Source organism: Tubulanus polymorphus, chromosome 3 (assembly GCF_964204645.1).
Source record: "Tubulanus polymorphus chromosome 3, tnTubPoly1.2, whole genome shotgun sequence".
Classification (NCBI taxonomy): Eukaryota; Metazoa; Nemertea; class Palaeonemertea; order Tubulaniformes; family Tubulanidae; genus Tubulanus; species Tubulanus polymorphus.
In genome coordinates this window covers 25,297,357-25,352,596 of record NC_134027.1, presented here as the reverse complement: position 1 = coordinate 25,352,596, position 55,240 = coordinate 25,297,357, and the positions used below count along the sequence as shown (strand labels likewise).

Genomic DNA, 55,240 nt, shown 5'->3' with positions numbered 1-55,240 from the left:
AGCGCTTCCAAATATGACAATAAAAACAAAGTCGAAATTTGCATCGTAATTCGTTCTATCAGCGATAACACACAGAACTCGCTGAGTACATATATCCGAGGGATAGACAGACAAGAGTTAATTGTAGCTTTTATCAATGCCAATTAGGAAATCAGTGACGACTTCTCTTGAGACCTACAGGCAAAAAACAGGACCGTTTCCATCCGAAGTTCACAGTTAATTTCATCTCTAAGTACAAGTCAAAATTAGTTCATTTCCAACTGTTTCAGTTGTTACTGCTGTTATTATTTTCAACCAATTCTAGTCAAATCTCAACCTAGAACCGTAATAGAACTACCGCGTCCGGGAACTGGGATCAATGTTCTGAATCAAATTAGACTCTTGCGTTGAAAAATTTAAAATGAACTGATTATAACTCGAAGTTAACACAAATGATGTGTGATATCTGCACATAGTCAGAGAACACGTTCCTTTTCTTAATAATTCAGAAAGGAAATAAATTGGAAATAAACTAATCATAGAATTCCACTCACAACTACTTCTCAACACCTGATTGGCTACAGATGAATGACAGACGGACTGATTAACGAATAATCTAATACCTAAATGGAAAGGGGGCGGGGCCTATGTAACGTCCTGATTTTTGCATGATATTCTATCAATCATATATATATCTCTCTATATATATATATATATATATATATATATAATATATTTCTCATATAATTCATTTATATATTCATATACTTTTATCGTATAAACGTAATAGTAATTTACAGCGATCCTCGAGTTGAGAAATATCTATAGATCAAATCAGGCCTAATAACTGAAAAACGACGAAACAATTCAAATAGCAGCATTTTAACACCGGCCAGAAACTGAGCCGGTTTGCGAGAATTGAGCGATTTTATTCGATCTTTTTCAGGGGCCGGATATTATATTCAAAAGTTGATACGTAATGGTTTTAGCTGTAAAGACCACATACGGCTGCCAGCTAGTCTTGGATTATCACAGGTCCTCCATTACACGGCAATCAGCTTAAATCCGATGCACCGAACTTTATACCACGATTTAAGGCCGCATTTTTATGCGATCGTAACATTGGGTGGTATTTCGCCAAATATTTTACTAGTCCTTACACATCATGAGTCTCCAGATGCATTCATAATAAATAGGTCGCATTCATGAGAGTGTAGATGGAGTCGGAATTACTCAAGTAGAAAGGTCGCAAGAATCCCTAGATGGAGTAATAAGGACTCAAATAGAAAGGCCTTGCGAGTGCGTAGATCGAGTCAGAATGACTCAAATAGAATGGTCTCAAAATGGGCCGTAGTCATCAGTGATATGGAAAGACTGCGTACGATGACTTCTTCCCCCTGATATGTGAGTTACAGCATAACAAACCGTGATAACAATTTCGCCCATATTTTGTACCCTCAAACAAACTCGAAACTCAAAACGTAAAATTTAAAAAAAAAGAAGAAAAAACCCTCTATTTTCAGACGAAACGTACTTGTTTATAATACACACGAAACCGTGTGAAACTACGAAAGCGTTTAATATTGACCTTTACACATTTTTTTCATTGATAATTTTCAAAAAATAGTCGTCTATATCGTTAACAATAAAATTAGTAGATTTTTTTTACAGCATAAATTAATCGATAATAATAATAGTAATAATAATGATGAAATTAAATATTTATATATAGTCATATATATTTATAGTAATAATAATCATGATAATAATAATAATAATAATCATAATAATAATAATAACAATAATATTGATAAAGAGTTAGTAGTTATGAAAGAGCACATGCACAAGCTGTACTACGCACTACGACCATCTAAAATGCAAGACTATCGGATCTTACACAATTATAGAAAATAAAATCATCAACAAAAATATCTTTCATTTTGCCCCAACGAAACAACGTAGTCTCTTATCATCCCAGGTTAAGACTGGTCTAAAAATAGCCAGTTTGTCTTAATTCATGAATAGATTCAGGGGCGGGTCTAGAGAAATTGTATATTTTCAGATGTATTCCTTCAAAAATATCTCGCACTGAGGTTGGAACCATGTTTGGCTGCTTTATCTAAGAAATACCCTCTTTCCTTCGTGCCCCGCCCGCAATTCTTCAAGATCCGCCCCCGAGATTGGTGATTAACTGTTATCGTAAGCAACTTAGGCCTCCTCGCTCCATAATACTCATTCTTAATTTCTCAGATCGATTTCATTGGACCCTTGAACGAGTAAAACTCGTTCGTTCTCTCCCTCTTTCTCGAGAGATACTCGCAAAAAATATCGCAAAAAATAGATAATCAAATTATTCGACAAAAAATAAAAGTAAACGAATTCAATTAAATGACGGGAAATATAAATACAGTAACTGTCATGGCGAGTTTGCAAAGTGAGCGTTTTGTTTTAGGAATCGAGACAATACCCGGTACTGTGTTAATACGTAGCTTCAGACATGCCACGACGACGCACAAATTCAAATATATCTATATATATATGGAAGAGAGGAAATGGTCAGGTTCTCTTTAAAGAAAACAAATCCGGTTCCACAGTTCACCCGGTTAAGTTCGACTATAAAGAGTTAACGAAATCAGTTCAATGCGGATGTTTTAACCCTCGAGTCTAACTTAAGCGCCACGGAACCGGATCAAGGTTCTCTTTAAACGTTCACCTGTGGTTTTGGAAGTGATACTACCCAGCCACGGACACGACGCGGAATGTTCACTGCCACCATGGCGATATCGTGCTGCCCTCTATTGACACTGCCGAGTATACTCGTAGTTGGCACAGGAGAGATTGCCTGGTCAGGCTTTGTCCAAATCGACCAATCGACATTGAGGATGAAGTAAGTTTGTCCAGACCTACCAGCCAATCGGGAACTGTGTTATTCCCGAATGCCAGAATGCAAATATCAAACAATGAATAAGAAAGATCAGCTTCAGAGATATCTAGTAGTGGCAATAATGACTGAACTGGAACTATGAGATAACTCGTAGTGGCAATAATGACTGAACTGGAACTATGAGATAACTCGTAGTGACAATAATGACTGAACCAGAACTATGAGATAACTCGTAGTGGCAATGATAGCTAAATAGGCACCAAACTTGTTAAGCTTCGAACACCTCATTTTAGCTTACGCAGAAAATAAAATATCAAACATTAGCTGTAATTTGTCCCATGAAACTAGGTTCTCGTGACGATTTACGGATACAAAAATTAGCATCTTTCGTCGACCGAAATCGACCCGACGAAAAAGAAACAAACAGACCCTCGAACCGCAAATCAACTTACAACAATCAAAATTTATGCCAACCCTTAACAATCAGATCAACTTAACACGCACCCTTAACAACCGGGATCAAATTAAAGCCGACCCTTCAAATCAAACACTAATGTTACAAATCGAAAAATTTACATTTCTGACGACAAGCGATGGGTCCGTATTCATAATTCGTGCGCATCATAGAATAACGAACGTAACCTATCAATAAAAACTCTTACGAATTCAAAATCAGATCAATATTTTCTTCCGTAACTTATGAGAAATACAGAAACGCCGCACCCGGATGTCGCATTCAGTAGCAGACGCTTAAAACAGTATGACCCGGTTCATGGACAACTGAGGGATGGGGAAACCGTTCGCGGGAACCCCTTCGAACTGGCGATTAATAATAACAGAGTTGAAGCTGTCTGCGATGACGATGTATATACAATTAACAATCACTGTTCATAGTTAGTACATTGTACCTACAGTCAGACACTATACAAACATGGGCAAACGCCCGCCGGGCACGGGCTCGAATATCCAAAACGAAAAAAAAAAAACCAAAAAAAAATTGCCCCGTCCTCAGAACATTTACACGATGAAATAACTGACTCACTACGAAATAACTGCATTAGTCAATTAGTATTTATCACTTGACAATAGTGGCGCGATCTATCCAGAGAAACGTCTTAATACACGATCATAACTATCGTCATCATTATTATTATTATTGTTATTATTATCATTATTATTATTATCATTTATAATATCATTATTATTATTATTATAACTGAGTACAAATTGTCTATCGATGATAATAATAATAAATAAACGCGTCGTTCGTCGAATGAAAGAATGAATACGGATATAATTTATAATTCTTTCGATTTCAACAATCTACACAAACCTATCTAATTCATGTATTTATATCTATTTAATAAGCGTCAGCCATCCACGGAGCCATCCTTTCTTTTTTTTAATAATAATAATAATAATTAAGTACACACATATATCTCGCGCCCGGTCACGCACGCGCACGCACACACGCGTCTGGTAATTCCGAGTATTTTCGCACACGCGCGCAGGCGTGTCGCGGGCGGACCCCTGCACGCGGCGATCCGTATTCGTTAGTAAACAGCAGTAGATCGAAACCGGCGCCTCGTATCCGGATCCGCGACGATATTTCATTTCGTGGCGATATCTTTCTTGGTGTTTTTCGTTTGAAAGACGTTACTCGCGCGCGCGCTATCGGACAGACGGATGACCGGTTCGATCCGGTTCAATTTGAAAAAACGAAAATACAAACGCTCATCAAAGATGGCCGACCACGGGATGAAAACGACGCATGTCGCTGTGACGACCGATCGAAGTATCCTCGGCCGTATTTCCACGGCGATTGATAATCAACAATCGCGGGTTTCGCGCGGCGCGCTTTCCTTACACCGCGAATAAAAAAAGAAAAGAACAAACACCGTCAGAAGATTTTCTCATCGGGTTTTTCTGTTTAATTCAACAACGCGAACTCAGTGGCGCATGTGTGGTACTCAGCGGCACGTGATACTCATCAGCATGTGGTACTCAAGGTCATGTGGCATGAGGTACTTAGTGGTGCGAAGTACTCGACGACATGTGGTACCCTTCGCTTATCAACTTGGCACATGGCACTCGATGCTAGGTAACTCAGCGCTGAGTAAATTGATGCATGGTATCTCGGTGGCTGATAACTTGGCGCATGGTACCTCCGTGTTTGATAACTTGGCGTGTGGTACCTCGGTGCTTAGTAACATGGCGCATGGTACCTCCGTGTTTGATAACTTGGCGCGTGGTACCTCCATGTTTGATAACTTGGCGCGTGGTATCTCCATGCTCGTTTACTTGGCGCATGGTACCTCCATGCTTGGTAACTTGGCGCGTAGTCAGACACAGCGTTTGACTAAGTCCCGTTTAAAGAGTTATGTTTGTTGTTGCAATAATTTTTTTTTTAGTCGAGTAAAATCGTTTCTCATATACACTCGCAGGCAGACGGACAGACAGACGGACACTCTCACTCTCTCTCACTCACTCTCTCGCACTCTCTCTCTCGCTCTCTCTTATCGGATTATAGATAGTTGGGTTTAGATCACAGTAGTTCGTACTGTCGAAGGTGCATTCTTTGGATAATGTCGCGACAATCATTAAACACACGTCGGATGTTCTCAGTGTCGACCGCGCATGTGAAATGTGGATAGCAGTAGTGTTTGCCGTCACCACTCGCCGTACTAATTCTCTACAAAAACACAATCGAGAAAAACAACCAATTATAAACAGAGTAGCTTTGAATCCCTGTCAGCCAGGCTCTCACTACCAATACCATCATTAAAATCGCTTAATCAGTAATAATAATTATAATCTCTATGTGGGAGGTTAGTGGTAGTCACATGATCAGGGTGGCGCCACTTTTATTTGGCTTTTTTCCTGACTATTTCCTTCTAATACGTAAACATAGATGGAAACTGTTTCATCTTACATGCTAAATTCTACATGCGATCTAGCAATCTCAACTAATTTCCCCAACCGTTCCCTATTTTTTAGCTTTTTTGAAGGAGGATGGGTCTACTAACGCAGGGGTTTGTCAGGTTTAAATCTCTGTTGATGGAGGAATGCGGCAGTGATACCACCGGGTTCAAATCCCTGCGAGGGGGTGTCTACTAGGGCAGGGGTTTGTACTGCGACAGTCTCATGATGTCATCAGGTTCGAATCCTTGCTGAAGGGGGTTTAGTTTGTGGCGGAGTTTATCAGGTTCGAATATTCCTATAACCCGCGCGGCCCATCACAATAATAGAATTCATATCTCGCTCGTAAACTCACCAAAAATTCGTCTCGAATGAAGTATTTCGCTCTGATTACTTCTGGATCTTCACCTGGTTCCGGTTGGGCTGGAAAAAAAAAATACAAACGAATGGCATAAAATAAACGTAACAAAGAAAAGCCAACTGGACCCTCGTTCTTATTGAGGTTGTACTATTACTGTTATGACAGAGAGAGAACCTGAGACAAAACCTGTACAGAATTTGACATTCGTTCTTTGGGAAATTGCATCTTATTGGACATATTTCTCTGAAAATTTCGAATACAGAGTGATGAGGATCCACTCGGGACCGTCGGTGTGACTGCTTCAACCCAGGAATGCCCTATCTGTTCTTCTGGACCTCGCATTCCAATCACGATAGCATAATACCATCCTCGCTTGCCAGGGGTCCGGCATCACTCCCGAACTCGCTTCCACCAGCGCCCCCTGGCCTCACGAAGCGTGATTCCATTACTGGCGCTGTTGCGCATGACGTCATATATCGATTCGCGAAATACTTCCTTGTTCGGTAAAACGTTCGCTGATTGGTCCATTTACCAGTAATGGGAAAACCAATAGAAGCCTAAAGTCGTTTGTTACAAGCGCTGTGATTGGTAGTACGACCGGATTCTGGTCGGCTAGTAACGACTCCAACGACTCGTGAGGTCAAGGGGTTCGGCGAACAGCTTTAGCGTAGTGGGTTCGAATCCCTTGACGGGTGAAGATGCTCACAAGAGGATGATTGAAACGTTTTGCAGAGATTGTCTACTAACGGTTTGTTACAAGCGCTGTGATTGGTACGACCGGATTCTGGTCGGCTAGTAACGACTCCAACGACTCGTGAGGTCAAGGGGTTCGGCGAACAGCTTTAGCGTAGTGGGTTCGAATCCCTCGACGGGTGAAGATGGCATAATACCAACTGGAAGCAAGCGTTAATGAGTTTGATCCCGGGATCTAAATGTCAGTGGATAGTTTTCAATTATCACGTAATTAGTATAATGATTTACCAGGGCATTTAATTAGTATTCAGGAAGAGGTAATGTCCAGGGGGGGGGATATTGGAGTGAAATGCGTGCGGGGTACTTTAAGATGGCTACTGTTGAATATTCATCTGAGAGGGCCTATGTAGTCGTAAATCTTTGAATATCTATCATACAAGAAAACCCTAGATTTGCCGTAGATCTAGACGAATGAATGGATTTTTTAAGAAATAAATCACTGTATAAAACTAGTATTAGAACGTTTTCTCAAATTGTCCTATTCCTAAAGACGCTCACAATTTTGAAATTTGAAATGCGTGCGGGCTACTGTTGAATAGGCCCTATTCATCTGAGAGGGCCTATGTAGCAAATCTTTGAATACAAGAAAGTTGGTCATACAAGAAAACCCTAGATTCGCCGTAGATCTCAAGAAATAAAATAGTTTTCAATTATCACGTAATTAGTATAATGATTTACCAGGGCATTTAATTAGTATTCAGGAAGAGGTAATGTCCAGGGGGGGGATATTGGAGTGAAATGCGTGCGGGGTACTTTAAGATGGCTACTGTTGAATATTCATCTGAGAGGGCCTATGTAGTCGTAAATCTTTGAATATCTATCATACAAGAAAACCGTAGATTCGCCGTAGATCTCAAGAAATAAATCACTATATAAAACTAGTATTAGAACGTTTTCTCAAATTGTCCTATTCCTAAAGACGCTCACAATTTTTTTTGGCGGATTTGATTGACGGTAATTCGTGGTTGTAGGGTAGGGCTAATGCAGAGCGCGTATAGGAGACACCAGGTGCCGAGGTCTCACACATGAACCTCTCTTATCACTACCAGCATCTGATAAAACAAACTTTCACACAATTCAACCGCGCCTCGAAGCGCCTCAAAGCAGCCTCATTCGCTTTATACATTTTACATATAAACCAGTGATAGAGGGAGGGATACCGCGGTTTATTATCTCCGGCCATATATTTCTTTCTAGCCTTCTAGCACTTGTTCGCTAATAGCGTGGTTACCTTCGCCCCATTTACAAATTTCCATAGTCCGCGCTGGTTGTCTATGTTATAACCGAAAATTCCCTGAATGAATCAGAAACAGGGGAACAGAGAAATTTTTGGGTTTAGAATGTTTAAATTCATTAATTTTTCACACATAGTCAATAAAATATCCAAATTTCAAAGGTTTTTGGATAACTTCGTCAAAAACCACCAATTATTCTAGATTTTTCTGATTCCCTGAGTTTTCAAGGTAAGTGCCCACCCTGCATTGGGACAACATTAAAACCCTGTCTATGAAAGTGGACCCGGTTTAAGGATTTGTCCCTCGGGACAACTAAGCCACCGATTCTAAATTAAACAAAGCCTAGGCAACTCGAGTAAGGGGATACAACCCAAATCGATCGAACACTTACCATCTTGTGGCATCGTATATCTTGCAAAATCTGGAAAATAGTCTTCTATTTTTGATTTGCCCGCTTTCACTTTCTCAGCTAATAAATCCTGCTTATTAAGGAATAAAATCACTGATATCGTCCTCAACCACCTGCAAAAAATCAACCGGGAAATCGCAACAATGTATTTGTTCATGGTTTATTATATCCATTAGGTATCACACCAAAGGGGCATCAGGGTCCCTAATTAAGTGGGCCACACGCAGTATCGTCCTCGAAAATGTATTTTCTTCGGATAAAGAAATTCAGAGGGTCACCTTGACAATCAGAATATGAGGAACTAGAACGTGGCATCAGTCGGGTATCTCTCCCCGGGCTAGAAAACAACAGAGTTTACTTAATTGTTCATTACCAGTTACTTTGTGAGTATTGCTACCTTTATCGAGCTAATGAGAAATTCAAGATGGCTGCAAGGGCGGCCATAATAAATGGCCAATAACCTCCTTTTTCATTTGGGGTGGGGTGCATCTGCCCCAATCCTGACACCAAGTTTTAAGAAAATTCAATCTAGAATTGCAGGCTGTATCGTGTAAACAAGTTGTCAAGGAGATAAAATAAGATGTCGCCCCCTTCCTGCCCCTGGGGACACATAACGACCCGACGAGGAACCCTGTCATCAGAGCGTAGGGGTATCAGCCACTCTGCTGAACCGCAGGAGTTGGGCGGAGGCGGTTCTGCAGTTGAGGAGGGGTATCTCTTACCTATTGTTCCAGATACTTTTAAACAATTCCAGCGATTCTTTTAGTCGGTTTTGGCTTGGATCTTCGCGCAGCACTAAGTTATAACTACTACACGCAGTTACAAATATGATAGCTGTTACATCATTGAAACATTGTATCCATTTCCTTCGTTCATCTCTTTGGCCTCCTACGTCGAACATGCTACAAGGGGATAGGAGAACGACGAAAAATGAGCTTCATCTCGTGAAAATTTTCTATTCACCGCCAAATTGCGCAGTAATCGAATAAATTTCATAAATCATAAGTCTGGTCTTAAGTTAAGATTAATAGAACCTAAATGAGCTAAGACTGATCTTAAGTTCATTGAATGACAATACAATGTTAGATAAACTATAGATCCAAAAGAGATAATACCGGTCTTCAGTTTATTGAATGAAGTTTATTGAATGGCCATAAGATGTTAGATTGGTTATAGATCCAAAAAGAGCTTAGACCGCACTAAAGTAGTCAGATTGACTACAGAACCAAAATGAGCTAAGACTGGTCTTCAGTTTATTGAATGGCCATAAGATGTTAGATTGGTTATAGATCCAAAAAGGGCTTAGACCGCACTTAAGTAGTCAGATTGACTATAGAACCAAAATGAGCTAAGACTGGTCTTCAGTTTATTGAATGGCCATAAGATGGTAGATTGACTATAGATCCAAAAAGAGCTTAGACCGCACTAAAGTAGTCAGATTGACTATAGAACCAAAATGAGCTAAGACTGGTCTTCAGTTTATTGAATGGCCATAAGATGTTAGATTGGTTATAGATCCAAAAAGGGCTTAGACCGCACTTAAGTAGTCAGATTGACTATAGAACCAAAATGAGCTAAGACTGGTCTTCAGTTTATTGAATGGCCATAAGATGGTAGATTGACTATAGATCCAAACAGATCTTAGACCAGTCTAGATTGACTATAGAACCAGCCTCTAAAGCGCGGTTTGTGATTTCAACTGCTGATGAACGACGATAGTTTTGTGTATATCGAATACTTACTGAAAATTCACTTTATCCACTGAGAACTTCGTTTCGAATATACCTGATGTTAACACTCGACACCTTAGAATATCCTGCAAAATTAAACAATTCATTTCTATGAACATTAGATTTCAGTTTCAACCGCACATCTTTCACAAATACTATCCCTATAGTTACGCACTACATGTCATATGGTGTTCATATAGTTTTGAAAGCCAAACAGTATATTTTCTATGGATTTATGGCAATAAATTATCATTATGACCAAGATGTCTGCACCCATAAAATCCACTTATGACATCACTAATTTCCATGGCAAAATCATACTAACTACGAAATCAAATTTTCAGTTTTTTTCCCTAAGAAAACTACATAAGACTTCGCATGACTTAAGATCCAGAAAAAAATCCAGAACGATCGAGATTAAGTGGGCCTGATAATGCTATTAGTAACATGATGTCATAGGTGGATTGATAAAGGCTGCCATTTGAATCTGGTCTAAATAGTGGGTAATTTGTCGATGTCATAGGCGCTTCATCTAGCATTTTGATGATGTCATAGGCACATTCATAGAGGCTGCCATTTTCATCTAGAATGACTCAAAGGCATTTCGATCGCGTCATTAAGCGGATTTAAGGGCAGCGATATCCAAAAAATTCCGCGCAGTAGAAAGCGAGTATCCGGCGGAACTTTCAAACCTTCTTTGTAACACATCTAATTACACGAACACAAAACAATTTTTTTCATTCGATTTCTTCCGTCGAAAAGTCGTCGACACAAAAGACGTCATCACGAGTCACGACGCACCTAGGTTTAATATATATACACGTCTGCGCGAATAAAAGCTCACTCTCTCTCTCTCACTCATAAAACGGTCGAAAATAATGAAACGACGCAGCTAGGACCCCCAGCGCATGTATTGTCGACGATTGAAATCTTTTCAAATTGTATTCAACGGCGAAAAATAGAGAATACTTTCAAACCTGTCTTTACGATCGTGAAAAAAAAAAAAAAAACAAGGCCGAACTCGCTCATGTCTGTATAGATCGGTACAAACAGTTTTTCAGCATATAAAAGACTTAGATCTTTTTTGTTTTTTTTTTCGCAGGTGCCTGCATAGCTAATACGCAATACATACAGTAACCCTGCTATGAGATTTGAATTCAAAATATATCGAAAATCATTTGACATTTGATTTGACATAATTATAGGACCCAGCTGTATAGCGTGAAAGTGTTTGGTAAGGATTTAGAATGAGCTTGTAGTAGCCGAATGATTACTCTACGAGGAATGAGCCATAATTCTTACTCCGCACAGTCAACTCAAACCCACTGTGGAACTAAGTTCAAATGACTGCTAGGCCGACATTTTTCAATATTCACTCGAAATCGATACAAAACTCTTTTGAAAGAAGTAACTTTGACCGTAACTGAACAAAACAGTTCTTTGATTCAAGTGTGGAGGTTAAAAGAACAACTTACCTGTTCCGTGGGACAGTAATCAGGCTGCCTAACGGTGTGTACTTTGTCTAGAAAACTGAAATCGAAAACAATGAATATTTTAATGTAAGATATATGAAGCCAATATTAAGCAGAACATTGAGTGACCAGACAACAGATTAAATATACAAAAAAATGTACCATTTTCATTAGGGAAACTAAACTATCAATTACAATTATAATTACAATTAGTTTATTGCTCCACAAAATTTACATTTGCGTAGAGCACAAAAAACAGGTTCATACATTGTACACGTATCCATGCAGTTTACAGAATTCATACAAACACGGTTTAAATGAGAAGAAATACTGGGAACTAATGGAAAATTTTTCAGAGAATATTGCTGATTATCAGGGGGCAGTTAACTATTTACAAAGACTGTTCCTGATAATCAGAGGACGGTAAACCCTTTACAAAGACTGTTCCTGATAATCAGGGGCGAGTTAACCATTTTCAGAGACTGTTCCTGATAATCAGGGGCGAGTTAACCATTTTCAGAGACTGTTCCCGATAATCAGGGGCGAGTAAACCATTTTCAGAGACTGTTCCCGATAATCAGGGGCGAGTTAACCATTTTCAGAGACTGTTCCTGATAATCAGAGGACGGTAAACCATTTTAGGCATCTCTTGGAGGAAACTGGTTTAACCACAATGACTTGACAAAATAATTCGATTTCCCAATTCATCATACAAGTCATGGAAGGGAACTAGGAACGCATCATAAAAATAAAATAAATAAAAACACCAAAATTACTCCCGCGATTCATTTATAGCGACGCATCTAAAAATAGATAATCAACGAGCGGCTAATGAACGATGAAACTAATGAAATGAAGCTGGCCATGATCCCGCACGCGTAAGGTCATTCAGTGACCTTGCCGGATTCATCATCGACACAACAACAGCAGCAGCAGCAGCAGCAGCAGCAGCAGTAGCAATAGAGAGCCAGCTGTACAGACACATAGACAGACGGACTGACTGACTGAGGGTACCTGCGGCGTGGATAGTAATACCAATACATGTAGGAATCTATATAGAAAACAGTTACGCCCTGTTCACTGAATGAACAGCACACAGCAGCAGCAGCAGCAGCAGCAGCAGCAGCAGCACCAGTGTCTCCAGTTACAACACAATCAATTTAATGATGAAATCAATATGAGGAAGAGAATGTAAGCAGGAATTATAGCTATTGTGTCTTCCTCCTCACAGTTGAACATCTTTACCAGATAGAACGTATAACCACACTCAAACGTGGTGAACGGATAATAAGCTAAAAACCCACTATCTACAAATTAAAAGAATTTAAAAACAAGAATTTATTTATTCAGTCTAAAATATATAGAATACACGACGTTTCGATCTCACTCTCTTATTTACTCACCAATTCACTCGATTAACCTGTTCTCCTCTGTATATATACCCCTGTTTTTAGTCTATATCTCACACCTGACGACGATCTCTAGGGTGAGATCGAAACGTCGTTTATTCTATATATTTTAGACTGAATAAATAAATTCTTGTTTTTAAATTCTTTTAATCTGTAGTGGGTTTTTATCTCATTATCTTTACCAGATACTAAATATGCCTGTATCAAAGGACTATCATAATGACATAATGACCCAATGACTATCGCAGGACTATCATAATGACCCCAGTGGCGGACCGAGCGCCAATTCCCGAGTATTGCTCAGTCCAGTATTACGGCACCACGGAGAAGGCGTATGAACGGTCTTGCTCCAGAAACTTCCTCCAGATGCAATCGGAGCGTTTGTGGGGTTTGTGACAATCGGGTCTGATCTTATGTCACCTGAGATAGGCTCTTACATCTAAGTCATGACAGACCTACTAGTCCCTGATGTGGTACAGCTGTGTATCTGGCGCACACACCCTGGCAACTGCTCCGTATCTGACGCACACGCCCGAGCAACAGCTCTGTATCTGGCGCGCACACCCGGGCAACAGCTCTGTATCTGGCACACAAGCCTTGGCAACAGCTGTGTATCTGGCGCACACGCCCGAACAACAGCTGTGTATCTGGCACACAAGCCTTGGCAACAGCTCTGTATCTGGCGCACACGCCCGAACAACAGCTGTGTATCTGGCACACAAGCCTTGGCAACAGCTCTGTATCTGGCGCGCACACCCGGGCAACAGCTCTGTATCTGGCACACAAGCCTTGGCAACAGCTGTGTATCTGGCGCACACACCCTGGCAACTGCTCTGTATCTGGCGCACACGCCCGAACAACAGCTGTGTATCTGGCGCACACACCCTGGCAACAGCTGTGTATCTGGCGCACACACCCTGGCAACAGCTGTGTATCTGGCGCACACACCCTGGCAACAGCTCTGTATCTGGAGCACACACCCTGGCAACAGCTCTGTATCTGGAGCACACGTCCGGACAACAGCTCTGTATCTGGCGCACACGCCCGGGCAACAGCTCTGTATTTAACAGACGCATGCCCGGCCAATAGCTCAGTGCATACAAGGAAAGCTTATCAAGGAAAACATCTGCTAAGTAAATTACGATAAGCGTGAAGTACCTTTATTGACAATATATAATAACATATAATAAACATGTTTTAACTAGAATATTTCCCAGGAACCAGAATAGACATCCCAAACCGGTAGACCCTATCAATTCCTGATTTTAGGTTTAGTCTGTAGGGGATGCGGGGATAGTCAAATACATTGAATAATATCTGGGAAGGCAAAGGTCGGGGTTAGATCAATTTCAATAAAATACTGGCACCTTTACTGTGGCGAGGATTACACAAGGATCTGCTAGGTGTCACTAGTGATTACTGCACTTCAATTCCGTCATACATTGCCAGTTAGGCCTAAGTTCAAATCAACTTTTCCTACTTCATTGAATTCTCAAAGAAATCTTCTCCATATGTTTAGTCTTCTCCATATGTTTAGTGGGACTTGACTGATAATATTCGGATTCGAAAGCCTAAATATTTCAATTTCTTCTATATTTGAGTTAAATTTCAATCGACTTTTTAAATTCGTCAATCAAATTTCAGTGAAATCAGTACGTGAGTCAGAGAGCCAATATTATATCTATTTGATAACTTGTTCGATAATATTCAGATTTGGAAGCCTATAAGACCAGTTAAAATTTCATCGAAAAACAACTTATTTTCACCACGAGCGTATTGTTGCGCCATCTGGCGAGTGCTGGTTCTTTATTTATATCTCGGAGGAAGCAACCAGCCTCGCGGAGCATCATAGAGCGCGTTCGACCGGCATCGCCGGGCGTATTCATTTTCGCAACCCGGACGTTTAAAATCAATGCAACATTTTTTTCTTCCCTGTCACGAGCGAGCGATCGACGCGGGTTCTAAAAATAGCTGCGATTTCAACTGGCCGATAGAACCGCGGGTTCTAAATATAGCGACGACGGATATACACACATGACTGAGCCTGAACCACTCATACAAACACACTAACGCGCACACACACACAAACCCCTGAAATATTCCTTCATTGACACCGATATATATTCGACGACTACGTATTTGTCCATTCACTCGCGAGGGAAGGAATTGTCCTCGTTAAAATAAATAAATAATACCCACGAATATATTATAAGCATACACGGTAGAGACTCATATAGACCAACTTATGACTAAGATAAACAAGTGAATTCCGAAAGACTTTTGTAATAGAGTTTGAGGCGTATAGATGTAGTGTATTAGTAGCGATACTCTCTCGCCAGATCTACGATTCATTTTACCGGTGTTAGTACAACGAGGAATTGGCCGAATCAACGGAATCTACCGAGAATCCCAGCCTTCCACCGTACGGTCAACCTTAAAGTCAGATTGAGCTTTCGGGCGGTTGACCGGTCTCTCAAACTCCGGCGGTTGACCGGTCTCTCAAACTCGGGCCAACCAGTCTTTCAAACTCCGGCTGACTGGTCTCTCAAATTCCGGTCGACCGGTCTCTAAAACTCCGGTCGACCGGTGTCTAAAACTCCGGCCGACCGGTCTCTCAAACTCGGGCCGACCGGTCTCTCAAACTCGGGCCAACCAGTCTCTCAAACTTCGGCCGACCGGTCTCCCAAACTCGGGCCGACCGGTCTCTCAAAACTCGTAAAGGTTCAATCTTTAACCGTTGGTCAAATCGGTTTGCTCAAAACTCAAACCACTGATTGAATTCCTTAACCAACAACTTAAGTTTTAACCGAGCTATATCAACATGGCCTCTATTATTTGACCGGCTTTTTCCCCTGACTTTTCCCCGACAGTGCACATTGTTTTCCCTGACTGATGCTAAGAATCAAATCAATTAACACAATCAAATACATACGACACATACAGAAACTGTTTGAATTTACGCACGATCTAGCAATCTCAACTAATCTCCCTGATTTTTAGCTTTTTCACAGAATTCCCTCATTTCCCGGTAAGTGGCGCCACCCTTTACAGGGTTACGTTAACAAGGTTTGATTTGTTTTCATTCCCGATGCATAAATTGTTTTCATGCGCGTTGTTTTCCCCGACTTGATCTGCTTAGAATCCAATCAATTATCACAGTCAAATGCAACAACTAAAACATAGGCCTAGATCCGGCTGACAAAGAAATTTCCTGATCTTTCCCAGAATTCTAGGTTTTTTAAACGAAATTCCCTGACTATTTGACCACGCTGGTTAAGTACGTAATCAGTGCAACCGCTGGTTAACTTAACCAACGGATGAGCAACGTGGTTTTCCCGAAGATTGCGGGTTCCACTAAAACCCGGCATCTTCCTCGGAACGACTCTCACGAGACGATAAATTTTAATTTCTCCGGTTTTTTTTTCTCGAATTCAACGGCTCGAACGTCGCGTCTATTTATAGTAACACTTATGAATGTATATCAAACAGTGAATTGATTCATAATACAATTACACAAACACACTGGCTATTAAGACAAACTTTGCGGGCGTTGCTATGGCAACCGCGGTGTGTTTAAGGACAGCTGCCGCTGAACCCCGGCACGATGAACCCTGCCACCGAGGAGTCTGACTTCTTAATGCGCGCGCCCGCGTCGGCGCTGCACCAGGCGAGCCGTCGTCGTCATCAGTGTTGCCCGCTAACGTGCGTGCACGCTATCTCACATCGCTGCTATCGTCTATTATAATAGGTGGTGGCAAGGTCGTCGCGGTGACCTTCAAACGGCACCGATAACCGGGGTCCGGTTTGTTGCGTATTATTGAGAACGGTCGCACTGTGGAACATACGCTGATCAATAAATAGTGTGAGGACGAGGGAGAATACTGGAGTAACAGTCACTACAATATGTTTCCCTCCCATCAACCTCAGTTTCCCTCTATTCAACCTCCATTCAACCTCTTTTTTTAACCTTTATTCAGCTATATTCAACCTATTTTACCTCTTCTCAACCTCCTTTTACCTCTATATAACCTCTTATTCCCTCAATTCAACCTTTTTTTAAACCTCTATTCAACCTCTTTTTTACCTTTATTTAACTCTATCTAGCCTCTATTTCCCTGTATTCAACCTCTCTTTTTCTATCCAACCTCTCTCTTTCCCTATCTACGCCACCCATCCAAGCACCTCTCTGGGGCGCGGTAAATACAGTGACTTCATACACACACACACACACACAACATATACAGTGAACTCCTCTGTCAAGCTAGACTAATAGAATCAATAGAATGCTGGCTATATCTAAATGGACTACACACATCTCTCTCTGTCTCTCTCTCTCTCTCTCTCTCTCTCTCTCTAGCTCGGAGAGAAGGAATGAAGAAGCACAGCTGCCAACATCACAAATATATTATCTTTCATGATGAATGCTTTTATGTACGAAGACAAAAAATACGACCGATTTATTAAATGCCTATTTCGTATAAGCCTCTTGTAAAAGGCTTTTACTCCGAAACAAAAGTAAGATAGAAACGTATTGAATCGGCTTTATGAGACAGAATTAGAAAGGGATGGTGCTAGTGACTGTGAAAGGTCCATAGCCCGGGGGAGGGGGTAGTCACCGCGATACAGCCACCCGGAGATGGGACAGTCAATGTGATAGCCCCAAAATTTTAAGATTGTAGAATTACAACACAGAAATTTTCAAATTCAAGTCTGTGGAGTACTTCCCCTTACAATGCAGGGTACTGAGTACTTCCCCTTACAATGCAGGGTACTGAGTACTTCCCCTTACAATGCAGGGTACTGAGTACTTCCCCTTACAATGCAGGGTACTGAGTACTTCCCCTGACACTCAGAATACAGAGTACTTCCCCTGGCACTCACGGTACAGAGTACTTCCCCTTACAATGCAGGGTACAGAGTACTTCCCCTGGCACTCACGGAACAGAGTACTTCCCCTTACAATGCAGGGTACTGAGTACTTCCCCTGGCACTCACGGTACAGAGTACCTCCACTTACAATGCAGGGTACTGAGTACTTCCCCTTACAATGCAGGGTACTGAGTACTTCCCCTGGCACTCACGGTACAGAGTACCTCCACTTACAATGCAGGGTACTGAGTACTTCCCCTTACAATGCAGGGTACTGAGTACTTCCCCTGGCACTCACGGTACAGAGTACCTCCACTTACAATGCAGGGTACTGAGTACTTCCCCTTACAATGCAGGGTACTGAGTACTTCCCCTGACACTCGGGTACAGGGTACTCCATTTATAGTACAGGCACTGAGTACTTTCACTTACAGTACGAGTACTAGATACCTTTCCCTGACAGCAAAGGGAACTGAATACTATCCCCCGACAGTACAGGGTAACAAATACCTTCCCCTTATAACCAGCAACAGCACAGGATATTACAGAGAGTTGTCTTTGTGATCAGGGCGAGAATTGGCAACTCTTATTGAACTGTAAAGATTCTCTACTTACTATTTAGCGCAGTCAATAAGCTGGTATTCATTTGACCGTTCAAAACATGATTGTACAGCTTTATCATTCCATAATGACTCTGTATGGTCATAGAATATCTGTAAATAATACAATCAATAATAATCATCACAAAATATAACAAAATTTCAAGGCATGATCTCGAGGATATTCACAATTTTGCCAGAATTTCACTTTTATTACATTTTGACGCAGACTCTCATGATATTAAAATCTCACTCAAAAACTGTGGATCCAGCTCCACAATTGTGTTTGTGTGTTTGATTTGACTCTGGATCCAGTTCCACAGTTGTGTGTTTGACTATGGATCCAGTTTCACAGTTGTGTGGGTCTAATTTGACTATGGACCCAGTTCCATTGTGTGTTTGACTCTGAATATCCAGTTTCTCAGTTGTGTGGGTTTTAATTTGACCATGGACCCAGTTCCACAGTTGTGTGTTGGACTCTGGACCCAGTTCCACAGCTAAGCGGGTTTAATTTGACTTTGGCCTCGAGTTGTGGGCGCTAGATGTTGGGTTGAATAATGGTGACGAGTTTCAAACTTACTTCTGGATAATCAAAGTCTGGAGAACTTGCAACATCTTGAATATAATCCACGCGGTGTTGGTCTTGAGGATTAGTTAGCTGAATAGGAGGGTTTATAGTACTCATTGCACCGGTTATTGTCTGAAAATTAACGAAAAAAACAACAACATTTAGACATCAATTGATTTAGCGCTACTTGGGGCATAATTAGAACACATGAACCCTGGATTGATGAGAGACCAGTGAAAGACTGACTGACTGCTACCACCAGGATTCAAACACATAAACCCTGGATTGATGAGAGACCAGTGAAAGACTGACTGACTGCTACTACCAGGATTCAAACACATGAACCCTGGATTGATGAGAGACCAGTGAAAGACTGACTGACTGCTACCACCAGGATTCAAACACATGAATCCTGGATTGATAGAGACCAGCGAGTGAAAGACCACTGCTTCAATTAATGCGAATTTGAGGAGCGGTGTGGCCGAGTGGTTAGAGCGTTCGGCTCTGGGAAGCCAGGTCGTGGGTTCGAACCCCGTACATTGCCGTAGTGTGGTCGGGCAAGACACTTATCCTCATTGCCTCTCTCCTCCCAGGAGTAAATGGATACCTGGCCTGATAGATGACTCCTGAGCGTTTGTTAGCAGCTCGGTGTTACGTCTCCCCAGGGAGAGATGACTGATACATGTTAGAGTATAAAATTGGCCGGGGTAATAATACCGAAAAATGTAAAGCGCTCTGAGCAGCCTGGCTGGATGTAGCGCTATATAAGACACATTATTATTATCATCATTATCATTAATTTCAAACTGCTTCTTACTTAGAAATTGCGATAAAAATACATTCTAATTACTGGTCAAACATTTCATTAGCGTTTCGAGAAGATTGCTGCGTCAAACTACGTACGGTACCCAGGACAACACTTCCATAAACAAACAATCCACCCCTCACCAATTACGCATGTATGACTAACAATTTATCAAACGTAGGCAGGTCGTACTAATGGAGTTCACACTTTAAGAAAATTTTAGTAACGACTTTTAATTATGTTTTCGATGAATGACGCAAAGACAGCGGATGTGATGTACGTACGCAGTTAATTTGTTCATTGTTGATGTGTTTACAAGTCTATGAATATATTCATATACAGTCCCTTAATTCCTGGAGTTTTCAAAGTTTTCACGGAGTTTTGAAGGAGAAAATGTCAAATTCCGAGGAAGCGTCCGCGTCACTTTCATGTCCCAAAATTACTGTAGACTCTTCCTAAATCGGTACTAGTGTTTACTCTCAGTTAATCCAGTGGTTTTTTAAGCAAATTTTTACTCTACTTAAACTCGGTTTCTGATTCGGTAAAAAGAATCCAGATCCCAACTACCGATTCAGGCGTAGTTTAATGTACAAACTTAGAGCTTTCTGTCTATCAGAGTTGTTTATAGTAACTATAGACAGAAATCTCTGATGGCTATTTCCCAAGGAGCTAAAAAGGAGTTTCTGATAAATTTCTGAAGGAGCTAAAAAGGAGTTTCAGACATTTTGTTCAATGGCTCATAGATTTGAGTCGAAACTATCAGATAGTTTTTCTTTTTTATCGTGGGTTTTTGTCGACTAATTTTGTTCAATCTAAAAGGAGTTCCACTTCCAGGCACATTTAAAAACATTTTAAGTTTAGGAGTTTTTAAGGAAACAAGTTGTTAAAGAGGCCCTGCTACAATAAGACTACCAGGTATCAACATAATGAGTTATTAGCGCACAAACACCGGGGTACCTACCAAAATTGCATCTCGGATGTTTTTTTTGATGTCTTCAATTTTCTGTTTCTTCTCTCTGTTTTTTTATAAATGAAAAACACAAACATAATAATTATTGAAACTATCGAGATAACTAAGAGAACGTCAATTAACGCTTAGACCTCCCAGATTGAATGAATCCAGGGTTTTGTACGTTAATTTGATTATACACCGGGTCCTGGAGCTAATTTCACTGTAAAGGTTTAGATTTAAGGCCAGTCTAAGAAAGCACGAGTAAGTTTTATAAATCAGGCATAAACTTAAGACCTGTCTAAGAAACCACATCTTAGTTCTAGGATCTTAGTTTAATAGACTGGGGTCTGAGGCTAGTTGCACAGTCGAAGATTAGACTTAAGACCAGTCTAGGAAAGCATATCTTAGTCCTATAGCTAATCTCTGAAGAAATGATTACCGGTCTTAGGCGCTAATTTTATTCTTGAATCGCATCTGTGCAACTGGCTCCAGCTCAGGGTTCGATCTAAACACTCGTCCGAATGCCTGGGACAAGTATATTCTCATCAGGCCAAGTAGGTTATCATTCATTACTTGTCCCCCGGGCTTGTGCAATTTATGTCACAAAGCTTTTTCCCCACTCGATACAACGGATGATAGCGCCACCAATCGGACTGCCCGTGTAGGGCAAGAAGCTTTTGGAGGGGGGCTAGCAAAATTTCAGATATGCTTACCCCCCGGGCAAGTGGCTTTCATTCCTTAGATCGGACCCTGCAGCTCCCCATATAGAATATACAATGGATAAAGACTTAGGGCATCCTCCCTTGCCAGGGTTTGATTGCGCTGATTGTCCATTTCTCAAACCCTGACGGCAGACCCTTCACTGGTCTATTACACCGTCAAAAATTGGGGTGGATAGGTTTCCGCTCAGTGCCCACCAGTCCGCATACGTAGCCAGATGCATCATTGTATCAGAGCGAATCTGCCGGTAAAAACAACGCATCTGATTGGCTAGATATATATAGACTGGTGGCCGCTGAGCGACAACCTGTCCGCCCAGTGATAGACCGATGAAGGGGTTGCGGCGAGGGTTTGTGTTGCCGCGAGCTTCGGCAGGAGGCAATCAAACCCTGGCAAGTGAAGGTGACCGATGAAATGAACACTTACTCAGGACCGAATCCATTGACGTGAAGAATCCTCATCTGTTTCACTATGGTTGATTTTCCGGACTCTCCGGCCCCTGAAATTACAATATCACACGAAAAATAACAATTAATTTACCGTTAATACAAGTTTAATATACAACACAGTCATCCAGCTCTACTACCAGATGGCGCCGTCAAACCCGAGGCTTATATAACCCGATCAAAATCGGAGTTTGTTTTTCAATTTACAGCGAGATCGAGATGTTTAATTTTACGGTCAATCCCCGACATAGCGGGTCCACATCCGTGATTTAGAATTTTGGTGGTTTAGAAAGTAAAACAATACATCGAGTGATTATTTTGACTAGTTCTAAGAAAGAAATCCAAAAGTTTCATTCACTGAAAAAACGTGGCGTTAGCTACGATATTAGAGGTCAGCGGTTAAATAGCGGGGGCAGATCTATGATAATTACAAGGCGGAGTTCGAGAGAAAAGGAAGACAAATTTCTCGGATAGGGGTTCCCCGTAATTTTCGCAGAAATACGTCCGCAAAGACGCGATTTCACACAAAGAGCCGAGCGTCAAATCATCTAGCGGCGATATGTTTCAAATCCGGGTCTTACAAAAAAGAGCAACCTTAAAGTAAAAAGGTAAGGTCCAAACCCATGAAAGCACCTGCCCCCTCCCTACATCCAGCCCTACACAGGGTAGGCCCTATACCTACATGTCAACGTATTGGTTAGGCCTATAGGTAGGCTAGGGATTAAAGGGAGTAGGGTTACCCACTAATGGCAAGGTCTGTGTATGGAATAAGGCATGAATGGATTAAGGTAAGTCAAATGATTGACAGAGGAGGCGCATGTCGTTAGCCGCAGTAGAGACAGGGTTTACTAGTGAAAGCGTCAGAATGGGGTGGGTTAAGTAGGACCGATTTAGAGAGGTAAGAGTGAGGGGGAAGGAGGTTAGGGTAGGGCCTAGTTGGACTCATACGGGGTACGGTCAGGGTGTTAGCCGAGTAAAAGGGCACCGATACACGAGAGTATCACTAGCATACTGCGGCAAGTGAGGGCAGACATTTTAACATACAAACAATCAAAGTTGTAGATAATTTGAGTCGAGTTGCTGGCAGCATCAGCGCAATACCGAGTAGGTAACTGTTGAGGAGTAAGTACTGATGAGTAGGTACTGACCTAGTAATAAAAGCCTATGAGTGGCCCTGTATAATTGTCTATCTTTCTGCAGTTGTTTTTCGATCTTTTTATTCGCCTCCCTGCGTATCTTATCATCCTCGTCCTCCTTACCGGTACTGAAGCAACCCATGATGATGATGATGATGCTGCGCCTTAATTACTAAATATGTATTTATATATAAACACTATCCGTATATGTATCTAATAAATATATCTGTGTGGATGGATGGACGAAATTTGGTAGCCTATTTACTGACTGGTGAATTCGGTTGTGACGACAGACAAAATTGTAGCTTGCACGGTGCCGTTTTAAATCCCTCCCAGCGTCGTTTAATACGTCCAAACGCGTGCGTAAATCCTTCGAGAACGAGCTAAACGCCTATAGAGCCGCGGGTCGGGCCTGTAGGTGCCCTAAATCAGGCCAAATTCCATGACCTGCCTGCATGAAAAACATCTACTGGGCAACCACACACACACACGTCAACTGAGACAATTGACAGGCGCTGGGTGGGGTTTGGGAGCGTCTATTATTATTCTACCCTTTTACGCGCGCGCGGGCTCGAACCCGAATAATTTCAGATAGAATCTATTACTCTTTAAGATCGATTAAAATATAGATTCGGATTCGTGAGAAAAGTGAAAAGTAAACCACCGATTAATATAGAATATATGTATTATTATCATAATGTATATTATTATGAATCGCCTTATTCGCGCAGTGCACACGCGGGAGCGTCCATTATTCTTCTCCGCTGGTTGGGTTAAAGCGGCACTCACTCGCGGAGTTCGGAACCAAAAATGATTTTGTTGAAATCATACAGCCTAGCTTCGGCTAGTAAATTTACATAGGAATAGAATTCAGATCGATGGAATTTATTCCATCAATTATAAAACGTGTTTATTTGGTAGCTCGGTCTTTGGAATATTCAGAATTAGCGGATTCGAGCCCAATCTATCTGTCGCGCAGTTCAGTGTAGAGCTAAGGTTCGAATCCCAGGTTTTCGAGGCACTGCTCATTAGAAAAAAACTAAGTTATTGCTATTGAATAGTCTAAGTTATTGCTCTTGAATAATCTAAAAATGTATCACAATACAGTAAAAAAATGTATGGTCTGAAATTTTCAATCGATTAAGATTTCATTCAATTTCGACTCCTACAAATTCCCTAGAACTAAGCTTACTATATCGCTACGGTTTTACTTTTCCTAGTTGAGTGTATTGACACCGTACGCGCTGGTTTTAAGTCATAAATGTGTAATATTCTTTTTCTTTGTAAAACGGTGAATAGTTTGATGTTTTTTTATTTTTCGTTCTACTGCTATTTATGTGCGACTAACCTATCGCGCTTCGAATAGATTTTGCCCTTACTGCGATGACGGCAGACTATAGTATACAAAGTCTGAATCGAAATTCAATAACCAGAACGCCAACATTGCAAATACCCGTATCCATAACGTGCAATGATGCTAAAAATAGCTATAATTGGAGATGGGCGTTGTCTTGACTTTTAGCGACGAGCTAATGTTGTATGCAGCAAAAGTATGATCTATGTTATATATTACGTATTCACGAATAAAATACGTCGCGTAAATTGAAGTAAATTATATGAAATGAGCGAAAAGATGTCTGCAAATCAAGCACCGTCGCTGCAAACTTAACTAGACAGCTTGTCATCTGGACCCAGTGTGCATCGTGATTTCAGCCTAAGTCAAACCTGTCATCACGATATGATAATTTATCATCCTTATTTCCTTCTTATCTTATAAATGTAGCTGAATTGTGTACAGGAAGAAAGACGAAGACCTCCGCTAGAAATTAATTTTTTTTAAAGATTTCAAAAAGATGATACAAGAATTATATTAAGTTGTTAGAATATCTATAGGACCGAGATGAAATTGCATGAGACTGGTCTTGAATATAAGACATGACTGCGTGCCCCTGACCTTAAAACTTATCAGCTCTAATTCTAAGTTTTTCGCATGGCTATAGACGGTTGAATAGTTGAGGATATTACAACGAATGTATTCTAAAATCGAACAGTTTTTCTTGGTGTCGCTGTTTACGGTATAACTCTCATTTCGCAACAGACCACCCCTGATCTGATTGTAGAATTTTTCACAAAATTGGAGTATTTTGACAAAATATTATTGTTTCATCGAAAATGAACCAAAAATCATAAATTTTCAGAGGTACGGTATTTCGATATTCATGGGAAAAGTCGAGCTCTTAGAAAAAGTATTCAAATAGTATAGTCGTATCGTCATGATTCTGCCATGTCGCATGATGATGATTTGTGTTAGTTGCGCGCATATTCCATTTCAACACGCGTAGCCGTGCAAGTCGGGCTCCTGCTGCTGTTGTTTCTAGAAACTTTCATCGCCACCCTAAATAACAACTTTAAAGATATTCAATGTAAGGATGAGAAACGAACTCACCTAATAAAAGTAAGCGATGAGTCGCTTTGTAAATCTGTTTATCTTTTTCCAACTGTTTCTCGATTTCTTTGCTATGTTCTCGTTGTTTTTTACCGTCCGGGTCATTGCCGCCTTCGATGCATCCTAATTTCTTCGTAGTCGAGTTGGTTTGCCGCCGGGGGTCGGCGACCTTACGTAATCCACACAAATCCAGGGTGTTGTCTTTGTTCGACGCTGCTTAACCAAACGCAATATATGTATAATTATATTCGATGAGGATATGAATGAAACGAAATTAATTTAAATCCACTCGAAGTATGTGTCGTCGTATAACAAATGCGTCAACCTATCGCGCAATCGCGCCATCATTACGATCGTCATGCAATGCTGTGTAACAACTAGTTACATCTCTTCGATTACAAAAACTAGCTATATGTTTGTTGCTGATGATGTTGCTGCGTGCGCGAGACTAGACGACGGGATTTTATAAAATCGTTTTCGCGCATTTTATGCGCTATGGAACTAATTTCATCGCTGCGGGCATAATCAATATTGTACATGCATTTTACATTGTATTTATTCAGTTGATACAATACACATTTCACACAATATAACACTCGGTTCATAGTATCATTTGTAACTTTTCACTGTATTTTTCATTATGTATCAGTAAAATGTTTTTTTTTTTAGAATATAATGAGAAGGAAGTAAAAAGAAGTTCTGTAGTTGATGGCTGCTTAGAGTAATCATTTGTCAAATGATTACTCCAAGATGGCTGTGAATACCTAAATGAAATCTGAGCGTGAAATGTGTGGCAGAAACTACCACTATAGTTTGTGACAATGTAAAAGCTATTTCAGACAAGAAGCAATTGAGAAGAAATACATTTTATTTAATTTTTGCTTGAGAGTGTATGTGCAATATCACAGGGCCAATATTTTGACAGGCTTTAAAAATGCGGCCTCCATTCGCGAATTGTCTCCTCGGTGAGAGAAAACTGCTCTAGATGAAAATCAATAGAGGAATCGGAATTTATAGAAGACTCAGCAACAAGTCACCACGCCTGAACGATCACTATACTTTAAATGTCTTAACTGAGATGGTCAACGGTGGTCACTCAGTTCGGTTGTCTAGCGGTAGGATATGAACATTGCGTACATAGTCTGGGTCCGGGTCCGGGTCCGGGTCCGAGTCCGAGTCCGAGCTGGTGTTGGGCCGCGTAGCGGGACGGATCTTTCTTTCTACACGAATTCCTGAGTTCTAGTTTGAAATCTGTAATCTTGATTTCGAATCTTGTTTATTTATTCTCAAATAAATGCTTTTATTGGTGAAATCGACGATAAATTCATTTAGACATTTAGTGGTCCGCAGATTGAGTCTGTTTTCCAGGTTCGAGATGCTCAGAGGTTCGGATGTCGCACTGACGTTTCTAATTGAGGCGATTAATAGCATCCGCCATCGCCAAAAAACTGGGATACAATTCGATATAGAGATTCTAACTACTTGTCCTGAACAATCTTACATCACGGATACTTGGATTATAGTTTCATTTCCAGAAAACAGTGGATGGAAACAAAGTCAGTCGAACCAGTGATGTCAGTTACGGATCGGCCATCGACAGGCTTGGTCCCTCCCACGGTGTGACACTAACTGATACAACCCTTTTTCAGTGCTTAAAAATGTTTTAACACTCCATGAAGTATGCAAATGATGTTAGTAACATTTACCGGGTTTGCTCTTGGGTGCCGCTTTGAAGACACCATGCAATGTTTCAGGTATTAATTGCGAGATCGAACCCCTAGAGCTCAGTACAATGTATCGCTCATTAGTCGTTGTTGTTCTTGTTTTCTTTAGACCAGACAATGAGTTTTGTACAATAACGTTTTTGTAGGATTTTGTACGTTCGGATTTCACCGGATTAGATTTTGTTCATGAAACAAATCCGTGGACTTCGACTTGAGCCGCCAGGTTATCGGAACCACCCACAAAATGAAGACAAACACGCTTTGTTTGATCTCTCCATCCGCTGTGGTTGTCCGGCCGAATTACGTTCTCACGCGGGAGCCGAAACCACAGCGAAATGAGAGTAGATTTAACTTTATTATTGCTGTTAACATTTACCACTGACGTCATAAACTGATATACATGTATGAATGGACGGCGATGCGAAAATATGAATTTCTAATCGTTAGAATTTACACACCATATCTTGAAAAAAGAATTTCGTTTTAATTCCGTGTGGAAAGGTAAGAGACATGATTTTGATTGATAGAGAAAATTAAACTCTTTCAAAGCCCTGTTTCGCCGCATGTGTATATACATACATTGTTTGAATATATTATATGTATGAAATAAGTTTTAGACATTTTCATCAACTGAAATGTAGGAACATTGTTCAAATAAACGGCACTTTGTACGTAGCAAATTTCAAATACATTGAACACACAACAAAAGACTGAACAGAAATTATTGCTTTATAAAAAAAGGCACATAAAATTACGTGTAGTACGTGTATCTTATATCTAGAGGTCAAAGCCAAGGACGAGAATAGCTTTTCCTGATTTTCAGTTCAAGCTTTATGCAGGAACGTATCGGGGGAGGGGGGATGTCGGTGGTTCGAGCATTGACGAAGTTCCGTATAGATGCCAGTCAGCCTTTAAAGAAAATTTGAGCATCGATTTCGAGTCACTGAGAGTCACTAATTGGTAACACTTTCATTCGGTTTCGAATTTACTTGATTTGGGGTCAAATTTTAGAGAAAAGAAGCAAAATCTTCACCCCAAAGAAGTTGTTAAAATTGCTCATCTTTCAATCTTATTCCCAAAGATTTTCCGCGCAAGGACCCCGACATTTGCGCGGGCATTTAATGAAAAGTTCAACATTTACGAAATTCGAAGCTTCCCAAAGGCATGTCTGGCTACGGGCCTGTATTTACACAGGGAGGAAAGTGGACAGTATCTGGCCCGGCCTCCCCATGGATACGTACACGTACTATTCGTAAGAGTACCCTGGTCTTCAACGATATAAAGACACACAAGACAATAGTTAATATCAATACACAAGACAATACTCAACATTGGGCTAGACTCAGAGCCCAGACGAAAACGACAGCCGAGAAGCCGGTTTCGGTTAAATGGTAAGTAGGTCAAATAGTTTACCGACTTGGATGAGTCTATGTTATACTGTTATACACTGGTAAATTTACGAACAACATCAAATTTATAGAATTTCTTCTTTCACAAACGACACTAAAAATTGTACAAATCGTCGAAAATCTTTGTTATCATTTTCGACCAGTTCTTTGACTAATGCCCACAAATCTCCACGTCGCAAGGAAGACCACTTTCGTTTGATCAGCGGCAAGGCTCTCGTTTCTTGTTTCGTGCTGTTGACCATGTCTTCCAGATCGCCGTCGATCCAAATGAAGCGACGCTCCTCGATTTGTTGTTTACGAATCAAGATTTCCGCCTCGAGGTCGCTCAACGTAACGCTCTTTCGGAAGCAGAGTTTGTAGGCGGTGGCCACGAACTGCATCAGGTCGGTCTCTCTCGATTCCAGCGCGCAGTTCGTCGGTTTCACGGCGAAAGAAAGCGCGTACGTGTCGAACAACTTCTCGAAATCGTTCAGAGTCGCTAATGATTTTTCGAGTAGTATGCACCTCTGGCAGAGCAGGTCTAAACGGCTTAGATTCTGCACGAACGCCGCAGCATCGGCAAGGTTACACCGCGGTTCTGAACCGCCTGACGATGTTACGATGAACGACAGCAAAACGCTGCGAAGTTTATCGAAAGACTTCGCCTTCAGGAACATCTTCGGTAGATAGTTCTTACGACAGATCACTCTGTATAAGATAAAACTGATATCGGGGTCCGAATCGGTCCGGTCCCGCGTCCCGATTGCTAATAACTCGTTCGACAGTTTCTTACAATCGTCCCAATTGGGCAGGCCCACGCTGTCGGCCAACGACTCCTCGATGGACACCTCGCCGGGGACTGCTCGAAGCAGGACATCCAGTAAGTCATCCACGGTCGGGCTCTCCTTTTCGACTAGTAGCGTAATTTCGCGGCGAACTTCGTCCAAAATTCGTTTCATCTCTTCAACATTTTGCATCGCGTTAGTGACGTTGTTACATTGTCGGGTCACGTGACTAGCGTGGTCCTCGCTACTCTGGAAAATATGGCCGATTTTCGACATGAGTTTCTTCTCGACGACGCCGCGCAGACTGTCGTAATTACGATCGGATACGGCCTTCAGAATCTCGCGAATGATGCCGAAGAAGTGTTTGCGATCCTGATTGGCGCTGTCGTACTTGCACAGACAATGCCGGCAGATAATCTGCGACAGTTTCGTCTGTTTTTCGTCGTCGTAAAATTCTAACAACTTCTTCAACGTCTGCACGAAACTGGAGACGAACACCTCATTTCCGGTCAACACGTCTCGGTCGAGAAGCAAAGCGTAGCGTTTTTTCAAGCCGGAATTCTCGGCGACGTAAACGCACGAATCCATGTGCATTTTACCGTCCATCTGAATGACGGATATCTGCGTTAACGGACCGATCAGTTGTTCCACATCTTCGCCGCACATGCGAAGAATACCGGGGTATTTTCTCTCGATCAGATCGAGAGTAGCGTGAACGAATCGTCGGTCGTCGCGACCTTCGACGAACAGAATTCGGTTGGCGAATAGGACGTCCCGAATTCGCTCCACGGTAAGATACGCGAACGGGTGACCGCCGTGATTGGTGACGGCTAGATTCTTCAACTCGTAGATTTTCGACGCGCGCAGAATTCGATCGCCATCTTGGATGCGTACGCGCCGGAAACGGAACATGAAGGCTACGGTGTACGCGCTTATCAACCGCTCCGAATGACAGACGGCGATGACAGTTTTACCGGTGACCCCTAGCAGGAAAATGTCCCTCAACGCTCGCACTAAGAGCGGATGCATCGATTTGATCGGTTCTTCTAACAGTAAAGTCAGTTTATCGTCCAGAGACAGATAGAAAGCCATAAGAAACGCGTCGAGAATTCCGGACGGCGCCTGCCACGTTTCCGTCTTGCTCTCGCAGGCGGCGTCGTTCATTTCACGGCAAAACAATTGACCGTCTTCGATCACGAACTGATAGTCGGTGTTACCGATTATTTTGAAAAACACGTCGTGCACTCGCGCTACAAACTCCGGGTGTTCCTTAGCTTTATTTATGTACAAGTCGAAATCTTCTTGACTGTAGCGATGACCGACGATTATCGAATCCGTTATTTGTTCGTAAACGTTGCCGATGTCCAACCAATCAACGTTCGCCACGTCGTTCCGTTTGGCCACGTCCGATTTGGAAAGAATACCGATGACGTCGGATTCGGTTTTGAACAATTGCTCGCATTTTTCCGACGTCAGAAGCATGACGAAAACTCCGCGGCGTCTCGAGCAGATTTCGTCTTTGGAACTGTCTACGGGAATGATTATACGCCGAATCTTCTCTCTCGTCTGACCAGGCACCTCCAAACCGAGGATGACCAGGTAGTTACCGGTCGACGTTCTCCTCGCCGAATTCGGAAGATTCATTTTCGCTCCCATCGACGTCGGAATTTCAAACTCGCAAAACGTATACCCTGATTTACCATTCGAAGGCGTGTTCGGTATGATGGTGGCGCTGCGCGCGCGGCTATCCGATTTACCGCCAGTTTCCCCGGTTTCTATGACCGTCGTAGGTGGCGCTGCGCACGAGACGATCAATTCGAAGATGCTGCTTTTACCGGAGCCGTTTTCGCCGACGAAAATACCGAGGTTGCATTGCGGATACCTCTGTCCGTCGACTTCTAACAGAGGCGGATCCGACGGCGTGAAGCTGAGCACGTGAGGCTCAACAAACTGGATGACGTTGTTAAAAGCGATTCGTCTCAACATCTGAAAATAGATTTCAAACGATTCAAGTTAATAAAAAGTGATAAGTATAAAACTCGGCTGAGGCCGACTGGAACTCTTCTTGACTATACAGGGACAAAAGCCAAAATCATTTCTGACTTGCTAACGTATGTTCCGAACCCTCCGATTTCGCTGACCTCGGACCAATTTTGCCGGTTACAGTTTGCACCGTTATTTCAGATGCAATGAAAAATACGGTGGTTTTTCTAAAGGGAGAACAGGCCCAAATGTTTACAAACCATGGACCAACTAAAGTTGTGGCATCGTGTTCTTTTTCACGTGACTATACGCCATATTGCCGGTCACTCAATACAATAAGTGATTTACCAGACAGACATTCGAGTATTGTAAATAATCCCATGTTAGATCACACGGCAAGTCTCCAAGCTGACGGGCAAACAAACTATGGCGACACGTACAAGACCTGGTAATCTACGAGTGACTTAGATTCAAGCCCATTTCTGGAAGTGAGTCATGACAGCGCATCGAGTTCGCTCTATTACCGATACATTCGGCTTATTTGTCCAAACACGTCCGAAAAAGCGATCCCGCATTGAAACGCGCAAGTGTGAAATTTGTTCTACTTCTTTTCTAATCAGCAGAGTTGTTTTTGCTTCGTCGGGTAATTTTCATATCTCGACATTTAAAAGACAAAATAATTACATTTCTGCGGTAAATGGTAATTCATTCACAGCGTGACGACGCCGGATAAGAGAACAACTCAATAAGGTTTCTGATGCAGGGAGAGGTGCATTTGTAAAATGCTTCTGTCACGTACCTAGGATTTCCATGAATATAGCGGCTCCTGAGGTTGAGGTTTGACAAAAACCATATCATCGAGGGCTGTCCCCGGCCTATGCCCTCAGTCCCCATGGGCCAGTGTTGTGCAATGTAGCTTAGATTTAACTACCATAAAGACTAAGATGACATGACTTATAAAAGTCATGTGCAATTGTGCATAAAAGGTAGACCTATACCGTGAAGATCGCCTTGGGGAACTCAGCCTCGGCCTATGGTGACGAATCGGCGAGTTGTCGGGTTTACGATGACCACGGAATATTCATGCTGCTATGCTAATCTTGGGGATGAACCTCCCTGGTTTCACCGAGAAGGATCGCCTTCTTAAGGCGTAAAAACCGGGTCACGGTCATTTTCAAAGAATCGTGAAAAATCTTTACATCGCACTGGGATGGTGCATTATATGGAGATAGCCTCGCCGGGTAACTCATTGAAATCATTGCGTATATTTTTCTAAGGAACCTCCTCGCCGCCCCTGGTTGCCCCAGTTTTTAATACGTCTGTCTACGGGCGAACGAATTGACTTTTGATATTAGTTGTAAATAATCTGCGTGGACTTTATTCAATCTCGGTTCGCAGACGAAAACATCGAATGATAACATTCAGCATTTCGCACGGATAATTGCACCTTGTATATACATAGGCCCTAGACCTGTCATTCTCGTCCATAAATCATATTCAAAGTAATAAATGTTCAAAGACATTTTTCAAAGAAAACATTCGCGGGATACAAAATAGATTTAATACATCAAACGACATCAGAAATACACCGTAAGTGGATACAATAAGATGTCTGTCCATGAGGAAACTCGGGCCACTTTTTTATATTAGTTAATATTATAATAAATTTTCAAATTCCGATATATAAAACTATATAGGCGCACAAAAATTAATCGGATGATGCAAGAGAAGTGATGTTATGTACCACTTCCGAGTAATGGTAGAGCTCGACAAGCACTGGTCTCTTAAACCTAATCAAGTTCAATGAAAAGTGAATCTTACCTTGTAGGTATTAATCAGAAGACCAGTACATCAGTTGATTATCCCGAAGAGCTGCTGGACCATGCTTCATTCAACATGCTAGGAGGAGAGGGACCATGTCAGCTCGGCTCTACGCGAACAACTTGTTGACTGACTGAATGTGTGTAGCTACACATACACTAGTGTTTTTTATCATTTCCATATAATCCAACCATTTCCTAGAAGCTATCAGTCGTAAACACGCTACACAGTCATGAATCCAAGGTCTCTCACTGAGAGCCGTAATTGCAGCACTGAGCTTTGATGTTCTGGATGGAGTCTAACCACCCGCAGTTTCACCATCCCCTGTACCGCTACCGCTCTAGGGGTAGCGCGCGACTGTAGCGCAATGCGCTGATGCAACCGCACGTAGACATCGGTCCTGTCACGTAGTATGATAAATGTTATTTTCAGTAAAAATATCGATCGCAATTCGAGTGGTTTTCCTAGAAGTGAAACATGTGTTGATAATGTAGTAGCTAGATAGAGAACACTTTGTTTTCATGATAGAAAAACGTCCTACATCTTGTAGCCCTAACAATGCATGCATCATTCGTTCGACCTTTCATTCAGCTACCACCTGCTCCTCGAAAACCAACAATGAAGGGAAATGATCTACCGATGGTAAAAAGCTAGTTGTGTTACAAGTCACTTGTTGCCTTTATTTGGGTAACCATTAAAAATCAAAAATGAAAAATCTAGTATCAGATTATAATTTATTCAACAGCGATATACATTATGCACCGCGTATATATTCTGCGAATTCAATTTTATTTACAGATGACTTAATTCAACATGTTTGACATACATATAATTGTAATATTCTAATGGAACCGTCTTATATAAACGGGTCAAAAGATAGCGCTACGTTTGTCTACCTTATATAGAATTTCAAGATTGCATGAATATTGAGACCGGGAACATTTCGTTCAAAACGCGTCTTTTTAACATTTAAATGAAATTTCAATACATTTGAATTTCAAATTAGACGGATTCAGTTTCGATGAAGATTAATTGCAACCAGACATTTCATGTTTTAATGATAACAATTAACAGCTTCGTACGAGACATAAGACAGAGCGGGCGGATTTTAGGGGATGGTCACGGGTCTGGACCCCCGCTTTCCCATTGAGGTTGCCATTTTCGTCAATTCGAAAATTTGCATCTTTTTTGCATCATTCAGGATGAATATATTTCTTCACAAATATATCAAAATAACACCGAGTAGCCACTGACATATGCTGTATCTAACTGGATCCCACATAACGGTGAAACTGAGTCCAGAGACAGATTGAACCCATCCACATAACAGCAAAACTGGGTCCAGAGACAGATTAAACCCACACACACACAACTGTGGAACTGGATCCACAGTCAAATCAAACCCACAGCCACACGCGCAACTGTGGAACTGGTTCAGTATCAAATTAGTTAACTGGATCCAGTACCATAACCAGAATGCTGTCTGATTACATGTATCATAACTAAATCGAGGCACAGTAAACCATTTTCCTAAAATGATTAGTCTTTCTCAATGACAGTTTTGACACGTAGGATGACACAAAATACCGTTTACTCTACATTTACAACCACCAGAAACATCACCATTTCCCTGGAAATAAAACAATTTGTCAATTAAAAAATGAACAGATGCATTTTTGTAGCAAAATACAATTATTCAGTAGAAGAACGATTTTAGTGAAAACTTTCCAACGAAAAAAAAAAAATTTCTGAAACTTACATTCGTACCCCAACGAGGGCCTCTAGTACACCAGCATATTTCTATCTTACACATCGTACATCGTAGCCAATCACAGCCCTCCTTTTTCTGTATCAATATCTGACATCCGGGACAGAACATGGCTTGACCGGACTTGACTAATCCCTACAAATATACCGATCAAGACGTTATTAAGTACTGAAGTGTAGAAGAAATTTTTGTTATTTATGATAACGAAATATTGTAGAGAATATCTTAGGGAGGACCAAGGCCACCATCTTAAGTGCTCCCACCGGCATGGGCGTCATTCAAATTTTACCACGTGGAATGACGTCGCTTTATTTCTGACCCGCGCCTGCTGTAAACTGATTTCACGTAAAACCGATGAAATTCGCCCGAATCAAGATTTCCGATACCTTTAACATTTCTTGACTTCGTTTACCGGCCTCGCTATTGTCCGCCTGAATTCTCAAATCATCCTGATACTCCTTACAATTCTGACCTTCGTGTATAGCTTTACAGGTGAGACAGTTTTTCTTGCCACAGACCGGGCAGTTGAATACATTGACTTCATCTTCGTAAATACACCAGCCTCCGCAGTCAGCCGTTTTACAGTGGTAACTGTTGCTGGCTTGACATTCAGCGGTTGCCAAACCGCGTTGTAGATACTTCTCAAAACCAACGGCAGAAACTAACTGAAAAATTGAGGAGTGGTTCGAAAGTAAAACGTCGACGTTATTTAAGGTTTAGAGGTATACGTACATGGCACAGACAAGACTAACTAATATTTCTAATCTTTAGTAGTAGCTTTAAGCAAAAATGAGAGGTAGTAATTTGACATGAAATAGCTGTTTAATTGAAAATGAACTAGACATTTTTCAGATTTTGAGAATATTTTGATATTTTTGCAGCAGAACGTTGGAGCTCTTAGAAAGTGGAGAAACTACTTCAGGTCTGATGAAGTCATCGCGTGTCTTACTGGCCACCAAACACAAGTGGTCAAATCACGATTTCATACGGTTTAAACGGTCCATACAACTGAACGATAGGCATGCGGCATCATGCAATATTTGGGTGCATGCAATATTTTTTTATAATCTTACCCCCTGCACTTCCCTGTGCTGCAGTGGTTTATCGCAAGAGTAGTTCCCGTCGGTAAATGGACAAAGCACTTGCGCATCTTCGCTGTTTTCAATGGTTCCTTGGAGACAAGACCTGCCAAAAACAGAAACCAGTTACGACCCTATAAATATATTATGACCTACGTTCGAGCGGTGTTCATTGAAAAGAATTTCGATTTTTTTGGCTCCCAGTAAGTACACAATATTTCCAGTGAGTTTTCAGATTTCAAGTGAAATCGATGAAACTTTCATTTGCAATCTTTTGGATTTGTGGCTTAACAAAAACATTTGCAATATTCAAAGAAATGTGGGACACTTTCAAAGATTCTCAATTCCGAGAGAATGGAGATGCAAGGGACCATCGATCAATGAATTAAAATGTCAAGCAAAGTACCTGCAGAATGTATGTAAACATTCTCTGAGAACGACCCCTTCTCCGGGATCAACTTCATCAAAACAAATGGCACAATAAAACATTTCACTGTTGGCGACAAGGTCTAATGTTTCTTCTTGTTCAACTAAGTAATGATAGTTGATCACTCGTTGGTGTTCATGCTCTAATTGACGAATGTGCTCAGCCTTTTAAAAAAGAAGAAAGCCAAACAATCTATTAGACCAGACAGAAGGGATAGGTGAAAATACAGTACAAATTGTGGTGGCCAATTCGGGCTATGACAAAATTGTTTACGGTTCAATTGAGACTGATAAGTCTGGACCAACGCGAGAAAAAAATATTCAGGTTTGCGCTACTGTTCTATTTCAGAGCCAACGATGTCAGGTTTGGATTTATTCTGGGTCCAACTTCTCGAGTTGTCGGTTAAAACCTATCGAAGTTAAAACATTTCAAAAAACAGTCAAAGTTTGTTATAACGCTGCCATCCTTTTTAATGCCACCGATCACTTGAACACCGACATTTTTCTTCTAGGAACAAATTTGCTCAATCTAACTTCAATTCAACGGGAATACATTTTTTGTCGCACCAAATTCGTTATAACGCCATGTTGTGTATCGATCCCAACCGTGGCATTATACAAGACCTTTATTAAAGACCTTTAACTGTAAATCTTAACTCAAAATGTCAAATTCAATCGAGAACTGGTCTCGGAATATTGGCGTTCGTTGAAGATGGTTTAACAAAGTAATTTGGCATTGATCAAAACTTGACGTAATTTTTTCTTCTCTCCACAGAGGTGTATATTCTATCAGTTCATAAAAATGTAATGAGCAAAACCCGCAGTTGATGATATAACAATTTATTCCGACAGTTTCGACTGAAGTTCATCATCAACGAAATAGAAATTTTGATTTTCGTTTTTCTGATGAAATTCTGAAACTGTCGAACAGTTCGAAACTATCAGAATAAATTGTTGAATCATCAACTGTGGGTTTTGCTCATTAAGTCTGAGATACTGAGATTAATATCAGTCTGTCAGTCATACAAATCTAAATTCCTCCAAATGATCAAGTCAAAGTTCAACGGCCAATGTAGGCTACTTGACGAGGCACTTGTTGCTTCAGCTGTACTCGCTGCGTGACGTCAATACCACGTGCCGTGACGTCACGTTTTCAGTAATCTATTTAAGGCTAAACAAAAATGATACCTTGTTTCTCCGCAGCGGCCGGGTCATTTTTGTTAAATATGATAAAATTTGTAAACAGTTCATTTCTACAGCGGCCGGGTCTGTTATGGCAAAATTGATCACGATTTTAAAAAAAAGTAATGTATAGGGTAGATAGGCGGCCGGCCGGGTCAACATTTAAGCTCAGCAGAGCGGAGAAACAAGGTATCAATTTTTTTTTAGCCTAATGCCATGTTTCCAACGAAATAAACAAAAGAGCAAAAACAAGAGATTTGTCTATATTGAAAACCATTTATTAAATTCTAATCACATATTTACTTTATGTACATCATAGTTATTAAGAGCGGTTCAACTCATTTCTACTGGATATTCGAAATTCAAATAAAATCTAAGTCACATGCATTATATACAAGTAGGTATATCACACGAGCCTGACACAAAACAAAAAGTTTTTGACCCCAGTATCCTAGGTACTATATATAAAAAGACTTATTATATTTATAGTCTTTTTATACATAGTACCTAGGGTACTGGGTCAAAAACTGTTTGTGTCAGACCCCTGTGAGGAATATATATAGACTAGCTGAACCACTCTTTTATCACATCAGCTGGGCAGGGACAGTTTATTTATTGTTCTAGGGGCCTGGTTTCATGGACTGGGAATAAAATACCAGCGGTAGTTTTTTTTAAGGGGGTTAACATCTACTATAAATACTTCACTTTTGTACAGCATTTACAGCAGTTATTGACTAATGTGAATCATCTGGTGCAAATAAGTGGCATAAAGAAAGATTTATCTCAGTCAAAAATCATAACCATACTGAAGACATTACCGGTACGTAAAATACATGATAAACCTTGTGAGAATTTCGGAATGTTTGCTAACGTTCGAATCACACGCTGGATTTGTTTTACTGGTCTTCAAAAGATACTGTGGAACCTCGTTACTGGTCTTAGACTCTGCACAAGTTTGATCAATCCAATTTGGGATATTTTGGAAGTGTTTTGTGACCCAATATGTTGCTCGAATCAGATATATTTCTTTTTGCAGTCTACTCCATAATCAAAAGCTGGGGCAAGTTGCTTAAAAGTTGGTTAGAGTAAAACCAGTGGATAGTTGACGTAGTGACTAATTAATAGTTTACTGTAACTATTGTATTCATCCACCAGTTATCTTTAACCAACCTCTGAGCGACTGATCCCTGTATGTTATATCATATTCTAAGCATTGTTCTCACTATCTGAATCAGAGTCAGCAACATGAGCTGGTGGTAGAAGCAGTTGATTCACCAGCTGAGTAGCGAAAAGGTCTTGGAAGTGAAGCATCCTAGCCAAGTCTTCATCCTTTTCGAGATCTTGTTTGTCGTTGTCGACTGGAGGAGTGTTTAATTTCTGAAACGATGCAGTGATAAAATTACAATTCGGGAGCCTAGTCCAAAAGGGTTATGAATATCTAGACTAGAAGTTGTAGAACCAAGATAGCTTCGACTGGTCTTAAATCTAAGCTTTGCGCAACTGGCAAAGCTCAATGATGCAATGTTTTTCTATTGAGCCAGCCCTCGAATTCTATTCAATAATGTATTTACAAGGTTTTACTTTATGGAGGATTAGGGGCATGTCTTTATCACTGCAACATTTCAGAAATGACATCCAAAACAGCGGAATGGACCTAAATTTTTGGGGCTAATGGACAGGAGGCGGTACTGGAACCTTATGAGCAGAACTTAGAATTTTCCAACTCGAAAAGATGTTTTGTTTACCACAAACAGAAATGTTGAGAAAACTTTTCATTAAAAATACAGTCAAACTTCTTTCAAAAATCGTCATCAGATAAGTCTTCATACGCTTGAGTTGTCTCTATTTTGAGTCCCTTTTTTATTTCCAGTGCTCATCATTTTTCACTTGGATAAGTCATTTTCCTTTTAAATTCCCTCGACCCACTGAGCGCCAAGCAGGGCATTATCAATGGGTTCGATGTTTCTTTTTCCCAATGGGGGAGAGACCGGTGAAGAACCTTCGACCAAGAAACTCTGCCGCCACCGGGATTCGAACCCGTAAATCCTGGATTGACGAGATCAATGACTAGCAGCTTAACACCACTCGGCCACTGCGCCTCTCAGTAAGTCATCAACATAACAGGGTCTTTACGGATTGGGAAATCCAAAACTCCTGATATTTCCCTAACCCTCGCCTGAAAAATTCCCATATCAAAGTAACAGACATCCTCAGGGGACTGTTTCTTCGCGCCACTCAAAACCAGCAAGAACAACAAGACACCGAAAATTAAAATTCCCTCATATTCAAAGAAAGTCGGAATTCTGCAGAGGAAAGCAAATCTGTAATTCCCTGATCTGAAACGATCATCCCAACTATGACGACTTAAGCTCGTTTGACTGTACCTTGTAAGCATCGGACAACTATTGAACTGGGTTGAGAATACTAAAAGCGTACCTCTTGCGTTTGTAAATCGAGTAATTCTTCGGCTTCTTTGCGCTGTATTTCTTCGCGCGTCAATTCGTAGTCGTCGGGTATTTGAAAGTCGTCCGGTCGATCGGTCGAACACATCTCGCATCCCGGTCGCGTCGGCTGATTCTCGAACGTACAAACCTGACACGTCCATTTCAACGCTGGTTTCTACAAATATAGATTATCAGCGGTGAAATTGGTGTACAATGGAATTTTCACATCGTCATCATTTTTCACTGGGGGGGGGGGGGGGGGGGCCAGTTTTATTTGACTTGCTTTTTCCCTGACTTTTCCCTGACTTGATCTGCTTAAGAATTCAGTCAATTAACGCAGTCAAATACGTCAGACATAGACAGAAAGTATTCGATTTAACTTGTCATCTAGCAATCTAAAATTTCCATGCGCTTGTCTTAGATTTCACAGGTCCAATTTTTACCAAAGCAGCAAGCAAATTCAGGGGCAATAGCGGCGAAAATGGGTCGTAATTCTGTCATTTGGGGCAACAGTAGTTGATACAAACCTGGACAGTTTGTCCGATTTCCGGTTGATTATTAGGTAACGACTGTTGAACCGGTTCCTGAGGCACGACGCGCTGTCTAACAGCGGGGTTCTCAACTGGTTCTTCGGGCCACGCTTCAAGTCTCGGCGCTGTTGCGGGAACCTCATCCCTGTTCACTAGAACAAAACCCTCTACAAAAAATACAAGTAAAATACAGACAATGCTAGTGAACATCCAGGTCTAAATTCATCGAACTTACCTTCTTCAGATGCTTCGGGCATCAGACCTAGAAAATAAATATATTTCTCATAAATACACTTAAAAGTTGAACATGGGAGGCAAGAGTATAAATCAGCGATTGACTGTGCTAATACACTGCACCTCAGTGTATCCGCTGATAATCTCTATCGAAAGAGGGCAGCATCTGTCAGACATTGTGAAATATTATTAACTAACAATACACTGCATCGTAATGTACATGCACTTGAGTGGTATATCCACTGCACATCGGTGGAATTTTCAAGTTATTCATATTTACTTTAGAGTAAGGATTTGTCTGCACTAAAAGGGTTGATTGATAAACCGGTGATTCTGACAATGAAAACTGATGATTCACGAATTGAAAAGAAGCGAACCTCCCATAGACAATCTTCTCTGGTCTCGTTCGGCTTTATCTTTCTCCAAGCCGGCGAATCTAGCCGACATCACGTACAGAAATACAGCGTGGTCGCCTTTACAGCCTAAACTCGACAGGACATCGGTGTCTTTACACAGTTTATTACCGACGATCCATTTCTGAAGCTTCGTGTGAATTTTGTGGTGCAGCATCATCTGAATGAATCGACGAATCAACAAACTTTATTCACTGCGAATCTGGGCAACTACAACGCAATCCGGCAGATCGTGTGAAATTGTCAAAATTGAACCTAATTCTTAAGCAACTGAATCCATAAATTATCCCAGGAACCACCGAATATAAATTAACTTCATTTTTCTACTCAGCGATTTGTATCTTTTTCATCAATAAGAGACTTATTCGAGAGAAAAGGTTTGATTTGCAACTGAAGTGTATATTAGAAGAAACTGAACGTGGAATACCAAATAGTGGTCAGATGCACAATAATTAGACAATCTGAATATAGATTAAGTATGTAATACTAACACCAGTTGGGACCAAGAAAAACATAGTGCATAATAATGAATTTGGTTCTATTAAGAAATGGTAATTTGAGTTGGATTTTGACTCTATAAAGTGGGCAGTGGAATGTAATAACTGACTTTGATGACCGTAGATCATTTATTTAGAGTTAACTACCTGTTCTTTAAGTTGTTTGATATTAATGTCGGGATTCACGTTAAGGAGAACGAATCCTGCCGACAGATTCTTGTATTCTACGTAAACTTTCAGCCTGAAAAATTAAAGAAATTCACTCTGTTTGTTTAGGTAAAGTTCGTACAAGCAAAATTCGCTTCTTTCGTGTTTTCAAAAAATCGTACTATCCATCCGAGTGATTCTAGGACAATTCCCCCCCGGACAATTGCCCCCCCCCCCCCGCCGCCGCCAGAAGTAAATTTTAACCCTAAAGTAGCACAGATACTAACTTCTGATAAATTAGACTAACTAAACTTAGACTAGCTAACTAACTTCAGCTAAATACTTTGTTAAACACTTAAACTCATACCAATAAATTAGCCACTAATAAGCGGACTAACTAAGTTTCCTTTGATTTGGTAAGTGGATTATAATTACTTGAGGATGGATTTCAAAGGTTTTGCAATTGTCCTGATAGGCATCCGAGTATCCATCAGAGCCTTACCTAAATGTCACTTTTTCCTTTATTGTTTCCGATTCCAGGAGGTCCATCTTGATCTTCGTCGCGTTCGCTGCTAGTTGACTCGCGCAGATTTGAGCTTGTTCGATATTCCCGCTCGAGATGCTCATCTGTAGATTCTCGACGATATTTTCGAGTTCTTCGAGCGGTAGTTTCGGCGTTGGGGGCACCACCGGCGACATGGGACTCATTCCTGGAGAAAACTGCCCGCTGTTCAAGGCAGTCATACTGCGGTAGTTAGGCATCATGGGAATTCGCGGCTGGGGTCGGGGCCCGTCTGGGACGGCGTTAAAGTTTAACGAGGGCGTCGACATGGTCATAGGATTCTGTCTACTAAGAAGTCCAGGTCCTATAGATATTGGCATTGTTTGTGAGAGTTGCGATTGCGATTGACTTTGGCCGACTATTCGAATCCGAGACCCCGCTGCAGGATCATAGAACGACGGTGCACCACGAGTCTGATCCAAATTAAAATTCATTTCTCCCGGTTAAAAGCGCTGAAGCGAATAAAAATAGGAAAAATTTATCGGACGAAATCTTCGCTGAAGTTATTGACTTAACCACAGGACCCAGTTCCACAGTTCTGTGTCAAGATTTGAGAGTTAACTAATTGATAATGAACTAATTTTAACTCAGAGTTAACTGTAACTTTAACAACTGTGGAACTTTCCACAGTTGTGAGTTAGAGTTAACTCTGAGTTAAATTTAGTTCATTTTCAATGTTTTAACCCAGGGTCAAATCTTAACTCACAACTGTGGAACTGGACCCAGGGGTTCATAGTTGAAGTTTGTGGGTGAATAGTAGCTTAGACCAGGGAAGTGTGATGAGATGGAATACGGACGCTATTGTGCAGCTCTTGTCGAATGTGCGTTGTAATTGCCCTAAAGCCGATAACGGTTCGTCGGCGAGCGCTTTGTTACGTAACGCGCCGATAAGCGATAACCAGCGAGATCGGGAATCTCCGTAATAAATCAGTTGTTTCCGAATATCGGTTTTTCATCCCATAATAAACTTATATAAAAATTCCTCTGTAAACTGGTTAAACTCAACACCTGATTTCCCCTCATCAATTTTAGTCGATCAACTTGTATTCACAATTGTCTTAAATTTAAGTGCCCCCTAGTTTGTCTCTTAACTGCTTCTCTTTAATCTGTTTTAGTGTGTAACTGTTTCTACGTTAATTTTCCTTTAGTTAGTATCATCTCTGATTACTTGAATTAGTCTCTTTGTCTCTGGATTGTATATATCTTTCATAATTTCTGTAGTATTCATTATTTCTGAAGATGACTATTAGGACATGGACGAAACGTTGAATAAACTACTAACATTTTTGGACTTTTTCGTTATCATTGTGGGATTCTCTCTACATCGCTTCAGACGGATATAGTGTTTTATCAATCGTGATATCGGTTCTTTCCGCTGTATTAAAATGGCAGCGGTTGTCAACGAAATTATAAATGATGACGATTTTGACGATCTATTCTTTGATAGTGACGAATTGGTTCAGATCGATACGGAAATATTACGGGAATCCTCTGGATCAGGATCAACTAATTCGGCCGATTCTAGTGAGTGTTATTCCTTTTGAATCAATGAAATATCGGAATAGTTTCCACCTAATTGCAGGCACTTCTTTCCTTTTCTTATTCATATAGGTACTTCTCAGGCTCAGCTGACCAGAGACTGCGATCTGAACACGAGAAAACACACATACAGGTATTTTTTACATTTATTTTTATAATCAATACAATCCTTTTAGGTTATAAAATAATAAACGAATACAGAAAATAATACATAAACATAATATAAAAAATCCAGATAAGTACATGTTAAAATAATAATCATTATTATTATTTTCGCAGGAACACTATATATTTGGAAAAGGCTATGACTGAAGTGATTAACCATCGAGTATTTAAATTCAGTTCAAATGGAATGGCAGCAGTACATTATGGAAAATCGATCGATAAAATTTTGACTACAAATAAGTCGCCGTCCAGACTTGGAATTAACCAGTGGTTTACATGTCCATTGTTTTAATTTGATAGTAACAGGGACAGTTTTTTTAACGTTTTTGTTCTTACGCCATTTTTGTAATTTGACACGACACATATTACAGATATATATCGGGTACTGTTCAGTATCATCATCAAAATCAATGTTGAACAACTCCTTCACATGGCTTTTGAAATCATTTTTATCGATAGGACGACGATCCGGAGGTTTCGCATTTTTTCCACACAATCGACAAAGATCCATGACTAAAAACAAAAAAAGGTTAATTAAATGAGATTGCTGATGCTATTTAGGCAACTTTGTTTATATGGGGGACAATAATTTGTAGGCCTAATGTAAGCGTTATTAAGTAACATTATTATGTAGTAAATACACATTTTAAAGATCATACTTCGTGTATATGTTTGTGTCGTAACATAGCAACATGACGTCAGAAACGAAAGCTGCGCGAGTCTGGGCCGAAATATTTGACATCTTCAAGGCCCAAATAACGCTAAACCCGGAATCGGAACGAACTGGCAAAAACATATGTTTAACACATAAAAACAGACTTTAATCACAATATAAATACTTAATGTTCCGATACCGGGTTTCGGAGATATAGAAGAATAAAAATACATACCTTTTTGGACAAATTTTACGAGAAATTGTTGAATTTCAACCGATTTTCGATAGAAAAATATGTGCATACAGAGCCACTTCCACGTTGTTCAATGAACTGCAGTGCGCATGCGTAGTATCGATCGCAGAACATTTATCTGGCTAAAACTATTGCGGGTTGTTCTGCGACCGAATCAAAGTTGATGTTGACTGGTGTTCAGCTGGTAACACACACTCGATAAGCGTAGCTTACTGCTGTTGCGGTAACCTTTGATGTACGGGCTGAATTGAATAGCCTACATCCGGCAATTAAAAGCGTCCGTATTCCATCTCATCACACTTCCCTGCTTAGACGCTCCAATATCCCAGCAAATAAAGTTGCTTGGGTATTGGAGGATCTAAAGCTACTTTACGCCCACTAACTCTAGTACTAGTCATCATGGTGGCTGATCCAGCAGGCCATACGCGAAAAAATCACGTATTTGCCACAATTTCACAAACAAGATTTTTAGTTTGTGACAAAACAACATCTTTTCGTTTTGGAGACATGACAATACAAAAATAATGTTTTGTCAATATAATGAAAATATTTATTCAATGCATTTTTTTCAAACCTTCAATAGGAGTCATCCTTATTACCGAGATGACGTATTTTACCGAGATGAACCGAGATGAAATGAAATATAGCATATTTATTTATTTCTTATCGATTTTAACACTTGAAATCATGTTATATCAGTAATAATATGATCTCAATGGTAAAAATCGATAAGGAATAAATAAATATGTCATATTTAATTTCATCTCGGTTTATCTCGGTTGATCTCGGTAAAATACGTCATCTCGGTAATAAGGATGACCGTTCAATAGGCTTCATTTGGTTGTGTGCTTGCTTGTGATTTTTAGAATTCACCCAAATTGATAATATTAGCCACCACCACCATAAGTTACTTAATAAACCACGGTCGTATAGTAGTCAAATATTGGGCTCGTAGTCGTATTTGAAATTTCAGTTTCGGGGTGAACTGTACTGTAGCTTAGATTATACAATAATAATATCCCTGGTAAGAATTAAAGTAAGTACCTTGGTTATCGGATGATCTAAGCTACAGTTCACCCCCAAACTTCAAATACGAGCCCCTGTGGTACTGACGGCCAAATGATATGGCAATGAATAATGACAAAAAATCAGATGACTCGACACCAATCCAGCAGTCCAGACTGAACAAAAAAACGTTAAAAATCAACCTCAAATTGCAATTAATGAACTGAAATAAAATCATTCAGCTTCAAAAGCTTACTAAATTAAACAATAGATAGTTTAAACTCGTTTACGTCAACTGCAACAGCGCTTCATTTCACGAGATGATGATTTTGAAAGCGATGACGGGTTTCTACTGCATTAAACTGCGAAGCGTATTGAAATTGGGGATTCCCCGTATATTGCACTGACTCGCTTGCCAGAGATAGAAATAATAAATCTTAGTCGCGGTTCGAATCCCGTAATTAAACTGTTAATCCCGGTGCGTTGATCTCGGCGATGATTAGGTAGCGTGATATCAAGGATTAAGGGACCAGTGGTTGGAGGGGTCACGGCTGAGAATGCTGAGTTTCTATTGATTCAAAAAGCACTATCTTCAAATAGGGCACAAATTTTGCCGAAACGGGCAATTTTTGTCTGACTCTCCAAAGGGCACTGCCCCTCTATTAATCATGAGTTATTATTTTATCTCCCTGGTCTTCGATTAACAGCCTACATGAGATCACAGAAAATGCCAAAATAACATACAAAAAATATTTCATAGATTTTCGATAAAAATAAGTATATTTTTTAAGGCTCTTTACAAAATAAAAACTATTTTTCACAAATATGAAATATTATTAATTTCTAATTTAATTAGTACAGTTATAACTGTGTAAATGTTATATATAGAGCAATATGATTTCAAGTTCTAAACTATTTTAATGAGGTAATCATAATGAGGTACCGTAAATGGAAGAACCCGTCAAAAATTTGTGGAAAATCCTGAGTTAGGGGAGGTCATGACATTTTTAAGCTATTGCAGAAAAAGAACATATTCGAAAGCTTTTATTATTGACCGCGTCGCTCTTCGATTTCATCGAAAGTTGGGACTCCTCCGGGCATCGAAATCAACGATAAATCCTCTTTTAGAATCGTTTCAGCTCCGTCTAAAAATACAACGAATGAAAGAGGATCAGTTGGATGGTACAGTTTAACTCCACTCAAGTTGTATCTTTTGACTTCGAGCTGGATGAAGTACACTCCAGATGCTCAAGTCGGATCTTTTCACTAGCGATATCTGCGTTGTAGACATTATTCAAGACATTGAAAAAGACACAATTTGTTTAGCAAATGTTAGAGCTTTTGATTCAAATCCAAAGATCTTTATCAATGGATCATTGCTCAGGAATTGTTTAATACAATACCGGTATATAATATCTGGTATAATATTAAGCCTAGCGCACATCGACACTGCGATTGGAGACAACTAGTTGCTACCGAACGATTACCCCGCGCACATCGAAATCTAGTTACAACCGGTCAGTTGCAGCAACTGCATGGCGCGTGTCGATCGTCGAGATCCAGAGCGCGCACATCGACGGATATGACTGCGATTGAGTACAACCAGTTGCTCAAAAGTAGAACATGGGCAACTGGCTGGAACTGGAGATAGATCGACGCTTACCAATCGTAAGCTCGCTCACATCGACACATTCAAGCAACTGATCGTATCCAGCCAGTTCCTCTCATGCGCCGAAAACTGCCTTGCAACTAGTTGTCTCCAATCGCAGTGTCGATGTGCACTAGGCTTTAGCTTAGGCCTATATTCTAATGCTCAAAATCTAAGAACTTAATTTTCAAAATTGTCAATGAGGAATCGTGTCAATTTTTACCTCTTATCCTTTGCAATTTATTGCCATAATTCAAATCGATTTGATAGCCAAGGATAAATGTCAGTGGCACCAGTGGGCCGATGAATGCAGGGTTCTTTGCTTTTGAATATCTACAAACCGAGAAAAACTTATTTCAACTACATGACATTTCATCCGCAATAATTTGATCCCAGTTTTAGTAGTAATGCTAACTGACCCTCTGATGAGACCCATTAGGGCAACTGCATAGAAACTCGAAAACCAGTAAAATATATCTTTATTTTTAGCGAGTTGAGCTGCCATCATTCTTTCTCTCATCAGGTTCTGCATATTTAATTGCCGTTCCATCTACAATACAAGAAAAGTGAAACAAATCAAATGGGTTAATTAGGTCTTGAATTGAGCGCTGCCTACGTCGAAGTTACCAGGCCACACGGTAACCACGCCCAGCCACCGGTAGCCCAGTGCCCCAGCTTAAAAAAACAACAAAACAACAATGTCAATGAAAAACCAATTAATATTGAGTAGGCCCATGACGTTTTCTCTATAATATATTTTCGTAAGCTACCTGTAATTGTTGTGTACGTAGCATGAATTCCTGGTTCTTTTTCAGGTTTTCGTCCATAGCTTTCCCGAATATAGAACCCATTTTCGACTATTTGTTTATGTCTGTCAAACCTTCAGTTCACGATATTTTGCGTCAACAAAGTTGATTTAATTGATACTCCACTCTCCAATAGACTGGTTGCCAATTAGACTGGTCTCCAACTACGAGTTAGACTGGTTACCGGTCTTGCACACGTCCGTACGGGCATATAGAACTCATGGTACGTGGGCACAGGCACACTACAGCGACACAGTTCTCGGCGGTCGATTCCACGCGTGAATTTGTCTACAAACACAGCAGAGCATGCGCACTCCGAACAAAATGGTGGAAACTCTCTTGTGAAAAAAAATCGCCTAGACTACCTGGCTGCCTGTCCAATTTTGCGCCACTTGCATTCCCCGCAATCAGAACGGTAGGGGTTATTGGCGCGAAGCCCAGCACACCGCCGCGAATCTTCCTAGTACTGCACATAATTTGCACATGAGAATAAAATTAAGTGCAGCAGGATGTCGGATATTGTGATGAGATCGATGTAAATGTTTGCAGAACCACTACCCTTTTACCGGTTTGGCCTGTCGGGGAGAGACTGGGTCGGTCGCGACGCCGGTAATCCTAAGATTTTTCAAAACATGACGAAATCGAGCGAATTTTACATCGATCGACTTTCTTAAATAAAAAAAAACTTGAAATAAAAACTATTTCTATTGACTATTTGTGACCTCCCGCGCACGGCGACAGTTCCCATGTGTATCATAAGGTAATTCATTTCAATATTTCATATTCTCAGCGTCTGTGACTGAAAGGCCATCCGTAAACGTAACATTAAGCATCGCATTTTCTTCCATGTGGTAAATTAGCATGTTAGCTATTTACTGAGTTTCCGTCTTTGAACCGCGCCGGAACGAATCACACGAGTATAAGAGGCGACTAGACACCATCAATTCATCAAACGACTCGGAGAATCTGACAAGCAACGGTCGAAAAAATTTCACATAACCGCTATCGTTCCATTTTAGAACCGTCGTTTTAGCTTGACGTATGTGTAGAAAGACTGGCTTGGTGACGTTTCTTCAGTTGTTGTGAGTATGGAAGTGTTGGCCAAATCAGTTTTTGTTCGAATTATGTCCAGTCAGCGCTAGGCCGTGGAAAATTTTGAAAAACCAACATCCACATACTACTTATTTATTTTGCAAATGAAATTTTGAAAATGTTTTAATCACCACATGTGTCAATGTGGCGAAATCTGTAAAAATGTACAATCGAATAGGGTCAGTCCTATTGCGATCCGATCGACATTAAGAACAAAAAACAATAACAAACAAACAAAAATTTGAGAGACTCGCTTTTCTACTCTCAAAAATTCATTTGAAAACAACTAGATGTCTGCGAAGAAGAAGTCACTTAAACACGATAGTCGCGTGATGTTATTTACGATAGTTGTCAGTCACGATTCTGGAGCCAAAAAACTAAATTATCATTACATGTATTCACCAAAAATGACCTTCTCATCTCAATGAATTATTCAACAAAGACCTAATAACTTTGATTAGAAATTTGACATTTTCACTTTTTTCCATAGTAAGCTTCCGGTTATAAAGCGAATTCGTTTCCTTTATAAGCAGCACGATTCAATCACTCACAATATGAGCACATTTTCTCTCACGCGACAAGAAGACAGTTGACTTTATTTTACAAATTATATTTTCTAATCAGTTGTACCGAACCCACATGCCCTGTCCCCTAAAATAGAATTTTTTCGTCGACATCGTGCTGTGGTACCATTTGCACGCCAATCGATTTTGCTTGTCACCCAACCACTGACTTGTCGCCGCCGCCGCCGTTATCAACTTACAACTATCGACCAGATTTTCGAACACTACCACCGCACTGCACGAGCTCGAGTATTTGATAGTTCGAATCGGACCGAATTCGTTGAATATCTCTCTCAATTGCTGTTTGCTGTAACCACTTTCACCCGGTGTCCGATGCCACCGCACTAAAACTGTTGATAGCGGATAGTTGTTATTTTCGTTTCGGCTGAAATCTTGTTTGACTTGTTTTTCAATTCTGAAAATAACAACCGGGAAAAATTTTCTGGTTCCACGTGAACCCACATCAAACGATATAGGAGTTCCCCTATATTTGGGCCCAAAATATGTCAGATATGGCCCATAATGGCAGATAGGGGTTCCGCTATCCAATAGAAATTAACCCAAATCATGCGCCCATATTCACCACTATCGACCAAAGTCCCTGCAAGAATCTTTACCCAGAAACCGGACCTCTACGCACCGGAGTCGGTTTGAGGAATTCTCTTTTCGTCGATCCCACGGATCCACGTCGGATTATTTCAAGATTGCTTACCGTTTTGTTGTTCGCCATCTCAGCACATCGTCAAGGTCAGGTGGAGGAGATTCGAACCAGTCGCATAGGGATGTATGTTTGGTTGATAAGATATCCCCAGTTCGACTACGAACAATTATAGCACTCGGCGAAACACCTTTAAATGGAAATAAACCAATTTCATAGATCGTACTATTTGACGAAATCCCCCCCGCGGGGATGAACTCGAGTCAGTTTTACAGTTCGTGGATTAGATGTAACTAGAGTTTAAAAATTGGCAATGCACTTATTTTAACTCTAGAATCAATTGAACCAATAACTGCTGAACTTTTGTCCTGGATCTTTATCTTTTATGAGTTTTTAGATAAATCTATAGATCTAAAATCTCAATGATTTTTTGATTTATAGCAACTGTGCACCTGAGTTCAGGGTCAAATTCAACCCGCACAAGCGGAACTAGATAAAAGTAAAATCGGACTCACACAAATATAAAACTGGACCCAGAGGCATATCAAACCAACACACTGGGCTCAGAGCTAAATTTACACACAGATTCCGGAGTCAGGTTCACCACTGGGGCAACAAGGTGACATTGAATGAATAAATTAATGAATATGATGATGACGTACATTTAGTAGATATAGGTGTCACTGGTAGCGGCGTGTGAATCTGACGTTGTTCTAGCGCCGTGGTATAAATCAATCTTCCAAATGAACCATGGATTTTCGTGTCTGTTAATCTTCTAAAAGTTTCCCTCTTCTCCTTATTGAAAAACCAAACAAAAATAATAAAAACTGAACCGAGTTAAATCTAGATATCTACGTCAAACTAACAAAAACGTTGCGTAGTTTGGGTTTAAAATATAGCAGGTGACGTCGAACAGCGCTGCTGCAGTTGTAAGGATTTTCCCGATTTTTACGTTTGCTGTATAAAGTCCCCAGGCGAAATGTCATAGACGATCAGTACTCAAAGTTCTACTGAAATATGGAACATGTTTAATTGTAACGTGAGAGTTGTCGTTCATAATTTCACACGACCGACATTTTGCTTTATTTTGTGATTTTTAACGCAACACAAACGATTCTATATTCATAGAACCTTTCATGGAAATCGTCATCACGATTTATACATATGAAATCGCGTTGGATCTAATTCCGATTAAATGTTGAAGTCATTCCAATAAATTTCTAGTTTTTCAGTATCGCGTTAGTAAATATTCTTAATTCTTCCTTACACACGCGTTAGTATTATATCATTGATTTTACTGTAGAGAAAGTAGATAACTGAATTTTTCAGAAACAAACTCCACCGTACTCAGATATTCGGAGATTCAGCTTTTCTAGTGGTAACCAGTATGATCGACTGGTATTCAAACTACTCTTGGAGTAAGACACCGTACAGTCTAATCAGAGCTGAACTTTTCAAGCAACTAAGACCTAAAACTAGATTCAGCCTTTCCCTAACTATAGTTACTTGTTACCTGATCGATTAACAGACATTTCTGCATCGGATATCTCGTAAACTGAAATGCCGTATTTTTCAAACGAGGTCTGTAAATCCTTTGTAAGTGATACGTCGTAAGGGTATCCTCTAGTCTTTCAGCGTCCGACACTTCCATGCTGTCAACAGTCGAGCCGTTTGAACGAGTAACGATCGTAGCGCTTTTTGATGTCGTCATTTTTCGAAGTAAACAAGTGACATCTGGTGTCGATTTGAGAAACCCGTCGTGCGGTAGCAACTGTAACTAAGCACCTGCGCCTACCACGGCAAAATCATTCATTTTTTTGTTGAAACATAATTAACTTTAATAACGCATAGCTGGTGACACCACGGACACCTAACGTATTTCATAGAACATGATTACTTTAAATTAATTTTCTGCGTTCACACTGGAAAATAATTTCGTTTTATGTCTTTTAGCTTCACGTTTCTAAAATCGTCTCTGATTGCATTTCTCGGAGCTACGAAACGTTGTCGCCAGAATGTTGCCGTGGATAACTTCATCTCAATCATTTTCAGGGGCAGCTACTACATTCTCACAGCAGTAGAATAGCACCTACCTATGTATCCGAACTTTTAACTCTTTACATTCCACGCCGTCAGCTGCGCTCAGGGTTAAATTCGGTTTTCGTATCTAGTCGACTAGTGGTCGGAACTAATAACCGAATGCGCTTGATTTTCGAACTATTTCCGGAATATAGTTACGACTAACGGAGATTCGGTTTCGTTTAGTTCGACTATAGTCGACTAACTAAGAAAACCGAAGGTGGCCCAGGTTGGCATAAGTCAATCCCGATATGAAAATACACATTATTATCATCAACATTATTATCATCATCATTATTCATACGTAGAATAGATGATCGGTTTAGATAAAGCCGACATGTTTAAACAAATTTAAAAGATTAAAAAGCGGAATTAATTTATCAAGAATTAAAATCTCAAGTGAAAATTACACGACGTTTCGGATTTACTGCTCTCTGGAAAGGGTCCGAAACTTTTGATTTCAAATTCTGATAAAATGATCTCGTTTTTTATCATTCAAATTCAGAAAACCTCGTCTAACTCGGAAAAACATCGAACCGACAAAATCGATTCAAGGTAAGCGAAACCCGAGTTTAGAATAGGAAAATACGTTAAGAAGTCAGACAAATGATTTTGTTTTTGTTCCGAGTTAGTCTGAGTCGGTCGTGTCCTGAGGCGAAGTTTAACGGTATTTACGTAGCGCGTTTTAATCGCACGTACTAAAATTTCAAGCACGATAAACAGCAAGTAGAAGTGGTCGATTTTCAAACGGCCCCAAAAGAGAATAAAATGAAATACGTACGAGCTTTATTTTTGAAATACAATTTCGTGTTTTCGTCAAAATACATCCGAATACATCTCAAACATTTCGACGTCAATCTATATCGTAATAAGGCGTTGAATATAAACAGTATTAAAACATGTATTAAAGACTTATAATTATTTCCCATTCAACAACCCGTATTTACGAACAACATAATCTTTTTTTTTAATTTTCAAATTGTCATATTCCTTTTTCTTGGAAATAGCAGTGAAAATTATTAGTACGTATTCATAAAAAATGTACATAATCCATAACATTGTTTTCTCGATATTTTGCGTATTCGAATTCGATAATCATATCATACAAATTAGATTTAAGATACAAGACATATATGTAATTATATAAGATATACGATATGCAATTCTTGGCACAATATCAAAGAAGCAGGTTTTATCGACAAGTACCCAGTTCCAGTCAGCACCAGTAAGTTCCAGTCAGCTCCTGTCAGTTCCAGTCAGCCCCAGTAAGTTCCAGTCAGCTCCTGTCAGTTCCAGTCAGTTCCAGTAAGTTCCAGTCAGTTCCTGTCAGATCCAGTAAGTTCCAGTCAGTTCCTGTCAGTTCCAGTCAGTTTCAGTCAGCTCCACTCAGTTCCAGTCAGTTCCTATCAGCTCCAGTCAGCTCCTGTCAGATCCAGTAAGTTCCAGTCAGTTCCAGTCAGTTCCAGTCAGCTCCTGTCAGTTCCAGTCAGCTCCAGTCAGTTCCAGTCAGCTCCAGTCAGTTCCAGTCAGATCCAGTAAGTTCCAGTCAGCTCCTGTCAGATCCAGTAAGTTCCAGTCAGTTCCAGTCAGTTTCAGTAAGCTCCACTCAGTTCCAGTCAGTTCCTATCAGCTCCTGTCAGACCCAGTAAGTTCCAGTCAGCTCCAGTAAGTTCCAGTCAGCTCTATTCAGTTCCAGTCAGCTGCTGTCAGTTCCAGTCAGCTCCAGTCACTTCCGAAGGTGCTCAACAAGGATCACTGCCTTTTTCGGTCATGATTTTCCTTCGAGACTACAAATTAGCAAATTTCTAACTGCAGAAAAATAATTCATAAAGGATGTGAGTTAACCCGTCGTGTTGGCAGTACTCAGCTAGCTTCATATTTTGGTAGTAACCCACTCCTGGACTCGTTGTGTCATAGCGGGTTCCGGCCCAGTCGTGGGATTCGACTGAATATTGTTAAATCAGCACCTGAATTTATCTATTAACTCCGCAGATAAACTAGGGGTCCAGGGACACCATGCCCACTTGGGAAGTGGTTTCAAATGCTCAACAATCTAACAATTTCAACATTCAACGCCCCCTGGTGACTATATAAAAAAACCA

The 55,240-nt window shown here is 40.5% G+C and overlaps 6 protein-coding genes across 9 annotated transcripts; 1 reads left to right on the top strand and 5 right to left on the bottom strand.

Moving 5' to 3' along the window:
- Positions 1-4,119: 4,119 nt before the first annotated feature.
- LOC141900964 (guanine nucleotide-binding protein G(s) subunit alpha) lies at positions 4,120-23,746 on the bottom strand. The gene is made up of 11 exons (XM_074787998.1): positions 23,259-23,746; positions 22,091-22,163; positions 20,954-21,008; positions 19,200-19,319; positions 18,636-18,733; positions 11,746-11,800; positions 10,283-10,356; positions 9,263-9,442; positions 8,523-8,653; positions 6,138-6,205; positions 4,120-5,555 (listed from the first exon to the last, which is right to left on the bottom strand). The coding sequence occupies exons 1-11, from the start codon at positions 23,386-23,388 to the stop codon at positions 5,409-5,411; spliced, it is 1,131 nt and encodes a 376-aa protein (XP_074644099.1). The 5' UTR covers positions 23,389-23,746; the 3' UTR covers positions 4,120-5,408.
- Positions 23,747-27,688: 3,942 nt separating this feature from the next.
- On the bottom strand, positions 27,689-33,832 carry LOC141902825 (uncharacterized). Its single transcript, XM_074790720.1, has 2 exons — positions 33,394-33,832; positions 27,689-31,575 (listed from the first exon to the last, which is right to left on the bottom strand). Exon 2 carries the CDS (start codon positions 31,573-31,575, stop codon positions 28,891-28,893), a length of 2,685 nt encoding a protein of 894 aa, XP_074646821.1. The 5' UTR covers positions 33,394-33,832; the 3' UTR covers positions 27,689-28,890.
- A 176-nt stretch (positions 33,833-34,008) lies between these two features.
- LOC141902826 (ranBP-type and C3HC4-type zinc finger-containing protein 1-like) lies at positions 34,009-46,664 on the bottom strand. 4 transcript variants are annotated; one of them, XM_074790722.1, is made up of 13 exons: positions 46,549-46,656; positions 46,332-46,468; positions 42,616-43,127; positions 42,114-42,207; positions 41,434-41,629; positions 41,058-41,084; positions 40,820-40,989; positions 40,285-40,467; positions 36,647-36,831; positions 36,235-36,346; positions 35,548-35,826; positions 35,153-35,296; positions 34,009-35,023 (listed from the first exon to the last, which is right to left on the bottom strand). In XM_074790722.1, the coding sequence occupies exons 3-13, from the start codon at positions 43,107-43,109 to the stop codon at positions 34,943-34,945; spliced, it is 1,965 nt and encodes a 654-aa protein (XP_074646823.1). In that variant the 5' UTR covers positions 43,110-43,127; positions 46,332-46,468; positions 46,549-46,656; the 3' UTR covers positions 34,009-34,942. The 4 variants fall into 4 exon arrangements, with proteins under 4 accessions (XP_074646823.1, XP_074646822.1, XP_074646824.1 ...); XM_074790721.1 differs by lacking the exon at positions 46,332-46,468 and having other exon boundaries at positions 46,549-46,664; XM_074790723.1 differs by lacking the exon at positions 46,332-46,468 and having other exon boundaries at positions 46,583-46,657.
- LOC141902241 (uncharacterized) lies at positions 43,914-44,671 on the top strand. The gene is made up of 3 exons (XM_074789883.1): positions 43,914-44,199; positions 44,287-44,347; positions 44,494-44,671. Exons 1-3 carry the CDS (start codon positions 44,061-44,063, stop codon positions 44,669-44,671), a joined length of 378 nt encoding a protein of 125 aa, XP_074645984.1. The 5' UTR covers positions 43,914-44,060.
- Positions 46,665-47,238: 574 nt separating the features above from the next.
- LOC141902388 (plasminogen receptor (KT)-like) lies at positions 47,239-48,842 on the bottom strand. The gene is made up of 4 exons (XM_074790091.1): positions 48,711-48,842; positions 48,360-48,490; positions 48,164-48,273; positions 47,239-47,437 (listed from the first exon to the last, which is right to left on the bottom strand). Exons 1-4 carry the CDS (start codon positions 48,789-48,791, stop codon positions 47,340-47,342), a joined length of 420 nt encoding a protein of 139 aa, XP_074646192.1. The 5' UTR covers positions 48,792-48,842; the 3' UTR covers positions 47,239-47,339.
- Positions 48,843-50,138: 1,296 nt separating this feature from the next.
- On the bottom strand, positions 50,139-52,770 carry LOC141902612 (uncharacterized). The gene is made up of 4 exons (XM_074790433.1): positions 52,573-52,770; positions 51,722-51,854; positions 51,114-51,249; positions 50,139-50,816 (listed from the first exon to the last, which is right to left on the bottom strand). The coding sequence occupies exons 1-4, from the start codon at positions 52,768-52,770 to the stop codon at positions 50,459-50,461; spliced, it is 825 nt and encodes a 274-aa protein (XP_074646534.1). The 3' UTR covers positions 50,139-50,458.
- Positions 52,771-55,240: the final 2,470 nt, after the last annotated feature.

Bases quoted from the DNA above. Each gene is read 5' to 3' on its own strand.
- LOC141902388 (XM_074790091.1), bottom strand. From the start codon at position 48,791: ATGGGTTCTATATTCGGGAAAGCTATGGACGAAAACCTGAAAAAGAAC. The intron at 48,491-48,710 runs GTAGCTTACGAA...CTTGTATTGTAG, and splicing joins TACGTACACAACAATTACAG to ATGGAACGGCAATTAAATAT. The intron at 48,274-48,359 runs GTCAGTTAGCAT...CTCGGTTTGTAG, and splicing joins CTAATGGGTCTCATCAGAGG to ATATTCAAAAGCAAAGAACC.
- LOC141902826 (XM_074790721.1), bottom strand. From the start codon at position 43,109: ATGAATTTTAATTTGGATCAGACTCGTGGTGCACCGTCGTTCTATGAT. The intron at 41,630-42,113 runs GTAGTTAACTCT...CGATTCATTCAG, and splicing joins TCAAACAACTTAAAGAACAG to ATGATGCTGCACCACAAAAT. The intron at 35,297-35,547 runs GTATCGGAAATC...GTATATTTGTAG, and splicing joins GAAGTCAAGAAATGTTAAAG to GGATTAGTCAAGTCCGGTCA.
- LOC141902612 (XM_074790433.1), bottom strand. From the start codon at position 52,770: ATGACGACATCAAAAAGCGCTACGATCGTTACTCGTTCAAACGGCTCG. The intron at 51,250-51,721 runs GTACGTCATCAT...TTCCATTTAAAG, and splicing joins GACACCTATATCTACTAAAT to GTGTTTCGCCGAGTGCTATA. The intron at 50,817-51,113 runs GTAAGCAATCTT...TGTTATTTTCAG, and splicing joins AGATGGCGAACAACAAAACG to AATTGAAAAACAAGTCAAAC.
- LOC141900964 (XM_074787998.1), bottom strand. From the start codon at position 23,388: ATGGGTTGCTTCAGTACCGGTAAGGAGGACGAGGATGATAAGATACGC. The intron at 22,164-23,258 runs GTCAGTACCTAC...TTGTAATTTCAG, and splicing joins TCATAGGCTTTTATTACTAG to GGGCCGGAGAGTCCGGAAAA. The intron at 18,734-19,199 runs GTAAGTTTGAAA...TATTATTTACAG, and splicing joins CAGACTTTGATTATCCAGAA to ATATTCTATGACCATACAGA.
- LOC141902825 (XM_074790720.1), bottom strand. From the start codon at position 31,575: ATGTTGAGACGAATCGCTTTTAACAACGTCATCCAGTTTGTTGAGCCT.
- LOC141902241 (XM_074789883.1), top strand. From the start codon at position 44,061: ATGGCAGCGGTTGTCAACGAAATTATAAATGATGACGATTTTGACGAT. The intron at 44,200-44,286 runs GTGAGTGTTATT...TTATTCATATAG, and splicing joins AACTAATTCGGCCGATTCTA to GTACTTCTCAGGCTCAGCTG. The intron at 44,348-44,493 runs GTATTTTTTACA...TTATTTTCGCAG, and splicing joins ACGAGAAAACACACATACAG to GAACACTATATATTTGGAAA.